The 72,089-nt window shown below is 42.2% G+C and overlaps 2 long non-coding RNA genes across 3 annotated transcripts in view; both read right to left on the bottom strand.

The window, feature by feature from the left end:
• The window catches only part of LOC138923864 (uncharacterized), a 3,674-nt gene extending 2,060 nt beyond the window's left edge, over window positions 1–1,614 (bottom strand). The window contains exon 1 of one of the 2 annotated variants that reach the window (XR_011438069.1): window positions 1,214–1,614. This is a non-coding gene — a long non-coding RNA (uncharacterized lncRNA). Of the gene's footprint in view, window positions 1–1,179 lie in introns of both variants that reach the window. The other variant, XR_011438068.1, reaches the window with a different exon arrangement.
• Window positions 1,615–34,405: 32,791 nt separating this feature from the next.
• LOC138923865 (uncharacterized) lies at window positions 34,406–41,512 on the bottom strand. Its single transcript, XR_011438070.1, has 2 exons — window positions 41,244–41,512; window positions 34,406–34,673 (listed from the first exon to the last, which is right to left on the bottom strand). It is a non-coding gene; the product is annotated as an uncharacterized lncRNA (long non-coding RNA).
• Between the last annotated feature and the right edge of the window lie 30,577 nt (window positions 41,513–72,089).

Raw genomic sequence — 72,089 nt, 5'->3', positions numbered from 1 at the left:
GACTGAAGACCATGCCTGGCACCTGTGCTGAGGTCACAGCAAGTGGCAAAAGAGAGTAGAGTTCTGGATCCTGCTCTGGCATGGCCGGGTCCACTGGGGCCTGGCATTGGCCAAGTGCCCACTGAGTGCTGAGCCCTGGGGCCCTGGAGGACTCCAGGCCCTGGGAGAGCCAGCCAAAAGAGGAGATAACGTCAGGCCCTGGGAGAGCCAGCGAAAAGAGGAGACAACGTCAGGCCCTGGGAGAGCCAGCCAAAAGAGGAGAAAACGTCAGGATGTAATTAAATTAGTGGGCTCAGCAGGCCTCCCAGTGGACCATCCCGAAGATCAGAAACGGGATCTTTTCTCCTGGGTTGGATAGGGGGAAACTTGGAGTCACTGAGTGGATTCCAGATAAAACCCTACGATGTTAAGAGCTGCGCCCACAGCCCACCCAGCTACGCAGAGAAACGCACGCACTGCCAAAGCATGAAATAACATAGAGGAGGGAAGGGCGTGTTTGGTGGTTGAGGTCACGATGCTGCCCATCTCTGAGGGAGGTGGAGCGGAGAGAAACCCCGTGCCAAGCTCTGAGTGAGTTCCCGACCCGCAGCCTCTCTGTCTTCATCCCCGAGAGGACAGACACAGAAGGCCAACCAGCCACAACTGCTGGGGTAAGATAAATTCTCAACTGTAAAGTTCCTGTTGCTTCTGAATTCCCAGATATACATCTGTCACTAGAAGGCACACACGAATTTAAAGAAATATTCACCTCCAAACATACAACCGAATGCCTCTGAAGACAGTACAGCCGAGAGAAGGCTGAAAGCCTCGGAGCTTTGAAACAGGCCCTGGACCAAAGACACCGCCTACTTCCCAATACGAGACACGGTGGGTTCAAACAGAGGAGCTGATAGAACGTTTTCAGTCTTTAAATCACTTAAAAATGTTTGAAATCAGGTCCCTGCACAGTCTGCTCAAGCCCTCCCGGTCCCACCATACCCCCCTCGGCAGTGCCCGCTGCCCCCAGCCGTCGCTCTCGCGGGGCCACCAACCCAATCCGTCACCCTGTCCCTCCTTTCTGCCTGGAATCTGACTATTTTTCAAGACTTAACTCCCCAAGCACCTTTCCGATGACCCAAGCTCTAAGAGACGTTTTCTTCATTAGGAAGGACCCTGATGGTAGATGCCGTGGGTACTCACCATGCCCCCACAGCACTTGCACACCCACACACACCTGGTGGCTCCCAGCTCCAAGAACCTGTGGCTTTTTCACCCTGGAGCCCTTGTCAGCTTCTGGAAACCACCTGACGGGCCAGAGAGCGGCCTGGAGGTCGTGGGAGCAGCCCCACACAGTGTGCCAGGGGCTGGCCGTGGATGCTCCAGCTGCGGCACCCGGTCTGGGCTGCTTGGGAACTTGCTCCATACTGTCTCTCCAAGTCCCCAGGGGCCTGAGCCCAGAGAAGCCCAGAGCGGCTTGTTCTTTCTCTTCCTTTTCTTTCCACTTTTCACTCCCCCCGGGAGCTTCCTGGGAACATGTCCCAGACAGATTGCTTGCACACATACCTTTGTATCGAGGTCTGCTTCTGGGAGCTCAGCCTGAGACACTCCCCACGGATCTTACCACAGTGCACATTCGTTAGTTATGGCTTTTCTGCTTTCTTTTCCACACACTGCTCATCAGTGAGGTCATAAGCTGTGTGAGGGAAGGAGCTACACATACTGACTGTGTCCTCGCTTTTCCCACAGTTTCCAGACCCGCACAGAGTTTTGCATAGTAGAGACAGTGTGATTGAACTTCTCAGTTCCAGAAGTTTTCTATCGTTGCAACGTTTCATTTGTGCCACCTAGAGTTTAGGAATGGGACGCTCATGATTTACTAAAATGCATTTAAAAATATATAAATACTATTCAAAAATAGGATATCATTAATGTTGCCCAAACTCTCGTTTTGGGTTATACATTAACTTTTCTGTATGTATCCAACAAAGGGAAAATCAGTTGGGGAAAATAGGTCATGCTATCAGGAGTCAATGATTTGAACATAACGTGAAGACTTTTTTCCTTTTGAATGAAATATGGTAGGATGTCTGGTTGTTATTTAGAACAGTCACAAGATTCTAGAGTCAGAGGGACCTTGGGACCGTCTAGCCAGTTGGCAATTTGCAAAGAGGTCATGATGGTCTTAATATTTCAGTCATAGGGGAGTGAAAGCATGTTGGTAAGCCAGAAGCGAGGAACAAAGTAGAAAAGGATCTCCCATCACAGACTATTTCATTTTTCTCTGATCGTCCATGTGAAAGGTCATTAAGTTTTAGAGATGGAGAGACCTGGGTCCTAGCTCTGTCACTGGTAATTAATTTTAGGCAAGTCACTCTTCTTTAAATCTCAGTTTCCTAATCTGTAAAATAGGAAAATAATAATGGTATCGACTTCATAAAGTGGTTGTCAGGGATAAAGTGAATAAGATAGTTAAGGTGTATAAAGTGCCCAGCACAGTGTTGAGCGCCCCGTAAAATTTTCAATAAGCGGTTCCCACAGCCACCACCACAAGTGGAGAGTGGACCTCACAGGAGGTGTTAACAGTCCCAGCTGAGAGGACCAGGGCTCTCGTTCCGTCAGATTCTCCCTCTGCTCTAGTTCATGGTGAAAAAGTGCTCATCCTGGGAGTGGCAGCTCCTGTAGATACTCCGAGAATTTGACAGTGTGGCCGTGGTCTCTGATCTGTCTTCTCTCCAGGTAATTTTATCAACTCCTCTCACTGGGTCCACCTTAAGCAAAATTCTCATGCTGGGGATGTTTTTCTTTGGACTCTAACGTGTCCCCTCTAGTCTCCATTTTCCCAGGCTCCAAGCTCCTCCTGCCTCCCCCAGTTTCTCCTTCTCGGTGAACGTGTTGACTAAGCTTTCCTCCATCAAGCCTGCAGTGGCTGTCTCAGTGGAAAGAGTCTCACTATCCCTAAATTAAGTTTGTGTTTTGTCAGCGCTCAATGTCTTAATCCACAAGAATAAATGTCTCACTGTGTAACCTCACGCTTTTAGGAAAGGGAGTGAGTAGGGGTGCAGATATATATGGGTAGGCTTGACTTTGCCTGAATTCTTCAAATCAGCAGCAGGAATATGAGAGGTGAAATTTGTTATTTCTTATACTTATTGATCATTGTACTGGATTGAATAATATCCTCCCAAAATTCAGATCCACCCTGTGATCTTATTTGAAAATAGGGTCTTTGCAGATACAATTAGTCTGTAAATTAAGATTAGGCCATACTGGGTTAGGTTGTGCCCTTAATTCAATTATGAAGTCCGTATAAGAAGAGACCAAGAGACAGACACACAGATGCACCTGGAGAGGGAGGCCATGTGGCGACCGGGGCAGGCTGGAGTTGCGCTGCCACAAGCCAATGATCCTCCCCTAGAGCCTGCGGAGGGAGCATGGCCCGGACGACATGTTAATTTTGGATTCTGGCCTCAGAACTGTGAGGGAGAAGTTGCTGTTGTTCTCAGCCACCGAGTTGGTTGTAGTTTGTTAAGGCAGCTGCAGGAAGCTCCTAGAAGCATCTGCTAAGCTCTAGGAACGTGGAAGGAGCCTGGATAAAAGGCCCAAGTAGCCAGCCGCTGACGCCAAGTGCCCAACAGCGTGGGGACTGACAACCGGGCATTGCGAGTGTCTGTGCACTCTCCCCACGACTGGACAGTGAGACAAACCTGGACGCTCTCCCAGGACCTTGGGGTGGGCGGGCACTCACCCTCTCGTCACACTGCAGTGGTGCTGAGCCCAATACGACTGAGTCAGCCCTTGATGCACCACTGCCCACTCATGAGACACCTGAAGTCTGGCATCATCAGCAGGGCAGAAGGAGCAAAGGGTGACACACAAACAGGAGGGCCATTTGGCAAGGACACCATTGCCCATGGTGACCTAAGTGAGGCGACTCCAGGTCATCACAACAAGTGACGGAGCCTCAGGTTGGCGAGAAGGGGCTGGAGGGTGACTGCAATTGACTGAATGTGTGCGTCCCCACAATCAGTGTGCAGAACCCTAACCCCCAAGGTGATGGTATCTGGAGGTGGGCCTTTGGAAGGTGATGAGGTCTTGAGGGTGGAGCCTCATGAATGGGATCAATGCTCTTATAAAAGAGACCCCAGGGAGCTCCCTCGCTGCCTCCACCATGTGAAGACACAGTGAGAAGACGACCATCTGTGACCCAGGATGCGGTCTCACCGAACACCCGAATCGCTGGTGTCCAGATCTTGGACTTCCTATCCTCCAAAACTGTGAGAAATAAGTGTGCAGTCTATGGTGTTCTGTTATTGCAGCCCAAAGCATCTAAGACGGTCCTGTTTCTGGTGCGAGCACCCCTCCCCCTGAGGCTGTGGCGTTAGATAGGGGCTCTTTGTGGCAGGCCAAGGCAGTCGCTCGGGTGACGCATGGAAAGTGTGTAGGTGTGTTGATGCGTAGTGTGTGAAAGCACCAACTGTGCTACATCTGATGAGGGAAGCTGGAAACCTTGTGCACTCATCCTGCAAACGAGGAAATCGAGGCCAAAGACAGCAAATCGCATGTTGAAGGCGACAGCAGTGTTGGATTTGGAATTCTAGTGTAGATTCTTTGATTTCAAATCCAAGCACTAGCAGCACGGAAGCCGAGAAACAGGCAGACAGCGAGTGACACTAAAGGGCGGGAGTGCAGGACATATTGACGCCTAACAGAGCCCCGGGCTCACCTGCGGGTCTCACTGATCCTCTCCTGATCCAGGGCGGGCGATGGTGTTTGCACGAGTTCAGTGCAGCTTGAATGTTTACTGCAATGACTGTGAGTCGTGAGGAAAAGTCCACTGTGGTCAGTGTTCTCCGGTTAAGGACTTGCACGTCAGTGATGAGTGGAAATATGCCTTAGCTTTTTGGGAAATTCACTTACATAGAAGAGACACACTCTGTCAATGTTAAACAAGTAAGGTCTTCTTGTAGAATAATTATAAGCCTGCCATTTCTCCCCAGAAAACTCATAGCAATATTTTAATGTCCATGGAAAATGAACAGTAAGTGTCTAAGGTTCATTTCCGCAAAGCCTGGTGAGGACGTGGAGCTCATGAAGACGCCCCAGGGAGTCCACTGCCGAGGAGCATCGCCCCTTAGAACAACATTCTAGGTGTGTTCTAACACCATGTGTGTTCTGAAGAACCCAGGATATGTGTGAAATCTAATTTGTAATGTCTTTTTGTTGGGTTTCCAATTGAAAACTTGTTGTAAAAATGTAAATATTTTTATTAAACAAAATTAAAGTACTAATACCAGGATAATGACTTACTTTCGGACCCCCACAGCCTGTACCAGCTGCAGAAGCAGCCACATGTGCATCAAAGAGAAAGAAATTATGCTCAACTTTGCAACTTTCAGGGTGAGCAGGTTGTAAGCATCTTTCTTTTTTAAACTTTGGCCTCATCTTTTGATGGAAAAAGTACCTAAATATGAGCAGAGAAGCCCAGCAGGTGGAGGGCCCCCCGTGCACGTGGACTTCTCTGTGGACAGGTCCGTTTGCAGTTTCTCTTCTAGGTCCCCACATCAGAAAGCAGGTAGCGGTGAAGAGCACAGCCTTGGAGTCAGAGTAATTAACTCAAATGAACATTTATTGAGTACCTGCTGTGGGCCCGCTGAAGTCACTGAGGGGAACAGATGGGCCCGCCTTTGGGGGTCTTCAGCTGGTGAGGGAAACAAACAAGTAGAGATGCAAGTAGACAACAGACTTTCAAGCGTGAAGAAGCGCTGTGAAGACATGAAGCAGGGCTGGGGAAAGAGCTCAGGTGGTCTGGGGGGGTCATGTTGACAATTTTGAGGAGAGACTGAAATGACGAGAAGAATGACCTGTGCAAAGATGCTGGGGGAGTTTTGAGTGGAGAACTCAGCAAGCACCCTGCTCTGGGTGGTAGCGAGCGCAGCACGTCGGGGGCGGTGAACAGAGGGAGAGAGGGAGGAGAGCAGGGAGGGCGGGCTTGGTGAAGACTTTCGCTTTTATTCTGGATGTAATGGGAGCCTGGTAGAGGCCTACGCAGGGGAGAGACATGAGCTGAGCCCTGTCTTAGAAAGAGGACTCCGGGAGCTGCAAAGAGGAGGGGACTGGAGGGGAAGATGGAGCCAGAAGAGCAGTCAAGTCTTCTCCACAATCTAGGCAGAGACACAGCAGGTGCACCTGAGGGGGAGGCGGAGCCCCTGAGAAGCAGTCAGGGGTGAGCCCGGAGCTGAAAATACAGCTCCCAGGACCTGATGGTGAGCAAAGGAGAGAAAATAAGTTTTCCTCACTTTGGGAAATATTTTTGGCCTGAGCACCTAGTGGTGCCATTAATGAAAGGAAAAGGTCAATGATTAAAAGATAAGAGAGGAGGCTTGGCCCAGAGGCCGAATGGTTAAGTTCAAGTACTTCAGTGGCCCAGGGTTTCGCCAGTTACGGTCTTGGGCACGGACATGGCACCACTCATCAGGCCATGCTGAGGCGGCATCCCACACAGCACAGCCAAAAGGACCTACAACTATGTACTGGGGGGCTTTGAGGAGAAGAGGAAGAAGAAGAAAAAAAAGAAGATTGGCAACAGATGTTAGCTCAGGGCCAATGTTTAAAAAAAAAAAAAAACAGATAACATAAAACATTTACCATAAAAGATATGGGAGGGAGTGTGGCAGAGTCCTTGAGTAAGTGGGTGGGACTTGTTGCCTCGGATGGGGCACTAAGACAGAGCAACAGCCTACACGTGGGTACAGGCAGGTTGACAAGGTTTTGGTTGGAAGATAAGCTTCTAGTCTGATGGCTCATGTTTTATTTGTGAAACAAAAAAAAGGTGTTGCCTGAGTGTGACAACCGGAGAGGGTGTGGTGGAGTCCTGAGAAGAGTAGCAGAGACAAGTCTTGGTGGTCCCAGAGGGTGGGGAAGCCAGCTCGCCAGGGCACAGAAGGATTCTGCACAGTCCCGACGACGCGGAAGGTTTGTGGTCAGAGGCAAAGTGAGACCACTCAGCACCTTGGGAGCTGGAAGTCCATCAGGTTACGTGAAGCCACAGGGGAAAATCCCGGGTGACCTGTGGCTGGAGAGGGTGACAGGGCTGAAGGTCTGTGGGGCAGTGCCCCTGCCTCCCCACGAAGGAAGTGAGTGGTCGGCTGTAATTGGAGCTGCTTGCAGGAAGTGTCAGAAGTACTTGGGAGAAAGGCTGTCTATGTTTGGTGAGGAAAAGACAGTTTTACAAGGAGCACGCGGGGGCTCCGTGAGGCGTCCTTCACATCCTGCCTCAGCGGGTCGTGGGGAAAGGCGCGTTCCAGGTCTGGGGTGAACCTGGCTCTGCCGTTTACTAACCTGGTGACCTCAGGCAAGGCGTCTCTCATCCTGAAAAGGGAGGTTGTAGTGCTACTCACTTCAAGGCTTATTATGGAATATTGAAGATATTATTAGCTTAGCACTCGGTACATTTTTAGGTAGGAAGGTCCATTCGATAACTGTTAGGTATTGTGATTTTTAAACTCCAGAACTGACAATGAAGATGAATCACCTCCATGCTCTGTGCTGTTTCATCGTTTCCCAGAAGAGAGGGTGGATATTCCGAGAAAATTGTCAAGTGTCAGAAGGACCCTCCCTGAGAAGCACATCCTCTGGTGTGGAGGGCACGGATGGGCCTTCAGATGTCTGATGGGCCAGATTCATGACAACAGTTCAGTGTCAGAAACAGTTTCTCAAATTAAGAATGTAGGCGCATGCACGCACACACGCGCACACACACTCAGGCACGTGTGGTGTAGGTGCCAGTGGAGAGAATTTACCTCATGTGCTCTGATGAGTGGAGATGCTGCTGGAGAGACAGCCCAATGACCCCAGAGTCTGTTGCCAAGCAGCGAGGGTCTTCTCCTGAGCCCTGCCCTACCCTCTCTCTCCACTTTAAAATTTACTCCATTTTTTAAAAGATAAGAGAAAGCTGTCACCAACTGAAGACTCGAGGCTCTTCCATACGCTAAGTCTGTGGATACAGCTGCTCGCATCTCCAGTTTGTCTCCTTACTGAGTCGTCAGTGCCGTCTTCCTGGTGGTGCCGTTCTCTGCTGCCCACTCGCCGAGGGAATCTGGCATGAACCACAAGCAAAGGAATGCAGATTATACGACACGAGGGAGTGAAATGGATTACAGTGTGTTTCATGGACCCACAGTTCTGTCATGGGAGCGGAGACGATCTCGCTCACGCTCCGTGACCGCCACTGCAGCCAGCGAGAGCCGTGGGATGCCTAAGACTCAGTCCCCTGTTAAGGCAGAGCTAGGATGGCAGCCCAGGCCTGGGTCTCCTGCTATTGCTGTTGATGCATATTCATTTTATTAACACCTAATACATGTTTGCTGAAGAAAAATTAGAAAATCCACATGAGTACAAATAACACAGGACATATAATGAGGCTTCTACCCCTGAGGGAAAGTCGCCGTCAACATTTCGGTGTATGCCTCCCCATCTCTCCCATCCACGTCCAGTTTTGCACAGTGCCCCGTCTTGGCAGAACTTAGGTCGTATGTAGACTCTTAGCTGCAAGGGAGTTTGGACAATGTACCTCTGACTTCCCACTTTGTAGTCAATGATGTGAGTGGACTCGGTGTGGTGACGTGGAAAGTGAGCCAGCCCGCAGTGTTACACACACCATCGGTCTGCACTAATGAGTACCCTTCTACAACGCCATCTTTATGGTCACATAATATTGTTTAAACTACATTTCCTTATTGTTTCCTTAGGATATATGCCTAGAAATGATCATTCTGGGCTAAAGAGTCTATGCTTTTTTCCAAGGCTTTTGTTATTCCCTGACAAATTGTTCTGCAGAAAAATTATACCCTTGTGTTAGAATGTTCACTCAAACTCTAACCAGTGCTGGATGTTACTTTATCCAAAATATTTTCCATTTTCATAGCCAAAAAAGGGAGCCATTTTAAAAAATGGCATTACTTCTGACATTTTCAATAGCCTTATTTTAAACTACAAGGCAGAAATAGCATAACTGAGTAAAAACAAATTAAGGTAAACAGCAAGAATTCAGGTGTTTGGAAATGGGTTAGGTTTTAAGCCGGTTCTGGCTCATCACTACAGTGACAAGAAAAAATGATTCACATTAATTCAGGAGCGTCCGATGCATTATCGCTCTTTCTATTTAGATAAACATTTCAAATACCAAGCTAAGCTCCATGCTTTTAAGTCTTATAAATGTTTTGTGATACAAGGAGATATCAATTTTACCACTTCATTTGGTCCCATTTCAAACATTGCACATTAATGCTGTTTTACTCCATAAGCAGCACTAACTGCATCTTTTCTGTTCAGTTTTATTCTCTATGCCTTTTCAGCATTTTATTTTTTAATCACTGAATCTATCTAAGGAAAGAGGCTCAGACATTCTTCGCACAGATGGAGAAGTCCTGAAGGCATTTCAGGTTTTAGAGATGTAACTTGAGGCTATGATTTGAGGTTAAATTATTGCGTGTTTGAGCGAAAATCAAGATAACCCCCGAATCAGTGCACACCAGATAACTGAAGATGGACACTGAACACAACAGTTCAAACCTTTCAGTAGGGAGCATCTATCATGTATCCTACCGTCTGCTCCTCCCTTTCGGAGTTTAAGTGGTTCAGACCTGAAACACAGGATTACTCCTTGAGAATTCCAATTCCTGAGCTTTCAAGAAACTTGAAGAAGATCTTGCTTTGACAGTTTTAAAATATGATTTCCCGTCAAATAGCTATTCTCAGCCTGGACTCCAGAGGCGATGGGGTGTGACCCTGTCCATGCTTCCTTCCCAGGCACTTTACAGTCTTTACGTGACAGACGCATGTGCCCAGCTGGGTGTCGGCTTGAGGAAGGTGCCAAAGGAATATGAACCATGGTTTGGACCTCAAGTGGTTCTTAGGTGAGGCGACCATACCAAATGACATGGTGAGGTAGAAATCTGACCCCATGCCTCCTATGTAAATAAAGATTTATTGGAACACAGTTATACTAGTTTATGTGTGGTCTGTGGCTGCCTTCGTGCTCCAACGGCAAAGTTAAGTGAGGTGAGAGAGACTGATGCCTAAAATCTTGGCTATCTGGCCCTTCACCAAAAAAGTTTGCTGACCCCTTGTCTAGATCATTGGACCATCTCCTGCTGAAGAGGAGTGGAAGAGCTGGACAAATGTGTCTATTTGATGTGTATATAATGTCTGTACAAACTGACACATCTGATGCTTGAAAACATCAGAATGCTAGTGATGATGAAGAATCCCAGGGCCAAGTTCCTTGAGAAGATGGAAGTCAAGAGAAGTGACCCAGCACTGGGGTCTCTCTTCTCCTGGGAGGATCTGTGGGACTGGGCAAAGCATTTGATAGCCTCCTGGCTGGAGGGGGAGGCCCGCGAGAAGTCCCGGCACTCTGCGTTGGAATGCTCAGGGTTCCGCATCCTGCTGGAACAAGGCAGGCGGAAGCAGACCTGGGCCGACCGCTGCGGTTACAAGCTCCCAGCTGTGAATCAATGCAGTCCCTGACATTGGGTTGTTAGAGCTCCCGGCCCTGGCAGAGCAAACAAAAAATATGTGCTGGGAGCAGATGATGTCTTCCTAAGACTTGAATTGTTTCTACAACTAATTTTCAAATATGATAATCTCCACACACAGAAAAACACCCCACCATGTTCTGGCCATGATGGAATGGATGATATTGGGCTTATTATCCTTCCACAAACAAATATAAAATCTGAGTAAAATATGCAAAGCTGCTCCTTGCAGGCCTTTGACACCAAATGCAGGCTATGATCCTTGAGAGAAGAGGAGCACAGGTGAGTCCCACATTCGTCCTCACTTTCTCCCCAAGAGCATCTTCCAAACTTCAGCCAGGGGATGCAGCCCATGTGGAGACCAGAGGCTCTCTGGGCAGGGAAACAGAGGCCCGAGCTCAGGAGGGCGAAGGTGGCTGTGATTTGGGGCGGGTCACTCGAGAGTAGAGAGCTGCAGGGGAGTGAGTCCCAAAGTCTGAGGAGAGTTCCTGGGTGCCCTTGGCTCACCTTGAGCTGCAGACAGGGGCCCTCTGAGGAAACAGTGATGGGGGAGTGGTGCCAAGCAGATTCCAGAGGTCAGAGAATGCAGGGACATGGGAGTTTGGGCCCAGTCAGACTGGAGACAGTTTTGTTAATACCCTAGGCATTCAGTTGAGTGTTCCAAAGTCCTGCTGGAACAAGGCTGGAACAAACCAGGCCAGGCCAGGCCCTGGGAGCAAAGGGCACCCCCTGGGAGTCAACACTGGGTCCTCAGGAGATGGGCAAGACTTCTGCAGATGCTGTGATTGGCAATCGCTGGAGCCAAGTCTCAAGGAAAAGATTAGAAAATAATTGTAGACTTGATTGGAGCTTGAAAGATGAGTAAGATTTGGATTAGTGAGATTGGAGCTTTTTAAAATATGCTTTAAAAATAATAAATGGTGTTAAATTTCAACGAATGCCTTTTCTGCATCTAATGTGTGTGGCGGAGAATTAGAGGGTTGGGCATACTTCTGGTTCTGTATGATTCTTAGGAACACTTTCCCCACAAACATCCTATAGGGAAGTAGTAGTCTGCATTTTGTAGATTTTATATAAGTGAAATCAGATGATAGGTACTCCTTTTTGTTTACCTTTCTTTGTTCAGCTCAGTGATGTTTGAGATTTATCCATGTTGCAGCGCCTGTCAGTAGTTCATTCTTTTTCACTGGTCGGTGGTATTCCACTGTACGGAAGAACCACCATGTGCTTGTCCACTCACCTGTTTATGGACCTTTGGGTTGCTTCCAGTTTGGGGCTATTATTTAAAAAACCTGCTATGAAGATTCACATGCAAGTCTTTGTGTGGACATACATTTCCATTTCTTTACGTCGAATACCCAGGAGTGTGATGACTGGGCTGCAGAGTAGGAGTATGTTAACTTTTTAAGAAACTGCCAAACTGTTTTCCAAAATGGTTGTACCTTCTACGTTCCCACGAGCAATGTATGAGAGTTGCAGGTGCTCTATCTCCTCGACGATACTTGGCACCATCGGCCTTTTCAATTTAGCCAATTAGCAGCAGATGTAAGTGGTATCTCATTGTGGTTTTAATTTGCATTTCCTGATGACTAATGATGTAGAGCATCTTTTCATAAACGTACTTGCCATTTGTGTGTCCACTTTTGTGAAGTGTCTCCTCAGGTCTTTGCGTATGACCTGTGCATGACTCAGGGGTTCAGCTGACATTTGTGAAGGTGACCCAAATGTCAGTTTTGTTCTCAAACCTCTTGTCTCATTTGCCTGAGTCTTTCCTGTGCCTGCACAGCTCGTGAATTAGGTTGAGGCTTGTGTGGTTTCCTAGACAGAGTTGGAGACCCCCCCCTCTCTGGGCTTCTCCCCTCTGCCACTTCTCTACATGCTTTGGTCTTCAGGGGCAATTTTTCATGGTGCCTTTGGCCAGAAATGTGGAGTTCCTGTTAGACTTCTAGCCACCAGCCAAATGACTGGAACCTGTTGCCAGGTAAGAAAAAATAGGGGGAAATCCATCCATGTAGGTCACCTCTCCAAGTTGTGACTCCCACCACAACCTTCCCATTGTTATTTATTTTTCGGAATCTTCAAGGTTTTTTAAAAACACTTGTCTAGTTTTTAGTTGTAATCAGTGAGAGGGATGGGCTATACTGGGCTAACTCCACTATAGTGGAACCAGAACCAAATTACTAAATTGTGAGTAATTGTTATGTAACCTGATCTTTCTTATTGGACTACAAAGAGATCCTTTTCCTCTCTCCCTCTCCCTCTCTCCCTCTCTCTCTCTGTCTCCATACATACATACATACATACATATATATACATATATATAAAATACTTTATAGCCTCAAGAACATACAAATACATCACTAAGTGAATGAGCAACCAGGACAATTTACTGGTATAATATTTCAAAATTGGGAGCTACTGATACTTGGAATTTTCACAGAAAGCCGAATATTTCCCACCTTGAATTTATATATTTTTCTCAGAAATGTCTGGGCATGTTGAAATTTTTACTAAGAATTCTAGTGACAATTTTCAGACGTGGTAGCCTCCGCACACATAGGCAGTTGTTGGTAGCTGATGAATGGCCACCAGGATCCGTGACCTACCATATTGAAATTCAGTCAGACTTGATGGGGATGCACTGGATGGTTGAGTCAGAAACCTTTTTGTGCATTTCACTATTGAATGGTGAGGAGGCATTAAGTGTATAATTTCTCATTTTTATATAAACTGTTTCCATTCTCTTTGGTAAGAATGAAAAGATTCTATGGGTCTGGTGGTTTGGTGGCAGATTTGGGCAGGTTTGGGCAGAGACCAAAAGCTCAGGACATGCAGCTTCCTGCAAGAATCTGAGTGGCAGCAGCAATTTGTGGAATCCCACCAGAGGGAAAGAATCCTCAACCTCAAGAGAACCCTCTTCAAGGCCCTGGATTCCTTGGAGGCAGCATCAGAAAATAAGAGTGCTTCTGTGTTCACGGTGGGCAATTGTAGATTTGGTGGGATGAGGCAAAAAGCTAGTGTTTAATCCGCCTTACCCAGCAGGAAGGCAGAGAATGAATCTGACTTTGTCACAGTGATGAAGTCTGGTGGCTGCTGATGTCCTACAGCAGAGATGATTAATCTGCTACAAACCTATGTGAGGATTTGGAGATGCTCCAATAACCATTTCAAATATAAAATTGCCTCACATTTTTTTCTTAACTGATTCTAAATAAATAGTGTCGTAGAATACTACAACAAATAAAGCTACGAGAGGTGTTAACTGACGGGCACCACGTGGTCAGCTCTGTGGTCGACTGTTGACTGGCTGGTCGTGATGAGGCATAAACTGGAAAAGCAGCCTAAGGAAAGGCCAATGTCTCTTTCATTACCAACTTTCAATTTTTACTATAATCGTGGAATAAACTTGATAGTACTAAATTTTCTATGGAAAATGATCACTTTTCTCCTGTGGGATTTTCTTTATTTTTAAAATTGGACTGTAGATGTTCATTGAGTTACGAGGGTGTGGGCAGGTGTCAGGATGTGAACAGCTGTGTTTCTGCCGTGTGCGTGAGGACAACGTGTACCTGAACACAGAATTCTAAAAAACTGCCAGAGACTTGAATCAGATTGGACTTAGAACCAAAGAAAGTATAAATAGCACTCTTTCTGTAAACTTTGAACTGAAATCATCTGTTTGGCATAAAGTCACTTTTAATTTTCTAGTCTTTGCAGTCAGAAAGAACAAGGTTCAAATCTCAGTTTCATCACTGATATTGCTGCACAATTCTGGGAAAGTTACTCAGTCTCTCTTAGCCTTACATTCTTCATACAAAAGACAATAATAAGATTGCTGCAAGAATAAATTTAAAACTTCACTTAAAGCACAATATAAATGCTCAATAAATTGCTCCTATAACTTTTTAAAAAATTATTATTACTTGAAACTGTGGACAAAATAAAATTATACATAACCTAATTAATTAGACAAGTCAAAATTGAAAAGTGTCTAGTTTTTTAAAACAACCCCCAACAGGCTGCCGTTCGTTTGGCTCCAGTCCCTGAGTTCGCGGGACCCAGAACAGCACCATCCTTTGTCCGAAAGCTCATCTGGCTCCCTGCTGTTTCTCCTCGGAATCTTCCCACTTCATTGCTTTTATCTTTGTCTCACTTTTTCCCACATCACCACTGTAATTTTTATATTAAGGTTATGTTGGTTTGTAGCCTTGTGTAATTTCAGATGTACTTGATCATATTTCAGTTTCTGTATAAACTGCATTCTGCTCACCTTATCAGCCACTTTTTAACACGTTGATCACTTTATTTGTAAACAATTCTGTCTTTCCTCAGAAGTCAAATTTCTGAATGCCCAGGGCCCCTCTGGAGACCTGTAGTTTTAGTTTTCTTGTGTGGTGTTTGGTGTCTGTCAAAAATACCTAAAATGCCTGTACTGCTGATAGTTAGGAAAAAGTGACAGGAAGATTTCCCCTGCGATTTCAGTGTCTCGAAGCCATGGAGACGCCTCACCTGCCCTTCTCCTTGGATAGAATTACTCCTTAAAGCACAGTGGTTAGAGTTTTCCCTGTCTCAGGGGCGTGGCTTAAGTGAAGGAAATTTGACAGATTCTAAGACAAATAAAACAACCTCAACACCAACTACAATTTGCAATCATCATATTTATTTATTTGAGATATTTTGCATGATTTTATTCCTCTTTTTAACACCTTTCCTTTATGTTGTTTGTATGTTATAGGGGCTAAATTTAATTCTAGGTTTATTATGCAGAATGCGTTTATCACATTCATATTGATAAATATGACAGTCTTTAAAATTTATTTTAGATTAATTTTTAAATTCACAAACATATTCATCTTTTTTCCAGGAAGAGGCTAATCTCATTTTTCATTTAGCTCGTTTTCGTATTTGGAGCTCTTTCCTTTGTTTGAATCAAGTGAAGACACGATGTTTCCACAGCTCCTGTTTGTGCGCTTTACGGGAGCAGCACTAAGGCGTCAGAACAGAGTGCATTTGTGCTGCTTATGCCATAAAACAAAACAAACAGCAGACTCCATTAACTTCGATCACACGGCAGATTATGTTTTGAATGATCCCATGATGATTGTAACGTTTCTTATCTCCCTGAGAAAAAGCACCCACAAGCTTCTCTCAGCACCTATTTTAAGAGTCACAGGGAGCTTGAGCGTGTGTGCAACAACCTCTCTCATGCCTGGGGCAGGATTACACTTGCATTATTCCCCACAGGTAGCTATAGCATGATGGAAATTTTTAAAAAACTGCTCTCATGTGTACAGTGAAATCTTTGCATCAGAAATGCCAGCAGACACAAGAAGAGGGTCTCATGATTTTCAGGCATTGCTGACAAGCCCTGTTCCCTTGACTGGACGCATCTTGTTCATCTTGGCTCATCTTTTCTCTCATGGTGTTTTCTTTTCTTCCCTTCTTCTTATGAGCCTGATTATTTTTTCCAAGAAAACTAATGATTCAGGAAGAGGAGCGACAGCTTGAGGGTGGTTCAGCTCCAGTGATGAAGGGAGTGGAGCCGCGTGTGTTTGCACATGGAGAGCTTTTACGGTTTCAACTGTTCCACAGCAGGGCTGGCTTCCCAGAATGGCCCTGGCCATCCTCTGCTGTTCATTAATGTCAGGGCTGCTGATCGCCAGCTGATTAACAGAAACTTTCCTGGGTCCTTCAGGCTCACCAAGTTGATTCAGGTGCTTTGAAACAGACGCCAAGTGTGCATGCCCAGTACCAGTCCAGTCTGTGGCCAAACCATAGATCCCTCAAGAAGGGGAGGTGTGTGCAGGGGTGGGGGTGAAGGAAGACTGCGGGCCGTCCCTCACCAGGAGTCCCATTCGGTCCAGAGTCTGGACTGAGCAGCAGGCCCACGGGTCTGAAGGCCTCCGAACGATCGTTCCTGGAGTGGCAGCACCTGAGAGCCGTCGGACTGCAGAAGTAGGGGGCTGGGCAGCTGAGAACTTAGGTAAGTCCAGCAAATGAATGAGCTGGACTCAATGCTTATGCTCCTGGAAATTGAAAACCACTAAGTCCTAGTAAGTATCAGAGAATATCCTTGACTTTCAGATTCTTAAGCTGCATTTTAATGGTATCACAAGACAAAACGAGGATGAGTTTCTTCCTAAGGCTCGTGCTCCAATTGCACAGTCACAGTCCCTCTTGTGGTCGTACTGTTTGGCTCCATGCCAAAAGGATTGCCCGCCCCTGTGGGATGACCACATCGCTATTTGAAGCTGCCATCCATTCAAGCTTATGAACTATGAATTCCTCATTCACACCCAAAACTGTTGAAATCTACCTTTCAGAGTATCTTGCACTGTGCTCATTTCCCCACGTCACGATATGTTGTTTATTCATCTCCCTAGTAACCTTCCCGCATCCTCTAACTCCACTCCAGCTTTGCTGGCCCCGCCTCAGCATAACAGTATTCTCAGGGGACCCTGAGAATCCTTCCCTGTCTTGGCTTTCTTCCATGTCCATCTTCCCAACATTCTGCTTTCTTCCATTCTGTCCTTGGTTGTTGAGCATAGCTGGAGGAATTAATAAACTATACCAAAGAGTCTTGCATTATTTCCTTGGCAAAAGTCATTGCTCCCTTCTCTGGAAACCTTCAGGCTTTGTACCTCTCCTCTGGCATCCATCTCAAACTGCTTCACTTCTTGGCTTGTGCCTGTCTGTCCTACATTCCTTCAGCGCGAGGAAAATGTTATTCATCTTTTTGTCCCTCATAGTGCCAGATCAATACCTAACAGATAATACATATCTAATAGAGTGTGTCTAATAAGTATTTATTTAAATTGAGTAAAAAAGAATGAAGAGAAAATGGTTTCATTGTTGCTGAAAAACACCTCTACAGATGAGAGACGTTGTCTTATGTTACAAACTTACTGTTTCTTGTATGTAAATCTTACCTAAATGAGCACATTGCAGAGTCTGTAAGTAAATAATGGCATGCTATATTTCTCTCGAAATTTCCACATCGTTCACCCAGTGGGTTAAACAATTCACCAAATTGCAGAATGAAAAGGACTCTAGAAGTGGATCCGCAGACTGACCACACCAGAATCACCGAGAGAGACTTTCTTGAACTGGAGTCAGGACCCACTGAGTCAGAATTTCTGGGGCACAGATATATGTGACTTTACGAATTCCCAATGTACTCTTGTTCTGAAGATAGATTTGGGAACCACAAATCTAGCCCAATTTTCACAATTTACAGGTGAATAATCTGAGGAAGTGCCAGGGAATTCAAGTGGTTATCTAAGGTGGAATAGCAAGAAGTGACCGATGTTCTTTCCACTGTTGGTGAGTTGACTTTGCCCAGGTCTGGATGTGTCTGGTACAGACCTCACACCCCCCTCAGCCCCACCTTACAGGCCACAGGTCACCTCCGGGGTGTCACCGTCTGCTTGGCGCTGGCTGTGTCTTCCCCCAAGCTCGAGCAGCACTCTACCTTAAGGCTCCTGAGCGTGTTCTGCATTCCCGTGTGCACAGGTGGAACCACAGGGTCTGTGCTACATGAGGCACCTCTCAACCAGCAGGAAGGGGAGGGGCTGGGAGCTGGCGTTTCTTGACCGAGGTCCTGCGGCAGATAATTCTGAAAAGCCTTTTCTGTGCTCGGCAGGAGGCCCTGTGACCAGCAGATAATGCCTTCTTCTGTCAGTTTTCCCACTTCACTTTCTCTGGTCTTTCATTTCTGCTCTCTGGATTCACTTCCAAGATAAATAACGTGTACCCAGCCCCTGCCTTGGGTTCTGTCTCTGAGAGAGCCCAGACTCACACAGGCCCTTGGGTGGGATTATGGAGCCGTCTGATGGCCGTGAGGAGCCACTGGTAGCAGGCGCCATGTGCTAGTGTCAATTTACTAAGACTCTTGTCTGGTAACTGGAATGGAAGCAGCTGGAACACTTGAGTCACCGGGCTATGAGGTAGCTCTGGCAGTTGAAGATTTAGGGACAACAGACGTGTAATTAAAGCAACTGTATGGTCATGGACTTAGTTGGCTTTTACCAACTGCTTGGAAGCCTTGAAAATAAGGAAGTGACAGGCTTAGGGTTCAGCAATGCAGCGGGAACACCTGAAGCTGATCCTCACACACTGCTGGGGTGGCTCCCAGGATGCAGTGATGTCCTGCAGGAAATGAGGCAGAGGTGGCAGAACAGCCTTGGGAGAGTGCGGAGGAAGGGTCAGAAGTTTCAGAGAGGAGGACATATTGAAGCAGATTTATCATGTGATACTGATATGCTCCGTCAGGGCACCCTGGAGAACATTCCCTTCGATCAGCTATTAATAAGTCTCTTGAGGAGGGGATGCTGGTGTCATTGAGTAGCATGGAGTGGCTGACCCCTGAAACCTGAGGTTGACAGAAGGAGGTGTAACTATGGAATTGGATTTCTTTGTATCAATTGGGATTACAGTTCCAGAATGGCAGAGGCCAGGTGGTAGTACCAAACTGTTAGGAGCGAGGTGGCCAAAATTACCATAAAGAACAAGAAGGAACGCATGGAAATCTATGTGCCTTGAACCACAGGAATCCATGGTCAGGCGATGATGAGTCACTCATGGTATTTCAAGTGAGAGACAGAACAGCAGGCATAGGGTTTTGTTTGAGTTGTAGAACAAACAAAAAATGAGGTTGCTGAGACGTCCAGGTTGGGTTTTCAACAGGTCACTTTTTAGTGTAGAAAATAAGTGGGAAATATAGGTGTAGGAAGAACAGTTAGAAGACTGAATAATTAAGGTGAGAGAATGAAGGAGGTCAGGCTGGTGCTGCTGGGAGTGAGAGGAGAGGAGGGACCAGGGAATGTGTGGAAGTGGAGAAGACAGAATTTGCTGGCAGACTGGGTGTGGGGTAAGCTGGGAAGAGGAGTCAAGGATGATTCCCATGTTTTTAGCTTAAGCAACTTGGTGGATGGTGGTACCAAGAACTGCCAGGGGAGACAGGAAGAGGCGCAGATTGTGAGGAACTGGAGTTCTTTCTAGGGCAGGCTACACTCACGGTATCCAGTAGACTTCCAGTGGGCGTGCCGGACAGGCTGTTGGATCCAGGAGTCTAAAGCCTGGTGAAGACACAGATTTGGTTAATATCATCTCATCATATGAGAAACCTGGAGAGACACTGCAGAGAGAGAAGGCAGAGACAGAGGGTCCGTGGCAGCCCTCTGGTGCTCTCTAAAGTTAAATTTCTGGCAGAGAAGACGGATCTGGCGAAGGAAATGAGGACGTGCAACCAGTGAGGCCAGAGGAAACCCAGAGGACTGTAATGTTGAAAAGAAAGTGCTTTAAATGGGCAGAAAATAAAAAAGGACAGAGTGACCCACTGTGGTGAATCCTGCTAAGAGGCTAAACAGCCAAGGACAGAGAGCTGACCAGTGGATTTGGCCAACAGAGGTCAACAATGACGTTGACAAGAGCATTTCAATGGTTGGACACAGAAGCCTATGGGAGTGAAGTGGTCACCACCATCAGTAGTAGAGTGGCACAAGAAAAACTGGGGGTTCAGATCTGCAAATAACGTCGCATTTCGAAGAGGCCACTAATACAATCTAAAAACCATTGTGTTAAGTTTGGTAGTTTAAAATATTTAGGAAAAAAAATGGCCAGATTTCTTAAAGAGACCAGGCAATAAAATGGAGGATCCATTCCCTAGGAAAAAGAGATTCCATGTGAGTCAGGAGAAATTAGCAAATTGAGAATGTATCTCTATGTTGACAGTAGAAATTCAAAAATGTGGTAAAGATTAAATAAAAGAAACCAGGTGTAGACTTGGAGGAGAAAAAAATGGATGGCAAATCACATGGGCTTCCAGGAATAGTAGGAAGAGCTGAAGCTGAAGCCAAGAAAGTGTCCTGAGGCCACCACACGGATGAGAAAGAGTGAGCTGGGTGGGCTCTACATGTTTGGGAATAGGAAGGGTACACTATTTGAATTTTGGGATATTTTCATTCACTTTTGTTCTTACTATTTAATTTTTAAAAAGAGAGTAGAAGTTACAAAAATATGCTGGTAATAAAGATTTATATTTGTGTAGACAAACACATGTGCAGGGTCCATTTATTATACGCTGATCCTTCTTCATCCAAGTCTACACACGGTTTACGCATCAGGTCCCAGCCGTGTACTGTTACTCACCGTGTGGCACCTACATAAATTATAGTCGCTACGGCTGGGACGGCATGGAAAGATGAAGCACAGACAAACACTCCATGAGGATTCAATTTTCTGACCATGAGTACATGGAGAGAAAATAAATGGTCAGTGAAGTTTTATTTGGAGAAGGTTTTTGTAGCCCTGCCATTGTTGTGCCTTTCGGTACTTTTAAGGGCAGGCAACGCAGTCACCACCCGATCTTACTTGTAGCCAGTTACGAACACTTAGAGGCCAAAAGATGCCTTGGGGCACACCGGGAATTTTGTTCACGCTATTTAAACAGAAATGGAGTTGATATTTTAGATGACTAAAGCATCCATAGCTTTTAGGTAATGATGCTCTAGTTCTCTCCACAGAATGAAAACAGAAGACTGTGTCTCAAATCAGGCTGTCGGGAGTTTTGTTTAACTTGCAATAGCCTGCCCAGAAGGGGAGTCTCGCGTCTGATCTGGCTCTGATCCCAGGAAAACCATTATTTTTCCAGAATAAGTCCTGTTTTGTTTTTAGGCTGAGCTACATTTGATGCCTCTGAACCGTGAACTTCAAACCCACGGAAGAGAATGTTGAGCTGGCTTATTGTGTTGAAGGTTCAGTTGAAGCGGAGTTCACAAGAGAAAGAGTCTACATCTAGGTTAATTGTCTTACAGCTTGGCTAGAATACTTTCCCCTCATTGTTTGTCAGTCATAACTCACATTGAAAATTAATGTCTATGGCAGTAAGCTAAAGCTAGAAAAGTAATCATTTTTGACTTTATATTTTATCACCAAACCAAATCATCTGTTTAAGTAAAATTCTGTCTTTGGTAAATTAAAATATACTTGAATCTCCCAAATTCTGGTTTGCATACCAGAAGTAAGGTTCAGCTAACATTTAAGTGCTAATTCCTCTTATCAAGGAAAAACTACAGTAAAAACATATGCAAACTGAACAATTAAAAAAGCTCTTTCGTGGTTCTTCTCTGCTGTAAACAGAAGCTGGCTTTGTCTTCTTTTCAATGGGTAAGTGCAGAGTCTGTACCAAGCCACCCACTCTAGTTTTCCTTCAGATTTGCTATCTAGATACTCCATGAATATGCAAACTATAAATATCCTGTAGTATGATCTAGGTGTGATTTCTTTTACAGAGCAAACATGTGACATGAGTAGATACTGAGTGTCCTGGGGAAGACATGGGGTCTTGTCTCAAGTTCCGGCAGGCAAAGCAGGCTGAGGCGCTGTAGGAACATCCTTTGTGGGGCCAACTCCTTTCTCTCATGTGACAGGAGCAGAGAACAGCCAAGGATTTGGAATCCAGCAGCCAGTGTCTCAGAATCTTTGGGTTGGCTGCCCAAAAGTTTTCCATTTCTATTCTCTGAGAAGGTGACTGAATTGTAGGATTATGTGCAACTTTCCAATTTATCTCCATCTGGCAGCCAGAAAGTCCATGTTTCCTGGAATTGTTGAACAGAATGATCCAAGGCCACCACAGTCTGTTTGTCTCCTTGTCAACTTTAAGGCAAGTTCAAAAGTGACCATTCCCTTGGGAAGAAAGAACTGTGTCGCACTGATCTCATTGCTGTTTTGAGTGTGTGCAACACAGCATGCAGTGAACACCACCACAGATGCTTCAGGATAACGCAAAACCAAAATAAACCCGTTGTTTGTCTGAGCCGCCAGTCCTGAAATTGTCTGAATCGGTTCCCAAGAGACAATATGCGCTTTGAATGAAGTTAGACTGAAGTAGCTAGAACACTACCCCAGATTTGTGTGGAAAAATAGAACTGCGTGGACATTTTTTCTTAAATGAATAGTTCCCCACCTGCAGTCTGGTGGTAAGAGTGTTACCTGCCTCTTGGGGTTGCCATGGAGTAGATGGGATGACGCGGGCTACTCCATGCCAAATCTCAAACAAGCTAATTGAATCTAAGTCAGAATAAAAGGCAGCTATATGTATCTACAATTGTCTTTTGAAGAAGTTGACCATCTTGGAAGAAAACGGTGATCAATAGATGTTTTCACTGGAGTGGAACTGCTTTAAGATTTAACAAATTTGAGTGAACTAAGAACTATGTGTAGAGTTTCAGGGGACCTAAACTGGGTATAGAATGACTAGATGTTTTTTACTAACTGCTTCCTATTTGCTCTTCTTTTCTAAATTTTCTTGACTTGGCATTGATTTTTAAAATTTTCAAGATAACTATAGATTCATAACAAGTTGCAAAGACAGTACTGCCATGTCCTGTGTCCCATAGTAAATATCAAAACCAGAAAAATGGACTTTGGTACAAGTGTGTGTATAACTCTGAGTCATTTTATGACACATGTAGATTTACATGAAGGAAATATGGTGAATTCTCTCAGCACAAGGGAGTGATGACCTGGGGCACCTCTCTGATGCTGTAATACACGGACATTGTCAGAGACAATGAGGACTATGAACTTTGACATCAGAAATCTTCAGTTCTTGGCCTAGCTCAGTCATTCTTGAGATCACCACGAGCAAGTGTCTCAGCTTCTTTCTGACTCAGTTTCCCCATTTTTCATGGGTTGGTTGTAATAAATACTAAATAAATTAATGGACATGAAAGGCTTTAGTGAAGTCAAACATCGTAAAAATGCCAGATGTTATTAGCTGATGACCAGAGACCAAGGAATAAAACTCAGAATTCCCTACACCTCTCTGCAGAGCTTCATTCCTCTTATCACACTGTGCTGCTCCAGCTACAAAGGGTGGGACTGGAGACTGGGACTCGGCTCTGTGGACTCTCATCCTACAGCAAGATCTAGGTATATTCAAGTCTCAGTTGGGAGTAAGGACTTTCTCTGTTAGGGTCGCCGTCACCAGCATGGGTTGAGGAGGTCACCTCTACCTTGTTGACTATGTGAGAGAGAAAATCTTAGTCACCCAAAAATATCTTTCATTGACAGTCATAGTTGTCTGTAATCTCATGTGAGTCACCTTGAAATCTATGAGTCAGCCCATGACCAAGCAGGGCTTTCACTATTCTTCTGAAAAACTTTTTGTAGCCCTATCAAGCTTATAGAAATGTAAGCCAATTCTGGCTGAAATTATTGCACTAAAATTAGAATATTTGAAACTATAACATGGTTTGCAACACTGAAAAATGAAAAAGTACTTGAACATTCAGCCACAGCTAATTTGTTAAATAATTTTTTACAAACAAACTGAACCTTAAAAAGATAGTATAGGAAGTATTTATTGACATAGAAAGATGTTCACAATGTATAATTATATGAAAACATTTATAAAACAATACACTCAGTATCTATTCATAGAAAACAATTTCAAAGACTATGTACCAAATTGTTAGAAATGTTTATCAGATTATTTTCATTTGCTTCTCCTGATTTCCTACAATGAGTATATATTCTTTCTTTTACAATCTGTTATATTACTATATAACTTGCATGCAGTTAAATTCACTCATTTTAAGTATGAAATTCAATGAGTTTCAAAAAATATATACAGTCATGTAAACACTAGCACAATCAAGATAGAGAACATCCCCATGACCGCCTAAAGTTTTCCTTGGCTTACCCCCAGCACCGTCCCGGGGTGATCACCGGTCTGCTTTCTGTCACTGTAGTTTTGCCTTTTCTAGAATTTCATGTAACTGGAATCATACACTGTGCAGTCTTTGTGTCTGTTTTTTTCCTCTTCGTATGATGTAATACTTTGGAGATTCATTCATGCTGCTGTGTTTATGAGCAGTTCATTCCCTTTTATTGCTTCATCATATACCATTGTATGAATAAAGCATAAGCTGTTTATGCATTTGTCGATGAAAGACATTAAGTTGTTTCCAGATTTGGCTACAGTGAAAACAGCTGTTATGAACATTTGTGCGCAGGGCTTTGTGGAGTAGAATTGGCGGGTTAAAGGGTAAGTGTACATTTTATAAGAAACTTCTAAACTCTTTCAGAGTGGCTGTAGCGTTTTGCATTCCCATCAGCAATACGTGAGAATTCCCATTTCTCCACATCCTCTCCAACACTTGCTTTTGCCAGTCTTTTTACTTTTAGGTATTCTAGTAGTTAGGTAACGATATCTCTGTGGTTTTCATTTTCATCTTCATTTTCCTAATGCAAATATCCTTTGATGGCAATGTGTCTGTACAAATATTTTACCAATATTTTTAATCAGATTGTAGGTCTTATTAACTTTTGGGACTTCTTTATATAATCTGGATTCAAGCATCTTATCAGATATATTTTTTCCCCTTTTCAGTTTTTTTGAACAGTGTCTTTGGAACAGTAAAGAGTTTTAATTTTGAAGAAAGCTCAATTATCAATCATTTCTGTTATGATTCATGCTTTCAGTGTCACATCTAGTTTGTCTTTGCCTAATCCAAGGTCACAAAGATTTACTCCTACATTTTCTTACAGAAGTTTTGTAGTTTTAAATTTAAGCTTTGTGTCTGTGATGCATTTCCAGCTAGTTTTGTGGTATATGGTGTGAGGTAAGGGTAAATATTGTTTTTATCCATATAGATATCCAATTGTTCTAGTAATATCCATCAAAAAGATGATCCTTCATTAAATTACCTTAGCTCCTTTGTCAAAAGTAAATTATTTGGATTCATTCCTGGATTCCATTTAGTTCCATTGGTCTATATATCTATCCTTACACTAATCTCTTATTGTCTTGATTAGTGTAGCTTTATTACACATTTTTAAATCATGTATTTTAAGTCCTCCAAATCTGAACTTTGTCAAAATTGTTTCAGCCGTTTTACGTCTTTTGAATTAGCATGAACTCTTATAACCAGATTATAAATTTATACAAAATACTTTCTTGGAGTTCTGATTGGAATTTTGTTGAATATTTAGACAAATTTGAAGACAAATTGACGTTTTAACCATAAGATTTCCAAAGAGTTGACGTGTTATCTCTTTTTATGTAGATCTTCTTTAAATTCTCCCAGTAATGTCTGCTGTTTTCAGTGACAGACATTGCAATACTTTGTTAAACCTATCCTTGAGTATTTCATGTTTTATGACGCTGTTATAAGAGATGTTATTTTTATTTTAATTTCCAATTGTTTATTGCTGGTGTGTAGAAATACAATTGATTTTTGAATATTGACCTTGTATCCTACGACATTTCTAAACTTGCTTTTTAATTACAGTCACTTTTAAAATATTCTTTAAGAAATGCTATATAGACAGTTATGTTATCTGTGGAAAATAAGGATTCTACGAATTTCTTTTTAATCTGTATGGGTTGATTCTTCACCCTTATTGCTCTGGATAATGTTGGACAGAAGTGGTCAGAGCCAACATCCTGCCTTAGTCCTGACCTGACAGGGAAATGGTCAGTCTCGGTCCTCAACAGATGTCAGCCGTAGGTGTTTTGGAAAAGTCCTTCTGTTTCCAATTGGCTACATTGCACTGACATTGAATTTTGTCAAAAATGTTTTCTGAATCTCTTGATTTGATTATATATTTTTGGGGGTTTTTGGGGTTTTTTTTAAATTTTTTTCCTTTTTCTCCCCAAAGCCCCCAGGTACATAGTTGTATATTCTTAGTTGTGGGTCCTTCCAGCTGTGCCACGTGGGACGCCACGCCCAGGACTCGAACCTACGAAACACTGGGCCACCTGCAGGGAAGCGCGGGAACTCAACCACTAGGCCACAGGGCCAGCCCCTATATTTTTTGTTTTTAATCTCTTAATATGGTAAACAACATTCGTTGGTTTTTCATTGTTAAACTTGTATACTTGAGAAAAACTCCACTTAGTTGTAATTATCCTTTTTATGTACTGCTTATTCAATTTGCTTATATTTTGCTAAGGACTTTCCTGTTTACGTTCATGAGGGATATTGTTCCTTGTAGTTTTCTTTTCGCGTGATGTCTTTATCTGCTTTTGGTATCAGGATAATGGTAGTCTCATAAAAGTGTAGTGAAGTGTTCTTTCCTCTTTCCTTTTCTGGAAGGGTTTGTGTAGAAGTGTTTTTTGTTTTTTTAAATGTTTGGTAGAATTAACCAGGGACTGGGATCTTCTTTTTCAGAATATTTTGCCATAAATTCAATTTCCTCTACTACATAATAGGATATCAAAGTTTTACATTTCTTCTTGAGTGAACTTTAGCAATTTGTGGTTTTCAATGTATTTGTCCATTTAAATTGTCAAATTTATTGGCATTCACAGTATTCCCTTGTTAATCTTTTATTTCTATAGTGATGTCCTCTCTCTTGTTCCCAAAATTGGTAATTTGTGGGGTTTTTTCCTCTTTATTAGTGTGGCTAAAGGTTTATCAGTTTTATTGATCATTTCAAAGAATTGGCTTTTTGTTTTTAATTTTCTCTATTGTTTTATTTCTATTTCATTGATTTCTTCTGCTGTCTTTATTTTTCTTCTTTCTGATTAGTTTGTGCTTAGAAGGGAAAAGAACATGGAGCATCATGCATGGGAGGTTTTTATGGGGAAGGCCTGAAAGTAGTAAAGATCACTCCTGCAATGTTTGTTGCAGAGAGCTAATTGACGCGGACAGGCCAGAGGCAGCTGAGAAGTGTGGACTGTTCTCAAGGTGTCCATATTGGGCAGCCGTCGAGGGAGAATGTGAACTGAGCTAGCAGCCAGTGTCTCTACCACACAGGTAAATGGGAGCACCCAATAAATTCACTGAGTGAGTGAAATCCTTTCAATTTCAATGTTGTGGCTCTAGGAATATTTCTTAATTTTTTTTTTTTTTTTGAGGAAGATTAGCCCTGAGCTAACTCCTGCCAATCCTCCTCTTTTTGCTGAGGAAGGCTGGCCCTGAGCTAACATCGGTGCCCATCTTCCTCTACATTATACATAGGACACCTACCACAGCATGGCTTGCCAAGCGGTGCCATGTCCGCACCCAGGATCCGAACCAGTGAACCCCGGGCCGCCAAAGCAGAACGTGAGCACTTAACCGCTGTGCCACCAGGCCAGCCCCTTAAATATTTTTATATGCTGAAATAATTTGAATTTCAGGGTCACTTGTGGAACACTATGAGATATTTATATATGTAATTTTTTATTAAAATTACTTTATAATCAACAATATAATAGGTTTTAATATGAAATTATACTCATGAGCACAGATGTCTACAAAAGAGAGCTGTCAAATCAAATATAATCAATTGGTTCTGAGTAACAAGTTGATATTCATTTACTCCTTTTTCATTTATTTTGCCATCTGCTAACACTTGCTAGTTTCACTATTGGTAGCAGGTGCCAAAGGTTTAAGAAAAAAAAATGAGAGAAAAATAAAACTGACAACTGTCAAGCTACTTGTTAATTATTTTTTGAAAGGAAAGACTGGCTTTGTTCACTTTTGTGGGAGAGTTGGGACCAGAACATCAGCGTTCCCTAGGAGCACAGTTCGACAAATCACTGATTTTGTGGAAAATTGGGTCCTAGGAAGTGAGGTACAGAACTGGTCATTTTTAAAGGGGAGACAAAACAGAAAAGATCCAGCACAGCTGGCAATATCTGAAGAGAGCACTTGCACGAGGCGCCCAGGAGAAGGCCCAGAGGCGAGAGTGCAGCAGGGGAGACCCCGGGCTGGCCTGAGGCCTTGGGGCAAGCACTAGGAAGGTCATCTCTGGCTCTGCCTTCTGTCCTGAGCTTAGGTCTTCAACCATCAATTGTCTGCTGGCCATTTCCACCTGGACATCCTGTTACATTTCAAATACAGACATCAAAAACTCATCCCCTTTGCTCCCAGAGCAGCCCACCCTCTAGCCGCCTCCATTTCTGTGGACACTACTGGAACCTTTGGTCTGCTACTGGTTACTTGAGCTTAAGACTTTGGTTCTTCCCATTTCTTCCCACATTGCGCATGCTCAGACACTGTGTCAACCCTTCTTCTTGGCTAACGACCTTCCAATCAGCCTCTTTCTTTCCACTCTCTCAGTCAGCGACATGGTCCTTATCCTCAGATGCTCCCACGTGCTCTTCATAATGCACATTAACGTACTGAAGAGACCAGGATAACTTACTTAACTGTGTTCCATTCATTGTTCCAGAAACCTTTTAACTATGGATCTCCCCTTCGTTTTTAGTGGTACATTTATTGGTAACCCAATGAACAAGTGTTCTATAGAATATTCTTTGGGAATGTGGCCCATAGGACAAAGTCCAGACTCCTTGGTTTGACATTAAAGCTTCCTACAAACTTGCCCTTTTCTCCTGCTTTGATTTTCTCTCTCATTCTTCCTTTCTGCTGTTGTTCTTGAATGTGCTATGCGCAGCCCCATGTCTGTATTACTGTGTTCTCCATGACTGAGGAGTATCATTGCTGGGCTTCTGGCTTACTTACTGGTCTATCTCATCTTTAAGGTTTAGCCCAATTTCATCCCTTCCTTCAAGGACACCTGCCTGCCCTGTCCCCCAGTGTTGTCCTTCCATGGACTCCTGTGTTACTTAGTGTCTGGACCACTCGTATGGCACTTACAAGAAGCTTCATTTGTAGTGGTTGTTGTGCCTCCATCAGGTTCTGGTGGCTCTCCTCACTAACCCAACCAGACCTCAGTCTTTGCTGGGCTGCAACACCTCTAAGATTCAGTTACATCCTCTAGCGGTAGGGTCCCTTCTCCTTTTTGTATGGTGGCCCACTGGCAAGCCCACTATATTCTAGCTCAGCTACTGTCTGTGCCCCCAAGGACATGTGACTGTTTCTGGTTCCTTCCACAGCACACCACAGGAGCTGCAGGAAGCTTAAGAGCACTGACTCCCTCTCTTTTCTTCTCTCTCCCCTACCACTTTCTGCTGGATGTCACTCACACTGGCTGGGACCTCCCCAAATGGAAGACATTCCCAGAGTCCTAAGTAGGGATTGGAGCACACATCTCCATGCATCTGGCTTTGTCCTCAAACTGTCTAACACCCTCCCTCAGACTTCTGTCATTTCCTCCTGGACTGTGTCTGGAAGCAGAAGCCAAGGTACCTGCTCTGGCTTCTTGCTTCTTCTCCTTCCCATTTTCCAGGCCACAGGGCTCATCCCCTTCCTGCCAGGAGCACTTTCTCTATACTGTCTCCTTCTCCCTAAAGTGGCATTAGCCCACCTCGCTCTCCTGATTCCTTAAAGAGAGAAAGATAGCTGGAGGATGTGGAAGAGAAGAATTTGAAAATACTATCAGTCTAATAGTTTCAAAATGTTAATGTGTAACATACGTGGCAGTATTTTATAAATTACAAAGCTTGCAAAAACATAAGGAAGCATAATATTATTAATAATTGAAGAAATTGAAAATGGAGAGGAAACTAAAGATGGCTTTTCCTCTTGCCCAAATCAGCCACCACTGTGCTCCGGACCCAGTCATGGTGATGGTGATTCTGTGGGAGGACCCCAAGTCCGTTGTCCAGTGTGCTATGAAGTTCCTGAGAGTGACCACACTGATGTCACATGGAGTCAGTAGCTGTGAGGCTGTGCGGCTGATTGCCAGCATCCGTGGGGCTTGTGAGCAGATGCTTCTCTCCATCACAAGCTTGTCTATGAACTTCTTATCCCGAGGCCTGGGGTCTGCCACCTGAGTCTTGAATGTGCCACTTTTGAGAGGTCCAAACTCAAGAGTCAGAATGTGCCTCTTTATCCCTTGTTTATCACTAAAACAAAGCAGTTACAGGGACATTGTGTGGAGTCTGATCACAGGTCTGTCCCCAGCACCTCGTGTCCCATTACAGCAGCACTGAAGCCAAAAATTCTAATGCCTAAGCAAAGCAGAGATTTGGGCCGAAAACTCCTCCAAAGCCAAACTCAAGTTTCTGAAGTAGATTTATTTCACTAAAATTAGCATCATTCCAAATTGGACCACAATCTGTAAAGCATTTTCTGCCGCAGCCCAAGAAGACAAGACTGGGCTGAACTCGGGTTGCTTAGTAAGAGGTGGTCAACGCTTCTCAAACGCCCACCAAAGTTTTGTAGCATCATGAGGATTTGGATAGATCTTCTCACATAATATACTGCTAAAGAAGACTCGGAAAGCTCTCAAGCACATTCTTTTTTTTTTTTTTTTTTTTTGAGGAAGATTAGCCCTGAGCTAACATCTGCTGCCAATCCTCCTTTTTTTGCTGAAGAAGACTGGCCCTGAGCTAACATCCATGCCCTTCTTCCTCTTCACAGCATGGCTTGACAAGCAGTGCTATGTCCGCACCCGGGATCCAAACAGGCGAACCCTGGGCTGCGAAGCAGAATGTGAGAACTTAACTGCTGCGCCATGGGGCCGGCCCCTCAAGCACATTCTTAATCAGCTCTCAAGTGTAGCAGCCACCTGACCCCTTAGTCGTCCTTTAATTAATGAACTCAAACATTAGCTGAGTTTAGGAATGTGCCAGGCAACGCGCTAGGAACGCAGAGATGAGTCAGACGGGGCTCCTCCTGAACGTTCAGGCTGACGGTAAACAGAGAAGTGGGCCTCCGAGAGCTCGTGTTGTCACAGAAGGAGTGCAGGGCGGTTTCCTGGACTTGACTCCCACGGCTCTTACATAACACTGAAGACATAAACCCATGTTAGGCTCAGACTCCACAGAAACATTCTTTCCATCTCAATCCAATAGAAATTCCAGGAGTAAATGAAGTTCAACTGACATCCAGCAGTTTGTTTATTTGGTGTTTTGTCTCAGTAGACATTCCTCTCTTTTTGGAACACAGGGACACATTGTGGAAACATTTTGGTTGGTCAAACAAATCACGTTCAGGGGCCAAATTCAAGGGCTGGTGTGGGGCCCCCAGAGGCAGCAAGGGCTGCGAGCCCGGCTGCCCCGGGCTCTGTGGCTCAGCTGCAGCCCCTGACTCTGAGCCCACCAAGAGCTTAAGAGGGGGTCTGAGGGGCCCAGAAGGAAGCTGCGAGCAGCCCATGCTCTGAGCCAGGCCCATGCCAGCTCTCCCAGGGAGCTTTGTGTCTTCAAAATCCTTTAGTAGAAGATCTCATCACATGCTTAGCTGTGAACCATTACACTATATTCCATAACCCTACATCTGTAGAGCGTAAAATCCTAAATAATTCTAAATAAATCTTTAGAGCATAAACCTCTACGAGTGACTGTAGGAATCCTGCTCAGCTGTTACACACGCACGTTGAGAGGAACGTTTCCATACAGCAAGCCAGACACACTCCCTGAAGCCCAACCATCAGGTCCAGCTTCAGAGAGGGCACAGCCACCTCGCTGCTCCCTTTTGCCCTCCCCACTCAGCTCCTGTTTCCCAAATGAACAAAAGGCCACCAGGCCCTGCCTGGTTGTCCTCAGAGTGCCCTTGCCCCAGCTGGGGCACAGATTCCATTTCTTCTTTATGGAGATGGATGAAAGGGACCACACATTCCATCTAGAAAGCTCCGTGTCTTGTAAAGCTCAATTCTTTACAAGCCTTGCAGAAATTTTTGTGCCTGATTTAGTCTTGTAAACTCATGACTTATTAGGAATTGGAAATGAACTGCAGCCAAGTATGAGGAGTTAGGGAACAGGAATCAGAGGCTCCTGTTAAGATGGGACTGGGCAGTGGTGGTGCTATTGGCAGGTGACTGGGGGGAGTCCAGTTGGGAAAGCTGGGCGGCAACCAGAAGCCCAGGTGTTTCAACAGGGAAGCTGAGCAGAAACCAAGGCTGGCAGAAGCCCTCGGAGGCCCCAGGAACATGCAGCAAGAGGTTAGTCATCAAGATGAGGCAGAACTGGACCTCCTGGCACGAAAGCAAGAAGGTTCTGAAGACGAGACTCAGGACCCAGGTCAAAGGCAGGACCAGTCAGCTTTGACAACAGGCGAAGATTTGGTCCCAGGAGCAGGGCTGCCAGCACCGGGGGAGGTCTGAGCAGGACTCATTATAAAGATTACTTGGCTCAGTTCCGACTCAACTAAGGAAGACCCTCTAGTTCCTTAAATTCTCCAACTTCAGGGTCAGCAGCACCTCAGATCCCACCCAGGGCGAGGTCAGCTGCTCCCTGCCATGCACAGAGCAGAGCCTCAGCTAGGGAAACGGCACTGGCCCTGCCATGTCACCGTGTCCTACTTTCTTCCTAGGAGGGTTCACAGTGCTTGTTATCAGTGTCAGACATCAAAATGCAGCCTTGATTATGTCCATTCTCTAATTTTGGTCTTAATAAAGTCTTCCGTTAGTGAATGCTATATGGCACGTGACATCACAACAGACACGCTAGGTGAACTAGAGTTGAAAAGGACATTTTAAAGGAGTTTAAAATTTAATTGAAGAGTTAAGAAAGGATGAGGGGTGTTGTCCCCGTGATAATCACTCGAGGGTTTCTCACGGTAGCTCAGGGGTCCACACAAACTTGAGTCAGCAGATCAAAGAAACAGAACAGCAGCCCCTGCACGGAAAACAATCCAGCACAGCAGGTGCCGGGATGGGTGCATTGGCACTCAGCGTACTTTATTACGAGATTTTCAAGACATAGAAAACAGCATAAAGATGAAAATATGAGCAAACAGGTGACCACAAGGGTCAGCCATAAAATACTACCAAGTAATGGAAGTCGCTGTGCACCTGGGGACCTCTCTCCCGTCCCATTGCTGTGCTGTCAAACAGCCCCTGTGGGGGTGACCACTGTTTATCACTGTACCCAGACCTTGTTCCTGATGCCAGGATGAAAGCTCTCTGTTTAAGATCAGCACTTCCTTCTCCGAGGCCTGTATCCCTTACAGTGTTTTGGCAGACATGGTTACCACCCGCCAGTGGAGCAGTGATCCTCTGGCTGGAGCGGGCATCAGAATCACCTCAAGCCTGGAGAACGCTCATGAGTTTGATCAGCAGGTCAGGTGGGGCCTGAGAACGTCAATGTCCAGCAGGTTCCCTGGCGATGCTGGTGACGCTGCTGCCTGAGAGCCACCCTGAGGCCTCTGTGTGTGGAGAGAGCTGAGGCAGATGGTCCCAGTGCCGAGGATGCGGCTGCATTTGGAGACCATGCTGAGCTGCTCAGCTGAGTGAACAGTGCTCTGAAGAAGCCGTCACAGCTCGGCAGCCTCAGCAGAGGGTGGGAAGAGGTAAGTGGAAATTCTTTCATTTCTCCACTCAGGCTTTAAAGTTGGAAAGGGAGAGATTTAGGGGAAATAAAGACACGAGGATCATTAACCTGCCAAATAAACTACTCCAGAGAAATCACATGCTAACATTACACAGACTCAAAAACTGTGAGTACATTTCTGAATGATACATTCCCAGTGGGATATTAATCAGCAAATGTAGCCTTTAAATTATTACAAGAAGGATACTTGTCTGTGTGTAGTGTCTCTGGGGAAACCAACGGAGGTGAAGTGCTGAACGGGAGGAGCTCCCAGTCTGACCCAAAGTGGAGATCACGCTCTTCCGTTTTGTAATGACACTGGCTTCCTGGCTGCTTTGGTGAAAATAACCTATTTCCTCTTCTTGTATCCCAAGACCAGGCAGGAACCTTGCTTGTCCTGCCCCCTATTTTATCCCAATACCTGGCACGTAGGAAGCATTTAATATACACTTTTGAAAAGTATTGAATAATAACAGTAAAAGTACATTCACGACATCCTAGAGCCTATAATGATTCAAGTGAAAAGAAAAAAAAAAAACCTGAATCAATACAGTCTAAAGAGAAACAGTATTGTTTACATTGTTGTCACATCCCAGCTGAAAAGAAAGAGCAGCCAACCCACAAAAGCTGAGCCAGAGCCTTAACGTGGTGCTGAGAGAAAGCGGAGAGGGCCCCAGTGAGAGACAGAAACCTGTCAGCCTTGTTATGACAGGGAGAACGGCAAGGCGAACACCAGCAATTGGTCAATGACTTTAAGTTTACTGTGAAATTTTTAAGACATACAAAAGACGTGGTGTGATACAATAAATGCCTGTGTTCCAACACTTCTCAGTCCCAGTGTTGCTGTCGACTTGGCTTCTGCCCGGATTTCCACACCTTTGTAGGGGACCTCCTTTCCCCCATCAACCGTCCATGCAGCCTCTTTGTCTTTGGCATTCTAGGTCTCCTGTGACGTGTCTCAGTGTGGATTTCCCTTCTGTTTATCCTGCTGGGAGTTATTGTGATTCCTAAAGAATAAATAAAGAAAATAAAAAGAAGTGAATAAATTTAGTGGTTCATATCTTTCATCAAGTCTGGTGAATGTTGGCAACATCTCTTCTTGCCCGCCCATGCTCTGTGTATTTTCTTCTGCAGGAAGTCCACTTAGCTCGATGGGACCTTTCTGTTCTGTTCCCATGCTTCTTGACCTCTACTGTCTCCATTTCTCCTTGTGTGCAGTTTTGGGTAGTTGCTTTACATGCAGCTCATAGTTCACTAATTCACTTTTCAGTTCTTTAAAAAATATTATTCAATCATTTTTTGGAACTTCTGGTTCCTTATTTATTGGTTATGCTTTTAAGTTCTATTCTTTAAGGCTTTTGAACATTTTAATCATATATTCTGAAATTGATAATTCTGGTATCTTGAATTTTACTTTTCTAATTCTGGCCTGTTTTGTTTCCTCTGCCTCTCATTCATGGTGTCTTGTTCCCCCATGTATTGGACAGGTTTTGAGAGAAAATTCACATTTGGCTGACTTGACTTGGCAAATCCTCAGACCCCTGGATTGAGAATGCTCTCCTCTAAAAATGAATGGTGCTTCCTCTGCCCGGCACTCAAGATCTGCCAACCTGGAGATCTGCTTTAAGTACCCTGGTGTTGGTGGGAGGTGGTTCGCTCAGTTCTAATCACCCATCTTTTTTGGGCCCAAGGCCTGTTTTCTAATTCAAACATTATTATTGAGAATTATTAAAATCCTCATAACCACACATACCCCCAAGGTAGTAACAGTTTAAAATTTTGCTTAATATTCTGTTATTTTGCTCCCTGTTTATTTTCATCCTCTGGGGCTTTTCCTTACTTCCTTTTGAGTTCACTATTCATTATAAATGACATGTGTGGCAATTTACCCCACATTTCTAATTATTTTGTAGCAGAAAGATATATAGAATATCTGATTTACCGTATTTCCTAACTTATTTAAAGGAATGAAACTATAGTATAGCATATAAGAACATACATTTTGGACTCAGAAAGACCTGGAGTAAGATATTGCCTCTGATTTTCTCTAGCCATGTGACCTTAGACAATTTACTTAACCTCTCTGAGTTTTAATTTTCCTGTGCATTCTAATAGGGCTGCATTAATAAATAAAAGTAATCTGATACATGGAAAAATGACTGGCTCTCACGTAGCATTCAATAAATGATAATTACTATTATTTTAATTATTGAAGTACTTCCAAGGTTATTGTGAGACTGTAGTAAGAATAGAGTAGCCGAAGACTGATAACGTATTTCTCATGCATAATTATGGAGAAACTGGTAGACTAACATGTAAAATAGCAATCCTTTACCAGTCAGCAGCTCACGTGGAGACAGGACTAGGCTGTGTAGACGTGGACTATCAACAATGACTGAGGAAAGATCCCCAAGTTTTGTCACTCTTCACACATGCCCTGTGCTTTCCACCCTCTGACTTTGCCTGAGTCTCTTTGGGTCTAGAATGCCTCCAGATCCCACCTATGCACATTGAAATCTATCCATCCTTCAAGACCCATTTCAAATGTCATAAGAAGTCTTAGTATGTTTGAAATTATTCACAACTATGGAGGCTCCACCTTGCTGCATTCCTAGCAGGCAGCTGTGGACTCAGCCTCTTACTGCAGAGTGGAGTCAGTCTAAAAAGATATTTTGCCTGGAAAACAAGTCTCATAGTTTGGAGACAAACGTCCATGCTCTATGTTAGCATTATCAGGATGGGGCAACATTTCCCAAACTTTGATCACTAGAGTATTATCCTTATGATCTGTACCCTATCTCTATACAACCTATACTACTAGTTACTTAAGATTTTCTTTAAAATTGCACATCTTTTACTTACATTTATTTAAAAGGGTAACAGGCAATTTTTCTGTAGTTTTAAATGTTTCCGTTTTTTTAATTTAAGAAAATGATATCAATGGAAAAGCAGTATATCTTGTTTTTTGTATAAGGTAATTTTAAAAGTAAACATTTAAAAAACCAAATAATGTTGTGAACTTTTAAAATTTAAATAATAAATACAGTAATAAAGTAAATTGATTTATGAAAATGCTTATAGAAAAGTCAGTTCCTCAGTGAGCATGGACCTCAGTCAGTAATAAAGGATACCCACATTTGGCCGACTGGATGAAAAAACAAGACCCATATATATGCTGCATACAAGAGACACACTTCAGATCTAAAGACACTCACAAACTGAAAGTGAAGGGCAAAGAAAAGAAAGCTGGGGTAGCAATACATATATCAAAAAAATAGACTTTAAAACAAAAAATGTAACAAGAGACAAAGAAGGGCACTACATAGTGATGAAGGGAACAATCCAAGAGGATACAACATTTGTAAACGTCTATGCACCCAACACAGGAGCGCCTAAATATATAAAGCAATTATTAACAGACATAAAAGGAGAAATAGACAGTAATACAATAATAGTAGGGGACTTTAACACTTTACTTACACCAATTGATAGATCATCCAAACAGAAGATCAATAAGGAAACATGGCCTTAAATAACACATTTGACCAGATGGACTTAGTAGATATATATAGAACATTCTATCCAAAAACCACAGAATACACATTCTTTTCAAATGCACATAGAACATTCTCCAGAATATATCACATATTAGGCCACAAAACAAGTCTCAATAAATGTAAGAAGACTGAAATAATAGCAAGCATCTTTTCTGACCACAATGGTATGAAACTAGAAATCAACTACAGGAAGAAAATCAGAAAAGACACACATATGTGGAGATTAAATAAAATACTACTGGACAACAATTGGGTCAATGAAGAAATCAAAGGAGAAATAAAAAAATACCTGGAGACAAATGAAAATGAAAATACGACATGCCAAAATCTTTGGGATACAGCAAAAACGGTTGTATGAGGGAAGTTTATAGCAATACAGGCCTACCTCAACAAACAAGAAAAATCTCAAATAAACAATCTAACAGTGCACCTAAAGGAACTGGAAAAAGAAGAACAAACAAAGCCCAAAATCAGTAGAAGGAAGGAAATAATAAAAATAAGAGCAGAAATAAATCAAAGAGACTAAAAAACAATAGGAAAAAAATCAATGAAACCAAGAACTGGGTTCTTTGAAAAGACAAACAAAACTGACAAACCTTTAGTTAGATTCACCAAGAAAAAAAGAGAGAAGGCTCAAATAAATAAAAATCAGAAATGAAAGAGTAGAATTACAACAGACACCTCAGAAATACAAAAGATTATAAGGGAATACTATGAAAAACTATATGGAAACAAATTGGATAATCTAGAATAAAGAGATAAATTCTTAGACTCATACAACCTTCCAAAACTAGATCAAGAAGAAATAAAGAATTTGAATAGACTAATCACCAGTAAGGTGATCAAAACAGTAATCAAAAACCTCCCCAAAAATAAAAGTCCAGGACCAGATGGCTTCCCTGGTAAACTTTACCAAACATTCAAAGAAGACCTAATACCTATCCTTCTCAAACTCTTCCAAAAATTTGAAGAGGAGGAGAAGCTTCCCAACTCATTCTATGAAGCCAACATTACCCTGATACCAAAACCAGACAAGGACAACACAAAAAAATTTTAGGCCAATATCACTGATGAACATCGGTGCAAAAACCCTCAGCAAAATATTAGCAAATTGAATATTACAATACATTAAAAAGATCATACATGATGATCAAATGGGATTTATTCCAGGGATGCAGGGATGGTTCAGCATCCGCAATCAATCAATGTGATATACCACATTAACAAAATGAAAATAAAAATCATATGATCTTCTCAACAGATGCAGAGAAAGCATTTGACAAGATACAGTATCCATTTATGATAAAAACTCTGAATAAAATGGGTATAGAAGGAAAGTACCTTAACATAATAAAGCCCATACATGACTAACCCACAGCTAATATCATTCTCAATGGAGAAAAACTGAAAGCTATCCACCCAGGAACAAGAACCAGACAAGGACACCCACTTTCACCACTGTTATTTAACATTGTATTGGAAGTCTTAGCCAGAGCAATCAGGCAAGAAAAAGAAATAAAAGTGATCCAAATTGGAAAGGAAGATGTGAAACTGTCACTATTTGCCGATGACATGATTTTATATTTTATAAAACCCTAAAGAATCCACTAAAAAACTTTTACAAATAATAAATGAATATGGTCAAGTTGTGGGATACAAAATCAACATACAAAAATCAGTTGCATTTCTATCGACTAACAATGAAGTAGCAGAAAGGGAAATTAAGAATACAATCCCATTTCCAATTGCAACAAAAAAATAAACTTAACCAAAGAGGTGAAAGATCTATACACTGAAAATAAAACATTGTTGAAAGAAATTGAAGACAACACAAAGAAATGGAAAGATATTCCATGCTATTGGTTTGGAAAAATTAGCATAGCTAAAATGTTCATACTTCCTAAGGCAATCTACAGATTCAATGCAATCCCTATCAAAGTTCCAACAACATTTTTCAGAGAAATAGAAGAAATATTCCTAAAATTATATGAAACAACATAAGACCCAAAACAGCCAAAGGAATCCTGAGAAAAAAAGAGCAAAGTTGGAGGCATCACACTCCCTGATTTCAAAATATACTACAAAGCCATAGTAACCAAAACAGCATGGTACTGGCACAAAAACAGACACACAGATCAATGGAACAGAATTGAGAGCCAAGAAATAAACCCACACTTCTATAAACAGCTAATTTTTGACAATGGAGCCAAGAAGATACAATGGAGAAAAAAAGTCTCTTCAATAAATGGTGTTGGGAAAACTGGACAGCCACACACAAAACAATGAAAGTAGAACATTATCTTACACAAAAATTAACTCGAAATGGATTTAAGACTTGAATGTAAGACCTGGTAGCATTAAACTTCTAGAAGAAAACATGGGCAGTACGCTCTTTGACATCAGTCTTAGCAGCATATTTTCAAGTACCATGTCTGACCTGGCAAGGGAAACAATAGAAAAAATAAACAAATGGGACTACATCAAACTAAAATCTTCTGCACAGCAAAGGAAATCATCAACAAAATGAAAAGACAACCTAACAGTTGGGAGAAGATATTTGCAAATCATATATCTGATAAGGGGTTGATATCCAAAATATATAAAGAACTCATACATCTCAACAACAACAACAAAAATCTAACAACCCAATTAAAAAATGGGCAAAAGATCTGAACAGACATTTCTCCAAAGAAGATATACAGATGGCCAACAGGCACATGAAAGGATGTTCAGTATCACTAAGTACCAGGGAAATGCAAATCAAAACTACAATGAGATATCACCTCAGTCTGGTCAGAAAGGCTATAATTAACAAGACAGGAAACAATAAGTGTTGGAAAGGATGTAGAGAGAAGGGAACCTTCATACACTGCTGGTGGGAGTGCAAACTGGTGCAGCCACTATGGAAAACAGTATGGAGATTCCTCAAAAAATCAAGAATAGAACTACCATATGATCCAGCTATTCCACTGCTAGGTATTTATCCAAAGAACATGAAAACACAAATGCATAAAGATATATGTACCTCTATGTTCATCACAGCATTATTCACAATAGCCAAGACTTGGAAACAACCTTGGTGCACATCACGGGACAAATGGATAAAGAAGATGTGCTATATATGAACAATGGAGTATTACTCTGCCATAAGAAATGATGAAATTCAGCCATTTGTGACAACATGGATGGACCTTGAGAGCATTATGCTAAATGAAATAAGTCAGAGGGAGAAAGTCAAATACCGTATGATCTCACTCATAAGTAGAAGATAAAAACAATGACAAACAAACAAATAGAAACAGAGATTGGATTGGTGGCTACCAGAGGGGAAAGCGGGGAGAGAGGATGGAAAAGGGGCGATTAGGCACATGTGTGCAGTGATGGATTGTAATTACTCTTTTGGTGGTGAACATGATGTAATCTACACACAAATCAAAATATATAAAGATGTACAGCTGAAATTTATATAATGTTATAAACCACTGTTACCTTAATAAAAAGAATTTTTAAAAAAGAAGACGTGGTATGTATATACAATGGAATACTACTCAGCCATAAAAAAGACAAAATCGTCCCATTTTCATCAACATGGATGGAACTTGAGGGTATTATGTTAAGTGAGATAAGCCAGACAGAGAAAGACAAACACAGTATGATTTCACTCATATGTGGAAGATAAGCAAATACATAGACAAAGAGATCAGACTAGTGGTTACCAGAGGGGTAGGGGGTTGGGGGTGGGCATAAGGGGTAAAGGGGCACATTTATATGGTCACTGACAAATAAGAATGTACAACTGAAATTTCACAATGTTATAAGCTATTATGACGTCAATTTAAAAAAAAAAGGTACATTGTTGAGAAGGGGCGGAGCAAAATGGCAGGGTGAGCTGACCTGGGATTCTCTCCCCTCCAAAATACAACAAAGGATTGGAAAAACTGAATTTCAGAGAATAAACCTAATGCCAGCACGTTACAGACCTACAATACCAAGAAGGCGGAGATCATAAACCCTACTTACGGCCTCGGAGGCGCTGGAACGGTAGGAGAGAACATCGCTCCCTCCCCTAGAGTCTGCGATCGCTGCGGCGCGGGTCAGGAAGGAGCGGGGGAGGGGCCGCGCGACCGGGGGATCATCCAGGACTCCTGCCACTGATTCAGTGGAGACCCGCTGACGGGGGGGGAAAGCTTCCGTCCGCAGGGACCCTATAAATCAAGGGCCTTGGGAGACCAGAGAACAGAACTGATCTGAACCCAGACCAGCGCGTGTGAGTAACAGCCCCTCCCCCCTAACAAAGCCAGTGGGCGCAGCCATCTTGCCCCAAGGCGGAGAGCTAACATGCTGCTCTCGACCCCCATCTAGTGGCAACAGGCTGTAACTGCAACTGAATTCTAGCACCATGAGAAAAAACCGCTCCTCTACCATCCAGCAATTTATAAAAGCCCCAGACCAGAAGGAAAACAATAAAAACACAGAATTAAGTCCTGAGGACTTGGAATTAGGTAAACTAAGTGATAATAAATTCAGAGCAGCTATAATCAAAAAACTCAATGAGGTAGAGAGAAAGATAGAGAAACAAGCCGAGTTCTGGAGTTACTTCACAAAAGAGATTGAAATCATAAAGAAGAATCAAACAGGATTACTTGAGATGAATAACACAATGGACCAGATAAAACAGAATACGGATTCCCTGAATGCCCGTGTAGACACCATAGAAGAGCAAATTAACATAATTGAAGATAGACAGGCTGAATGGCTCCAGACAGAGAAAGAAAGAGAGCTAAGAATTAAAAAAAAAATGAGGAAAATCTCCGAGAGATAATGGATTCAATGAGGAGTAAGAACATAAGGATCATAGGAATTCCCGAGAATGTGGAAAAGGAAAATGGAGCAGAAAGTGTGCTTAACGAAATTATTGAAGAGAACTTCCCAAATCTAGGGATTGACGGAGAAATGTGTGTAGAGGAAGGTTTCAGATCTCCTAGATTTGTCAATGTAAAAAGACCTACTGCAAGGCACATAGTAGTAAAATTGGCAAAAAGGAAAGATAAGGAAAGAATACTCAGGGAAGTAAGAGAAAAAAGAGAATAACCTATAAAGGAGCCCTATCAGACTGTCAGCGGATTTCTCTACAGAAACCTTACAAGCTAGGAGAGAATGGAGTGACATAGTCAAAGCTTTAAAAGATAAAAATCTTCAGCCAAGAATACTCTATCCAGCAAGAATTTCCTTCAGATATGAAGGAGAAATTAAATCTTTTCCAGACAAACAAAAGTTAAGGGAATTTGTAACTAAAAGCCCTCCACTACAAGAAATCCTCAAGAAGGCTCTCATACCTGAAAAAAAGAAAAAAGGGAGAAAGGGGACACAATCCACAGACTAGGGAGACTGATGGATAGAATCAGAACAGGATAGCAAATATTCAACTATAGCATTAGGGTAAAGGTAAGGAAACTACCAAAGCAAGGATGATCTTGTCACTCTAACTACAAATTCATAAGACGAGTTTGAATAAGAAATGAAAATAATTATTTAGGAGGGGAAGAGCAAAGGGTCTAAATCAGTATAGGCCACGTAAGTAAGAGACCACCAGAGAATAGACTATATTATACACAAGATTCTAAATACAAACTTCAAGGTAGACACTAAACTAAAGTACAGAACAGAGTCACAAATCATAAATAAGGAAAAATCTAAGAAACCCAGCATAAGAAATTGCAGTATTAAATGGGTAGTCTAAAGCACACAGGAAAAGAAACGCAGGAAAACAAGATAATGAGCGACAGATTGACAGCATTAAGTCCACATGCATCAATAATCACTCTCAATGTAAATGGATTGAACTCTCCAATAAAAAGACACAGAGTGGCAAAATGGATTAAAGAACAAGATCCAACAATTTGTTGCCTCCAGGAAACACACCTCAGCCCCAAGGACAAACACAGACTTGGGGTGAAGGGGTGGAGGACAATACTTCAAGCTAATAGCAAGGAAAAAAAGGCAGGTGTTGCAATTCTTATATCAGACCAAGTGGATTTCAAAATAAGACAGGTAAAGAGAGACACAGAGGGACAATATATAATGATCAAAGGGACACTTCATCAAGAAGAAATAACGCTTATAAATATCTATGAACCCAACACAGGAGCACCAAGATTCATAAAGCAACTATTAACAGACCTAAAGGAAGATGTTAAAAACAACACAATAATAGTAGGGGACCTCAACATCCCACTCACATCAATGGACAGATCATCCAGACAGAAAATCAACAGGGAAATAGTGGAGCTAAATGAAAAACTAAAACAATTGGACTTAATAGACATATATAGATCACTTCACCCTAAAAGAGCTGAATACACATTCTTCTCAAGTGCACATGTAACATTCTCAAGGATAGACCATATGTTGGGAAACAAGGCAAGCCTCTACAAGTTTAAAAAAATTGAAATAATAACAAGCATCTTCTCTGATCATAGTGCTATAAGGCTAGAAATTAATTACAAGAAAAAAGCTGAGAAAGGCACAAAGATGTGGAGAATAAACAACACACTACTGAACAAGCAATGGATCATTGAAGAAATTAAAGAAGAAATAAAAAAATACCTGGAAACAAATGAAAATGATAGCATGCCATACCAACTCATATGGGATACAGCAAAAGCTGTATTAAGAGGAAAATTCATCGCAATACAGGCACATCTTAACAAACAAGAAAAATCCCAAATAAGCAACCTTAAAGTATACCTAACTGAACTAGAGAAAAAAAAACAAATGAAGCCCAAAGTCAGCAGAAGGAGAGAAATAATAAAAATCAGAGCAGAAATAAATACTATTGAAACGAAAAAGGCAGTAGGAAGGATCAATGAAACAAAGAACTGGTTTTTTGAGAAGATGAATAAAATTGACAAACCACTAGCCAGACTTACAAAGAAAAAAAGGGAGAAAGCTCAAATAAACAAAATCAGAAATGAGCGAGGTGAAATAACAACAGACTCTGCAGAAATACAACGGATTATAAGAGAATACTACAAAAAACTATATGCCAACAGAATGGAAAACCTAGAGGAAATGGATAAATCCTTGGACTCCTACAGTCTCCCAAAGCTCACTCAAGAAGAGGCAGACAATTTGACAGACCAATCACAAGGAAAGAGATTGAAACAGCAATCAAAAACATCCCAAAGAATAAAACCCCAGGACCAGATGGCTTTCCTGGGGAATTCTACCAAACTTTCAGAGAGGATTTAATACCTATCCTTTTCAAGCTATTCCAAAAAATTAGGGAAGGTGGAACACTTCCTAACACATTCTATGAGGCCAGCATCACGCTGATACCAAAACCAGACAAGGACACCACGAAAAAAGAGAACTACAGGCCAATATCACTGATGAACATATACGCAAAAATTCTAAACAAAATTTTGGCAACCAGAATTCAGCAATTCTTCAAAAGGATCATACATCATGATCAGGTGGGATTCATACCAGGGACACAGGGATGGTTCAACATCCGCAAATCAATCAATGTGATACACCACATCAACAAACTGAGGAATAAAAACCACATGATCATCTCAACAGATGCAGAGAAGGCATTTGACAAGATCCAACAGCCATTTATGATAAAAACTCTGAACAAAATGGGCATAGAAGGAAACTACCTCAACATAATAAAGGCCATATATGACAAACCCATAGCCAACATCATACTCAATGGGCAAAAACTAAACACCATCCCCCTGAAAACAGGAACGAGACAAGGATGCCCTCTATCGCCACTCTTATTTAACATAGTACTGGAGGTCCTGGCCAGAGCAGTCAGGCAAGAAAAAGGAATAAAAGGAATCCAAATAGGGAGGGAAGAAGTGAAACTCTCGCTGTTTGCAGACGACATGATCTTATATATAGAAAACCCCAAAGAATCCATTGGAAAACTGTTAGAAGTAATCAACAACTACAGCAAAGTTGCAGGGTATAAAATCAATTTGCATAAATCAGTAGCATTTCTATACTCCAATAATGAACTAACAGAAAAGGAACTCAAGAACACAACACCATTCACAATCGCAACAAAAAGAATAAAATACCTTGGGGTAAATTTAACTAAGGAAGTGAAGGACGTATATAATGAAAATTACAAGGCCTTTCTGAGAGAATTGGATGACGACATAAGGAGATGGAAAGACATTTCATGTACATGGATTGGAAGAATAAACATAGTTAAAATGTCCGTTCTACCTAAAGCAATCTACAGATTCAACGCCATCCCAATCAGAATCCCAATGACATTCTTTACAGAATTAGAACAAAGAATCCTAAAATTCATATGGGGCAACAAAAGACCCCGAATTTCTAAAGCAATCCTGAGAAAAAAGAACAAAGCTGGAGGCATCACAATCCCTGACTTCAAAACATACTACAAAGCTACAGTAATCAAAACAGCATGGTACTGGTACAAAAACAGGTGCACAGATCAATGGAACAGAATTGAAAGCCCAGAAATAAAACCACACATCTATGGACAGCTTATCTTTGACAAAGGAGCTGAGGGCATACAATGGAGAAAAGAAAGTCTTTTCAACAAATTGTGCTGGGAAAACTGGAAAGCCACATGTAAAAGAATGAAAATTGACCATTCTTTTTCACCATTCACCAAAATAAACTCCAAATGGATCAAAGACCTAAAGGTGAGACCTGAAACCATAAGGCTTCTGGAAGAAAACGTAGGCAGTACATTCTTTGACATCAGTATTAAAAGGATCTTTTCAGACACCATGCCTTCTCAGAGGAGGGAAACAATAGAAAGAATAAACAAATGGGACTTCACCAGACTAAAGAGCTTCTTCAAGGCAAATGAAAACAGGATTGAAACAAAAAAAAAACAACCCACTAACTGGGAAAAAATATTTGCAAGTCATATATCTGACAAAGGCTTCATATCCATAATATATAAAGAACTCTCACAACTCAACAACAAAACAGCAAACAACCCAATCAAAAAATGGGCTGGAGACATGAACAGACATTTCTCCAAAGAAGAAATACTGATGGCCAATAGGCACATGAAAAGATGCTCATCATCACTGATCATCAGGGAAATGCAAATCAAAACTACACTAAGATATCACCTTACACCCATTAGAATGACAAAAATATCTAAAACTAATAGTAACAAATGTTGGAGAGGTTGTGGAGAAAAAGGAACCCTCATACACTGCTGGTGGGAATGCAAGCTGGTGCAGCCACTATGGAAAACAGTATGGAGATTACTCAAAAAGTTAAAAAAAGAACTACCATACGATCCAGCCATCCCACTACTGGGTATTTATCCAAAGAGCTTGAAGTCAGCAATCCCAAAAGTCCTATGCACCCCAATGTTCATTGCAGCATTATTTACAATAGCCAAGACGTGGAAGCAACCTAAGTGCCCATCAACAGACGAATGGATAAAGAAGATGTGGTACATATATACAATGGAATACTACTCAGCTGCAAAACAGAACAAAATCCTTCCATTTGCAATAACATGGATGGACCTTGAGGGAATTATGTTAAGTGAAATAAGCCAGCGAGAGAAGGATAATCTGTGTATGACTCCACTCATATAAGGAATTTAAAATTATGGACTAAGAACAGTTTAGTGGATACCAGGGGAAAGGTGGGGTGGGGGGTGGGCACAAAGGGTGAAGTGGTGCACCTACAACATGACTGACAAACATTAACGTACAATTGAAATTTCACAAGATGGTAACCTATCATTAACTCAATAAAAAAAAAAAAAAAAAGTACATTGCATCGCAGCTACAAGCACTCATATTTCCACTACCATCTTTCTGCTTTTAAATCTCAAGATTTTTTTTTAAGATTTTATTTTTTTCCTTTTTCTCCCCAAAGCCCCCCCCCAGTACATAGTTGTATATTCTTTGTTGTGGGTTCTTCTAGTTGTGGCATGTGGGACGCCGCCTCAGCGTGGTCTGATGAGCAGTGCCATGTCCGCGCCCAGTATTCGAACCAACGAAACACTGGGCTGCCTGCAGCCCAGCGCTTGAACTTAACCACTCGGCGGCGGGGCCAGCCCCTCAAGATTTTTAAAACAAAGCAGAGAGGAACAAAGCAGAGCGCAGGCCCAGTATCAATGTGTGAGTATTGTTCTTATACTACGTCCGGTTGTACGTCGTTCTCACTTCTGGGGTACAGCCGAGCTGCTGCCACATCGAAGGAGGCAGACTTGAGCAGAGCGGTTGCTTGTCTCTCTTGCATGAACAGCCCAGGCTGAAGGCAGTGTGCTCAGTCCAGTCTCTTTCCTTCTTATTGGTCTTTCCATCTTATTGCCCCTGTTGGCTGCCATTCCTCCCTGCATGGCCAAAATCAAGTCATTCCAGAGCAGCATCCACCCCTCGGGAAGCAGTGGAGGACAGGCAGTTTCCTTTTAACACGCGACTCAGGAGCTGTGCTGGCCTCTTGACCATTCTGCCACATCTGCTCTTTCTTGTTTTCCTTCCACCTTTCACTTGTAGCCAGAGTAAAATTAAGAGTGAAAGTTCATGCCTCTTCTGTGCTTAAAATCCTTCTGCATCCACTGTGTACATTAGATAAAACTCAAAATCCTTAACTTGGACTGCAGAATCCTGCCTGATCCCCCTGTTACTCCTCTGCCACCTGCGCCCTCTCCCTGCTCCTCTGCACGTCTGCTCACATCGCAGATCAAAACCAGACCTCTCCCATTTTAATCCTCACCTCGCTCTTGTAGGACTTACTGCAATTGTAATTTTATGCTTGTTTTTATGACTATTGGTTTAAAATCTCTGACCTTCTGAATTAAATATAATGTTTTTGGTTGCCAAGACAACAAAAAAGAACAAAATTGGAGCACTAAATGTTTTTAAATTTATTGAGACTTGCTTTATGGCCCAATATGCGTTCTATCGTACTGAACATCCCCTGCACACTTGGGGACAGCGTGTTTTCCACAGCTGCCAGGTGCAGTATGCTTAATTAGGTTAAGTTGGCTGACGGTGTTGTTCTAATTTTTTATATCCTTGCTGACTTTTTGTCTGCTTGTCTATATCAATTATTGATAGAGGGTGATTCTGGATTCATGTACTTCTTCTTTCAATTCTATATTTTTCTTCAAATTATTTTGAAGCTATGTTAATTAGGTGCATAAGTATTTATGATTTTTATGTCGTGCTGGTGGATTGACCCTTTTATCATTGTGAAAAATATGTCTTTGCATTTTACAACACTCTGTGATTGAAGACTACTCTGTCAGACACTAATATTGCCAGACCAGTCTCCTTTCTGCCAGCTCTTGGCACGGGACATCTTTTCCCATTTTAAGTTAAACCTGTCTTTCTCCTCGTACTTTACAGTGTGTCTCTTTTAAGCTGTGTGTAATTGGGATTCTTAGGATTTAGGTATATGCAACCATACGCAGAGATCATGGCTGCATAGTCAATGAATGCTGACAGTCGCAGACACCTGTACAGACGCGACAATAAAAGGGTGGACTCTTCCCCTAGAGCCATCCGTGCTGCTTCATCTAACAGCAGCTCACTCCTTGTTATTGCTGAGTATTACTGCTGTGGTAGTTTTTGGTTATCATTTTTCCTGTTGATGAACATTTGAGTGGATTACAGTTTGGGCCTATTACCAATAAATGGTGTGAAATTCTATGCAAGCTTTTGGAGGACATAGTTTTCATATCTCTTTGCTCAATATCAGAAGAGGAGTGTCTAAGTCATAGATAAGTTTTTGTTTAACTCTGTCAGACACTGCCACCCTTCTTCCAAAACTGACCGTCCTATCTTGCACTCCATGAGGATGAAGGGAAGCTCTATGTGCTCCACCCATTCTCAACCCACGTTTGATGTTGAAATTCTTGCCCGTTCTAGTGGGTGTGAAGTGCTATCTCATTGTGGTTTCTATTTGATGTTTCCCTGATGACTAATGATGACAAGCAAGTTGTCATGTGCCTAGTAGCCATTTATATATCTTCTTTTCTGAAATATCCGCTCCAGTTTTTGCCCATTTTTAATTGGCTTGTTTGTCTTTTTCCTACTGATTCACTGAAGTTTCTTGCATACTTTGGAGTCCTTTGTCAGTCACGTGTAGTGTAAATGTTTTCTTCCAGTCCATGGCTTATGTTTCATTTTCTTAAAGGTGTATTTTTATGAGCAAGAAATTGTTGATTTTGATAAAGTTCAGTTTATCCGATTTCACTTTGTGGTTATTGGGTTTTTGGGTTTTTAATTGTTGTTTTGTTTGGTTCTGTTGCATGTCTAGGAAAATTTTTGCCTACCTCAAGTTCAGAAAGATATTTTCCTGTGTTTTCTTCCAGAAGATTTAGAGTGTACGATCTTGTGTCTAGGTATAAAATCCATCTTGTGTTACATTTTTGTGTATAGAATGAGCTGGGGTTGAGGTTCAGGCTCTTTTCTCAGATGGGTGCCCACTGGTTGCAGCAGTATCTACTGAAAAGATTCTCTTTGCCCCGTAAATTTCCTTGGTGCTTTTTTGAAAAATAGCTTGACCATGTGTGTGGACCTAGTCTGTCCCACTGATCTGTTGTCTGTCCTAAGCCAACACTTCTCAGCCGTGACCCTCCCTGGAGGGCGCGTCTCCTCACTGCCTCCCTCCCAGCGTGAAAGCGCATCCCTTGTCTTCGCTCCCAGGCACCGCTGACGAAACGCTCCTGTGTAACAGACTTTTACTCCAGACTGACTAACAGAGAGACGCTATTTCATAAAATAAGAAATGACTGAAATTTGCATTACAAGACACCACTGACCCTAAGGCACACGGTGCTGCACCACATGCTCTCCTCTCGGCTCTCCCGAGCCAGGGTCTCCAGGTCCAGGATCATCCCCTGCTCTGGAGACTCTGCTCCTTGCTCCTCTTTCTTAAATCTCTGGGGCCCAACTTTATTTTCAGGTGCACAGATCCAGGAAGGAAGCCAAAACCCAGCTTTCTGTCCAAGGCAGCACTTTCCACGTCACCCACTGTGTGGAGCAGTGTAACTTTGTCCAGACCTCCCCTCTCAGACTTGTCTCAGCCTTGCCTGCTTCACCAAAAGTCCTATTAACATTTTCTTAACTAAAACATAGTTTCTTCTCTGAGGTGAACTCTTCAGCTTTATGCTCCGCCCCTTGCCTTCACCTGATGTGGCTTATAACATCTCACGTTTTTTATTCTTTGTGTGTGTGTGGTATGCATATGTTCCATAACACAAAATCTACCATATTAACTATTTCTAAGTGTACAATTCTGTTGCATTAAGTATGTTTACACTGTTGTGCAACCATCTGCTATCCATCTCCAGAACTCTTTTCATTTCCCAACTGAAACTCTGTTTCCATTTTTAAAAACTCCCCATTCCCCTCCCCCGCTCTGTAAACCACCGTTTCCGTCTCTATGAATTTGACTACTCCAGGAACCTCATGAAAGAGTCATACAACAGTTATTCTTTTGTGACTGTCTTATTTCACTTAACATAATGTCTTCAAGATTCATCATTGTATCAGAATTCCCTTCCTTTTTAAGGCTGAATAATATTCCATTGTGTGTGTGTCCTACATTGTTTGTTTATTCACTCATCCATTAGTGAACTTGTGAGTTGTTTCCACCTTTTAGATATTGTGAATAATGCTGCTGTGAATATGGATGTCAACATGACTTGATTATATCAAATACCTTCTGTTCAAGTTCTTGCTTCCACTTCTTTTGCCTATATACCCAAAAGTGGAATTGCTGGATCATATGGTAATTCTATGTTTAATTTTTTGAAGAATAACCATGCCATTTCCCACAGCAGCTACACCATTTTACCCTCCCACCAGTAATGCACAGAGTTTGAATTTCTGCACATCCTTGTCAACACTTGTATTTTTCTGTTTTTTGATAGTAGACATCCTGATGGTGTAAGGTGGTATCTCATTGTGGTTTTGAATTTCCCTAGAGACTAGTGATGTTGAGCATCTTTTCATGTGTTTATTGGTCATTTGTATATCTTCTTTGGAGAAATTTTTATTCAAATCTTTTGCCTATTTTTTAATCGTTTTTATTTTTTGGTTTGTTTTTGTTGTTGAGTTATAAGAGTTCTTTATACAGTCCAGCTATCAATCCCTTTTTAGAAAAATGACTTGCAAATATTTTCTCCCATTCTGTGGATTGCCTACTCCCTCTGTTGATCATGTCCTTTGGTGTACAAAGTTTTTAATTTTTGTGAAGTGCAATTTGTCTATTTTTTCTTTTGTTGCCTGTGCCTTTGGCGTCCAAGAAATCATTGTCAAATTCAGCATGATGAATCTTTCGCCTTCTGTTTTCTTCTAAGAATTTTATAGTTTTGGCTCTTATGTTTAAGTCTTTGATCCACTCCGAGTTAACTTTTTATATTGTGTAAGGTAGGGATCCGGCTTCCTTCTTTTGCATGTGTCTTCCCATCTGTCGAGAAGACTGTCCTTTCCCAGTTCGATGGTCTTGGGAGCCTGTGAACAGCTCATGCCTTAAACATAATAATTTCCCATCCTCCTGGGTTAATACATCACGGAAGTTTTAGATTTACTACTGCTGCTCATTTCCTTATTAACTAGTTATAACTGGGGACTTGAGGGCTGTCAGGTTGACTGTGGGGAGTCTAAGGGATAATATTATATTTATATATCTACGACTATATTTACATCCTCACTCCCTGTATTGTTGGGTTCTTCTGAATTTCTCTCATTATGTTGTATACTTTCATCAACTTCAGGGTCACATTCAAATTCCTGCCTTCAAACACTGACCCATTTTTCCAGTTTGCAAGTTCAACTTAAAGAGGTAAATGGAGAAAAAGGTAAATGTTTAGTCTTCAGTTATCAGGAAACTCCTTACAAAGAGCAGTGAGATTAGGCATAATCTTTTGTTCATAAACAGTGTTTGGTGGAATACAGCTGTGGCAAGAAGCTCAACTGTTAACATTTTATGTAATGTCAATTCATTCGACATGTAGCTATAGATTGTGTATTAGGAGCTGGGAAATGTTCTGAGGGTAGAGTAATGAAACAAAACAGGCAGAATCCTGTTTGCAGGGAGATTGTGTTCTAGTGGGGAGCCAACATGTAATAAAAGAAGAAAATCCCAGTCGTCTGCAAGAGGGTAAGCTAGTGCTTCAAAAGAACAGGCACTCGATTCTGGCCAGACTGCCAAGGATTTCAGTGTATGCTCATTTATTTCAGTGGACTGACCCTGAGACAAGCCCTTCTCTCCCCAGAGCATGCTCTTAGCACAGCTACCACTAAATTTACTAAAAACATAAAATATCCAATTTTATAATTGCTGCACACAAAATTTTCAACTCTCCAGGTCTTACTAGATAAAATGTGATTGAGCAACACGTAAAGGCAAGATTTTTGTGATTTTGCTTGCAATTTGTTTGGCAAAAGTTTTTAAGAGCTCAAAAATTCAAAACCTTTCCACCAAATCCTTAAGGAGAATTGGCATTTCAGGAAGATGCACCTACCTTGTAGCATATCCCCTGTGCATCAGTGCTTGCTCCCAGCCACCTACACAACAGTTTGAGAAGCATAAGTGTAGCGGGAAAATGATGGACTTTGGGGTCAGGGAGCCAGTGTATGAATTCCAGAGACGCTGCTTATTCTGTCTGTAAGGTGGGACAATGACACCTGCCTCCTGTGATTACTGTAGGAATTAAATGAGACAGATGACGTGGGAAGAGAGTCTGGCACAGCATCTAGCACATCCTAAGTGCTCAGTACATATCACCCATCACTTTTGTATTGTTACTCAACAGTATTCACTGCCCTCCCTTTGTATAAACAATGGGCTAAGTCCTGGGAACACTGATGTCTCTACCAAGTGGGGCTCTCTGGGTAGATCTCTTTGGGAGACTCCGCAATTAAACACAGTGGCAGGAAAGCGGAAAGAGAAGTTTCATCTCTCCTGACACCTTTCCAAGTCGGTGTCGGAAAATGCTGTTCCACTCTTAACTCCACATTTTTTTCAGTCATCAACATGTTTCCATTCTCATCTTTATGCCCATCTTTTCCTTCTCCTTCCCCTTGTGTTGTCACAGATAACTCTGGATGCTCACTCAGCACATCGTGTGGTGGGACTAACTCAGCTGTGAGCACTGAAGTTCACAGCAGCCCCAGGGAGGACTCAGTTCACACTCGGCAGCAGCAGAAGGCAGAATCCCCACAAGACGTGAAAGAACCGACTCTGCTGGTCAGCAGGAGACCAGAGGGTCTTCTGAGTAACCCTCCAGTCTGTTCTCTGCTGCTGAAGAACAAGGACGATGATTCAACTCCTAAACAGTCCCTCGCAAGGGATCTTGGACTGCTTTCCACGTATGTGGTCATCGTCATGAGTCTCAGCTGCTTGATCTGATTCAACAATTAATTTTGTTTACAGATTTTTCTCTATATTCCTAAACATTGTTTTGGGGAAGAAAAAGCCACTTCTTTAAGGTAACTTATTGTCATCTTCCTAGACTTAACTTGATTGCTGACTATGAATACAAAGGATTAGTTCTTTTGAAGAGAATGCTTCTTAATTATACACAGTAGAAATGTGATTACTCATGTTCCTTCATTAACCTGAATAGTTTGTGAGAAATAAAAAGTGTAAGAAAAAGGTCAACGTTGGAAGTTTTTATTTTAAAAGTAAAAGATGTTTCAGGAGTTGTCTCAGTATTGACCTCATAATTCTAGTGGGAGGGATTCAACCAACCCCATAACATTCAACTTCAATTATTAGAAACCAGAGCAGGCTGGACCGGGCCTTAGAGTCCTATTCCCTCAGCGCGCTCTGGCAGTGAGCCCTCGGTCAGAGCAAGTCATTTGTTTCTGCTCTTCCTCTGAAACATGGAAATGATAGCTCATCTTCAGCTCACTTTACAGATTTGCTGTGGGGTCAAATCATATAATGCAGAGACTTCCCAAAGGAGTAAGAGAGAAGATTTAGGGAGACACGGGGTGCCTTATCTCCTGCTCTGATTTGGTTTTAGTTGTGCTATTTATTTAAAAATTAAAACATCATTAGGAGAGCTCATAATCGTGGCATTTGTCAAAGTGGGTCTCAGTTTTAAAAGTCTGAGAAACACTGAGAGGGAGTATGTGCTTTGTGTAAATGTTCTTATGCTAAAAGCATTGTAAGCGTTCTCTTAAAAGAATAAAACTGGTTTTTTTAATCAATAATCAAACAAATATTCAAATATATTATACTTTATTAACTAAGGCAGAGAAGCAGTCAAGTAAACTTTTTGAGATGTGGGTTGGACTCAAGAAGCTTTCTGGATTCCCTGAGTCAAACCGAGAGCTCCTTTGAGGTCCTCTGACCTGGATCGTAGGTTCAAATGTCCAGAATCATCTGTAATCTGGGAGGCTGGGATGGTCTGGGGTGAAGGGGTGATTACCCTCTGGACTTATAAGAGTTAGTGTGGGAAGGGCTCGTTACTGGGCAGCAGTGGTGGCGGGGGGGGGGGGGTCACTTCCAACAGTGATTTAAGGAGTCTATGCGCCTGGGGAGAGCAGGAGTCTGCAACAGTGGTTTTCTAAGGATGTGACCTCTGTACGTTCACCTGCAATCAGCCCTGACCTTTCAGGCTCCCTGTGCCCCCAGGACCGAGGTTCTCCCCTTTTCCTTTTAACTGGATCTCCATATGTTACTTGCCCCAGCCTGCACCTCTGTAGGAAAGACCCAGTTGAAAGGGAACATGAGAAACTGTGAAGGACCTTCTCTTCCTGCCTCATTGTCCACATCGAACTCCTCCCCAGGCATTGTGAGTGGGTAATCCTCACGTGTGTCTAATCACTCACTCAAGAAACCTTGTGGAAGGCTGGCCCCATGGTCGAGTGGTTAAGTTTGCGCGCTCCACTGCAGGTGGCCCAGTGTTTCGTTGGTTCGAATCCTGGACACGGACATGGCACTGCTCATCAAACCATGCTGAGGCATCGTCCCACATGCCACAACTAGAAGGACCCACAACGAAGAATATACAACTATGTACCGGGGGACTTTGGGGATAAAAAGGAAAAAAAAATAAAATCTTTAAAAAAAAAAAAAAGAAACATTATGGAGTAGCTGTCATATCCAGGAATCAGGCCAGACTCTGAGAATACGAGACTGACCAAAACAAAGGGAGTTTACAATTTAGTGGGAGACGCAGTCAATTAAAAAGATAAATGTAAACAGAGTGTGATACAGCTTTGTTTAGTACCATCACGGTCCATACCTGCTCTTCCCATTGCTCCCTTTCCCCTTCCACTTACCACCCCCAGCTCCATCCCCTCTCACACACACACTTACGGGCAGCTAAGAATAGGGCAAAATTTTCAAGGGAATAAACATCTGCTTAACTCAAAAGTGTTTTCCAACATTACTTTAAAAATCACATCCAAAAGTGATCATGGGAGACCAGATTCTCTGCCAAATCACCAGTTCCTCAGTCTCAGCCTGGACTCTGTCAGATTTGTTCTGTTTATTAATCACTTATTTAACATCTGGCAAGGCTCGGTTGTTCCAATGAACTTGAACACAACCGTCACAATTCATCTGACTTCTGTTCTTTTCTTCTGCAAGAACTTTGAGATGATTTTGTCTTGTTATGTGTGGGTGACACCCTGTAAGCACTCCTGATATTTCAAATCATCCCGCTTCTTTTATTGCCATCAGAGAATGGAAAAGTCACGGGAACGGTTACATGATGGTTGGACTCAGATCAACACTTGGGAAGACATGGATCCTGCAGCTTCTCTACAGAGGGAACTCACGGTGAACTTCCCAAAGGACCTCATCACTCTTAACACTTGCCCTCAATTAAGATTCCACAATTAGGGGCCGGCCTGGTGGCGCAGCAGTTAAGTGTGCACGTTCAGCTTCAGTGGCCCTGGGTTCGCCGGTTCAGATCCCGGGTGCGGACATGGCACTGCTTGGCATGCCATGCTGTGGTAGGCGTCCCGCATATAAAGTAGAGGAAGATAGGCACAGATGTTAGCTCAGGGCCAGTCTTCCTCAGCAAAAAGAGGAGGATTGGCAGCAGTTAGCTCAGGGCTAATCTTCCTTTAAAAAAGAAAAAAAAATCTACAATTATTTTTTAAACCCCGGATTCCTGATATTGGCATGTTGATTGTGCACAGAACAGATAGCAAGTGTCCGAAGAAACTTGTGCTTGTACAGCTGAAACAGGAGAAGCCCACCAGCATGAGCCAGAGGTGCAGGAGCCCAACCTCCCATGACACCCTTCCCTGCAGGGCAGTGGTCAACGCCTAACGAGCTGTTCTTGTCACCAGGGTGTTGGCAGCTTAGGGCCTTAAAGATTCACCCTGAGCATACTACTTTTATTTTAATATGAATATCTAGCAATTTTAAAGACCCAAAAGCATGAGGCCAGAGAGTATGGAATTTCAGATACTTACATGTCAGATGATGTGCCTGGCAAGAAATCCTACTTTTGCCATCCGCACTCAGGCAAGCAACAGATGGTTATCCTCCCTCTACCAACAGCAACTTACCAACATTTATGGAGCCTTTGTGGCGCTTAGGGAGTCATGGCCAGGTCTGGTCAAATCGGCTTTATTTATGTGCAAGTATACAGGTACATTCCTCAACCAAATAGAATTTTAAAAATTTACCCATGTTCCTGCTCCCATCTATCAGTAAAACACTCAAATGATGATGCTGTAAGTGTTCAAACTAACGCTAGGTACAATAGCATCCTATTATTGGAATAAAAAGCATGAATACACTATGACAGCATGAACTGTAAATCCCAACCATCACCTCTCTGCCGTGTAACTTTGCTGTCCCTTCCATCAGAGATGGGTAATTTCCTCACACATTGATGCTGGGCCTGGCCAGTGACCGACAGGATAGAAGCAGATGTGTTGTTACCAAAAGCTTGAAACGTGGCTTGCTCGCTCACACTTCTGCCATTGCCCGGAGAAGGGCTGACCCCGCCAGCTCACGGCAGGATGAGACACAGAGCAGACCAGGACCCACCTGTGCTTGGAACCAGCTGACCAGCTCAGAACCATCAACTTTTGGTCAACCTACAGTGTGTGAAGGAAGTGAGCGGGTGCTGTCTCAAAGAGCTGACTCATAACAATGCGCACAAGTCGTGGCGGCTCCATGGGGCGTGATGACTGCAGGTTGCTGTTGCTGTCTTTGTGTTTTCTAAATTTGCTGCAGTTTCCACATCAGTAAATAAGATGCTGCTCCAATGTCCACTGAACTTAACTGAATTGGAACTGAGAAGGTTCCAGACAAATGTTACATTTTCCCTGTGCCATTTCCCAATGGCCCTGCTGTATCATCAGATGCAACCTTCAAAGATGTGTGGTAACAGCATCCCAACTACACATTTATACTCTTCTCAGATTTCAACAGCTGGTCCAAAGTAGATTCCTGTTTGAAGTCTGAATCACGTCATGCACCCATCACGCACTGTTGAACTTTGATTCAGAGAGGAATTTTCAGTGCTTACTTTATGGGGTAGAGGGATGGACTGAGGAGGTCTTTCAGAGAAAGACTAGAAACCTAATAACGACTTTCAAATATACCCCAGGCTTAAACTCTACACTTTCTATAACTCATTGCCTTTCTAAAGACTAGCAACAGTTAAAATGTAATTACAAAGAGGTACATTTATAAGAGCAATAAAAATATGAGATATCCAGGAGGAAATCTAACAAATTATGTACAAAATTCTTATAGAGAAAATGATATAGTTCTATTAAAATTCATTGCAAAGTACCTAAATAGAAAATTCACAAGAGCAATAACATTAAAAATTTCCATAAAAATAAATTATAAATTTAATTCAATACCAATGAAAATCCCGAGAGGGTTTCTTTGGTAGACCTTAGCGAACTGATTCTAAAACGTATATGAAAGAATAGGAGACCAAGTGTAGTCAAGACAAATGCCTCCTTAAGTTAAAAATCTCACCACATGCAAGAGTGTAATTTGTACAAGTCACACAAAGTGCTGGAGAATCACTTCAGTGGATGCATTTCCTTGTCTGGAAAAGTCGGCGTCAGGCAATTTGACCCAAATGCTGTCAACAACTTAATCCCACTCTCATCCTGATCAGAAGCAGGAAACCCATGTGTTCTGTTCTGCCTTGTGGGATAGCTGGGCGTCAAAGGACGGCTATCATAACATGATAAGAAGGACTAGCATGTGAAGGAATCCCTCTGCAGAGGGCCCTAGAATTAGCACTGGGTGTTACAAGAAGACTGATACGGTCCTGGAGCAAGGAAGAGCTTTCTAGCCATTAGAGTTTACAACAGGTGAGGGGCAGTCTGTGCAAAAGAAGGCTGCTTGCCACCAATGACCTCTCACCCTCCATGCATCCATTCACTTAGCCATTCAACAAGGTCATTGAGCACCTACTGAGCACTGTTGTAGACCGTGGAGACACACTGCAGAGCAGAACAGACATAGTCTCCATATTCTTGCCACTCAGTCTAGTGGGAAAGGCAGTCATATAAAGAAACAGACACAGATCACATTGTGCAGTTATATACATACATATGTACATGTGCACACAGTTATATGTATTATTTCAGAATTTTACATATAATTAAAATGTGAAATATAATATACAATTAAATACATTATTATATATTGTAATTATAAAATATATATAATTAAAAATGTGAAAAGTACCTCAGTGTAACCAGCAGAACACAGTGAGAGTGAGTTATGGATGGGGCCCCGTGGGGAGGATGCTCAGGAGAAGAGTGACGCACACTGTGATCTAAAGCATGAGGAGGAGATGGTCTTCTGAAGAGAGCGGAAGTTTCTGGGCAGAGGAGAGAGAATGAATGAAGAAAAGAAAGAGCTGCGGGTTCTCAAGGAAAGGAGAGAAGGCCATGGTTGCTTGAGTTCAGTGGACAGAGGGAAAAGTGGCAGAAGAGCAGGCTGGAGAGGACACGCATGGTGTCACAGGCTGCAACCATTAGTTTGTTATTCTAAGAGTGATGGGGGGCCACTGAAGGGCCTTAAGTAACTAATAATGCTATCTGAATTGTGATGGCTGCAGCATGGAGGGAGGGTTAGAATTGGGGAGGAGTGGTAGCAAGAAGACAGGCTCTTATAGTTGTCCTTGGGAGACACAGTGGTGCACTTGCTCCATGGAGAGTTGATGGTGCCTCGCTCCATGGAGAGTCAATGATGCCCCTCTCTATGGAGATATGATGGTGCCTTGTTCCATGGGGAGATGCTGGTGCCTTATTCCATGGAGACTTGATGGTGCCTTGCTCCATGGGGAGATGATGATGCTTTGCTCCACGGAGAGTCAATTGTGCCTTGCTCCCTCATGATGGCTGCTGAGATGGAGAGCAGGAAATATATTGGAGATGTAAAAGGGAGAAATCAAGTTGACTGGCTGATGGATTGACTGTCTATTTTGAACAATTGGGAGGTACTGTTGTGCCATTTGCCTTGTGTCTATCATTTACTGGTTATTGCATTTATGTTCCAGGCATAGTACCAGATGCTGAGGTTACATTAGTTAGTGAGATCAACACACAGCATTAAGGGGCTCCTGGTGAATGTTACAAAGGAAAATCACGTGACTGCTAGGGAGCTGCCACAGAATTCTAGGATGAAGTGAGATGGTCTGTAAAGACATTTTCAGGCTGTAAATAGTAATGGAAGATAGCATGGGTATGGTTATGATTATGGTCCTGCAACCTGATTTCCCTAAAATCTTACAATCACGGGTTATTCCTAATCAATGTCAAAGCACAGGAGGTTTCTCTGGGCTGCTTCTGCTTTCCCGAGACCCGTACTTAAGGACCTACCTCCAGCCCCATTCTTTGACCTCCCGGCTACCTCTCAATCAATCCTGTTAAAATGGAAGCTGATAAATGGCCTAAGGTATTATTCCTCCTAGGAGTTCATGGATTTGAAATATGAATTTTTGAACACAAAATATCTTAAAGTTCAAAACGAACACATTTATAATAATCTATAATAGTGTAATTACAGAATGTGCATCAGTAGTAGATTTATTCAGAGAAGGGCTTGGGGATAATTTTCTAAACGTACTTCAGGCAGTGGCCTCATCTGGACATGCCTTTACCAGAGACACAGTCAAAGCCCTTAGAGGAAGCAGACTCACCAGCAACCACATCTTGCGTGTCAGCAGAGGAGGCAGGTGCAGACTCCCCAGAAAGCGATGAGGTCTGTGAGTCCCTGATTCTCCCAAAGTCACCCCCAGCTGCGGGTGAGCACCTACTCCAACATGCGTGAGCACCTGAGTGGAAGGAAACGTCCAGAGAGGGAAAGTTTATGGGCATAAAAAACAATTTTTTATCGCTGAGTAAGATTTTGCCTTTATTTATATTGTTTGAGATTTTATAAAATACAGCATTCCCCTGTTATTTGTGTTCTTATAACTAAATAATTAATGACAGATAATATTACTGAGGGCCAATCTTACATCTAGCTCATCTGCACACATATATTAAAAAATTAAATAATCCTAAATATTTATAAGTAATATATACATAAAATACGTACACATTGTTCAGTTCAGCATTTCCCAGATTAGCAATGCATTCTCCAGTGAGTAGGAAAATGCTAGCTTACCATACTTGAGTTTTTCTTACTAGTTATTTAAAATCATAAACTATTGCGTATTTCAGAATTTAATTTTGAATTCTGCATTTACCTTAGAGCTTAATTCAGTACCAGGGAAGAATTTCCAAAATAGAAAAATAGAACTTAAAGACCCTCAGGGCTTTTCTTTTGACGAATTTGAACTTGGCTTTCAGGGTTGAGAGATGCTCGTTTCTTGGATCCATCATCATCTGTGGTCCCAGTGAGATGTCAGTAGGGTGGGTCTTTGGATCTAAGGCCCCGGAATGGAAGGTCTTAGAGCTGAAAGACATGCCCTTTAACCCAGTTACACAGAACTACACAGTGTAACATTGTAGTAATTACAGTGTAAAAACAAACAAAACTTTGGAAACTTTTTTCATTTTATGTCAGAGTATTAACAACATTTATAATTTTCAAAAAGCTTCAAGGGTTTTGAGTGGAAGCAGAACACGCTGGATGTAATTTAACAAGGTTGGCTCACAGCTAAGCACAATATGCTAATACTAGAAATTAAAAGTGCTGAGAGACACATTCAGAATTTTTTAAAATTTGCCTTGACCGTGTTTGGTCTTGTTCCAAGCTGAAGGCCCAGAGAAATCAAAGCATTGCTAGCATCCCACTTCCTCCCTGTGTATCTGTGTGAGATGGACGTAGAGAGCCCGGAAGAATCCTGAATGGGATTGAAAGGAAGGGACAGGAGGAAGCAGCCACTCTCCCTTTGCTCTGTGTGAAGGAAAGACATGACTCAGACTAGGAGGGACGTGTTTTAAAGACAACCTAGGAAACAGTTAGCCAGCCCAGGCAGTCTAGTGGTTAGCATCTCACCACCCCGGCCCAGGTTCCTGTCCCGGTCAGGGAACCACCCCCTCCCCCACCCCCACCCCATCTGTCGGGTGTCATCCTGTGGTCACTGCGTGTTGCTGTGATGCTGAAAGCTATGCCACCAGGATTTCAAATACCAGCAGGGTCACCCGTGGTGGACAGGTTTCAGTGGAGCTTCAAGACCAAGATAAATTAAGAGGAAGGACCTTCTGAAAAAATTGGCCAAGAAACCCTATGTGGCACCAGCAACAAATGAAATAGGTTACTTCCTTCTCTTCTCGCTGAGTGACGTCTGCCAAGACTGTGTTGAGGCTCCTCAAGGTTTTCTTTAAGGAAGTGCCAGTGGTCACCTGCTACAGGATACATGAACACAGAGGGTCCTCAGCTAGTTTATTTGTGTTTCATTTTCTTCCCATGTGCTTAGGCGTTTAGTGAGCTTGGTCAAATTATCAAAATGAAAGATCTTAGAAATCAGTTTAATTTTGGACTTGAGTGATTTCTTTGAAAGAGTTTTCCTACGAAATTTGGCTAAGTCAAGGGAGTTTGTTACTTTTGCTTCCCCTAGGCTGCTGGGTGTGCCTAAACAACATAAATCAGTAGAATTACGTTTTAGTGGGAAAGAACACTACGTAACTCTTCTGCTGAGGCCAAATTCCATCCAAGCCACTCGGGAACAGTCACACCAGCACACACGACCTTTGGCTTCATCGGGTGCCTGTGGACGCTCTTGAGTGGGATGCGCGTGACCACGCATGGTGACAGGATGCTACATCTTCATCCTAGTTCACACATGGGCTCATTAAATTGGGCCTTCCCCACTTACTCCAAACTATAAATGGTATTTATATTAAAATATAACTTTGTGCACGAAAGTAGCAAACAGCTTTTCATGAAATTACACGAGATCTCTTCCTAAATGTCGTGTGGCCCTCTGTCTCAATGGCCTAGCAGTTCTAAGATCATTCAGAAACGTTTCAGTTTGAGTGCCGAAAACTGCTCACGATGGAGCACAAAGCAGGGCGCTCACTTTACAGGCGGTTCAAACATGAGGACGAGTCTTCTTCCTCAGCGACACTGCGAGACTGGATATTCAGAGGGTTCCCTGTAGGCTACTTTGAAAGAAATAAAATTCTTACATTTAAGTGCATAAGACGGTGATAGGATTGCTACGAGTTGACGCCCTCGGGAAGCTTACTTTCATTAACAACATGATACCATTTAGAGTCAGTTTTGTGATTATTTCTATAGAAATTATTTCCAAATGATGAAGGATATTAAGTTCATTATGTGGCAATAATGAAATGACTGCTAAAATATACATACAGTTTGGCTTACAATCCAGACAGTATAGGCGTAAACATTCACAGACAGAATCTGAGCAAGTGAGCCCCGGTTCCAAAACGAGGTGTCGAAACAAACTGGGCTTGATCAGGAGCATCTATTTAGACCGTGCTGGTCAAGCTGGTTTTTTCCATCAACCAGTAAAGTTATGCACAGAGGTCATTGGGATAAAATGATGGGGGGATAGGGCCAAGAGTCCAAAGAACAGAGCGTTCGCCCTGTTGAGTGACCTCGGGCAGGCCAGGTATTCTTTTATGTGTCAACTTTTCTACATGTAAAGTAAGGGGCAGAGTAGGTGATGATAAGTTCCCTTCTAACGGAAAAAAAAAAAAAAGCCATTGTTCTAGGGGTCAGGTTATTATTTTCTGTTTTCCTACAAATATAGCTGTATTTTCCTACAGCTAAATGCCATACATTCAGTAGGTATTAAAAAACAATGACCTATAAAGAGAAGTTATAAGGAAGTATACCTTCAGAGAGCATGTATCACGTATGATTCAAACGTCCCTTTGACAATAGTCACAAGATTGCCCTGTTGGCACAGGTGATTGGTGGACACAGCAGGTGGTAGGTCTGCCGTTTGGAGCTGGGTGATCACAGGCGAGCCGGGTGGTCACAGGGTGGGCGCAGCAATCAGTTCCTAGCCTAGGGAAAGATGCTTATCCTTAAGGAAATGCCAATGTGGGGGAAGCTGCACCTTTATCTTAAGGCCATTTGTTCTTGTCTTTAGGACATACCAAATGCTTAAAGCAGATAGAAATGCATGTTCCGGGGCCAAGTTAAGCCCTTTTGGAAAAAACAAGGTCAGACGGAATTAGGTTTACACCAAATGGCTTCCTCATATACTCTAATATCCTACTGCTTGCCCTTTGTTTGTTAAGACACGCAGCTCAGTCCTCTAACTCTAGAGGCAAGCTGCTTCGGTCTGGTCTGCCCGCCCTGCGCTCTGGTCTGGGAACTCCGTCAACGCAATAAGCTGAGGGCCATCACATGTTTGTTTCTTCTCTCTCAGTGATCACATCCTTCCTTGACTGATTCCAGTGTCTCGAAAATTATTGTTTCATATACTTTGTCTGTTTTTTTGGTTGTTTCAGGCATAATGGTAATTATAGTCTCTGTTACTTCATCTTGTCTGGAAGCATAAGTCCTCATGCACGAGTTCATGAGACCCAGGCACGTTGAAAATGGCCTTCTGTAACGACCAACTTAGTATTTAACCTTGTAACTAATAGGAATTATGTTATATCTTTGCTAATCATGGAAGATGTCATTTGAGGAATGAAAATCTCAGTGTTTATTATCTATATAAAAGAGACTGGGAAATAAAAGTTTTGTTCAATACACCTAATAAATTCTTTCTTTGCAACATGTGATTACTGAAATATAATTTTGTGTTCAAAACATTGCAATTGTTATTTTCCTGACTCTTACTGACAGGGACCATATTATCTAGTACCTTTAAGAAGCATAGAAACACACACGTATATACACAGATATATACATATTCAAAGAATTATAAAAAGGAATTTCACTCATTTATACATATTTAAATTTACATGTGAATGATTCAAATTTACTGAGCCACTAAATAGTGTTTTAATCACCCACTGTAAATTCTATACCTCCCTCCAGGTCATCTCAGGAGTATAGACTTCATGGATCTTTTCCTGATTTTACAAACTAGAGATGATTTCTGCTTCCCCTGAATTCCTATAGTCCTTTGAGCCTCATGCTGCTTTGAACATGGGCAACACGAGCAGTTTGTATAGCATCCACCTTACTCTGCCTTGATTCAGTGTTGTTAGTTGTCATATTTCCTCTGCCAGTGTAAAAGTTCCTTAAAAACAGCTTTATTAATTTTCAAAATCCTTCATAGCACCTAGCATGAGCACAGCAGTAGTTGGTGCTAAATAATCATCTGTTGAGTTGGTTTTAACTATTTGTGTTAGCCTTATATGATTTAACTTCAAACTCAGAAGCATCTTTTTAGCTTAAAACACCCACCGAGAGAGAGAGGAAGGTGCTAAGACAGTGCTTTGGACTGAATGACAGCCAAGGACAGGCATCAGAACAGCTTGTATGATCTTGCTCAGGGCCTGAAAGGGCCTTGGTCTCTGTCTCAGCCCTGATCTTTGCATGAGCCACCAGTTTACCTTTGGTTCACAGACTCTGCCCACAGTAACTACTGCAAAACAAACAGGAAGCTCAGGAAGACTGAATTCATAGAGCAGCATAAATCCATTCTCACTTCTGAGAAACTAACCCAAGTGCATGTAATCCTACTGTGAGCAACAATGTCATAAGACTTCCCAGCCATGATCCTAAGGCACCATGTTTCTATTATTATTCCTGCCCACAGGCGCTTCTCCTTTTTCTACACTCAGAAAGTGACTCTCACCTCTACCACTGTTTCTTCTTCCCAGCAAATGGCAGCACCATTCAGTTAGCCATTCACACCAGAAACCTGAAAGCTGTATTTGACACCATGCTCTCATCCCCTCATTTCCAAGCAATCATTAAATCATTGATTCTACCTCTGAAATTTTTATTAAATGTGTCCTCTGCTACCATTATTCCCGTCTATCCTCATCTCTTGCCTGGACGACTACGACGGCCACCATCTTGTCTCCTCGTGTCCTCCCTTGCACCCCAAATCCATCCTCAAGCATGCAGCCTCAGTGACATTTGTGAGATGTTAGTCTGATCATGTCACTCGCATGAGTAAAGGCTTCAATGGTAACCCTTTACCACTGGGATTAACCTTAGCATGTGCTTCACAGCGCTGCAAGGTCTGGCCCATGCCTACCTCACCAGCCTCTCCCTGCTTCCTTCTCTCTTTTGATCTGTGGACTTTTCCCTGACTCAGGACCTTTGCACATGCTGCTCCCGCTCTACTGCTGTTTCTTTCCCCTTCACCTCACCAATTCCCACTCAACCCCCATCCCCAGTACAAGCTTTGTTTACATGCTTTTAGGATTAGTGGTGATGGGAGTTGGCACTCCTCTTAGAAATTGTCTGGTTCACCCGTATTTATTTTTTAATTCATGAATAAAATGAGTCTGAGAGAGGTCAAAAGACTAGCTTGAGGGACAGCTGGGTGATAACAGATATTTTAGAACTCAAATCTCCCACAATCTTGCATTTTTATGAAAGCAATACAAAAGCTGAATGCAAATAAATTGCCTGGTAGGTGGAACCTACAGAAAGTAGGAAATCTATCTACTATCTTTTCTCCACCTTGAATAGTTCCCAGCACTTAGTAAGTCCCCACAAATACTTGTTGACTAGGCAAATGGATAAGTTTCCCTACTCCATGCAACATAAATCTGTTTGTTACAGTGAAGTTGTGAGAATGCGTGATCTGTGTGGCATCGCCAACACCCCGTCCTTGCCCATCTCTTGCTGAACTTTAAGAAAGGCATAAATATGGATAAGCTCAGAAATGGATGTCTAAAATATCCAAGCAACACTTTTTAAAAGACTAAAGATACATGAAATAAAAATAAGACTAGCTTGAAAAGTGTCCCCTCACCTCTCCGGTCTGCACTATACAGAGTGGTTCCCAGTCCGGGCTGGACGTTAGAATCACATGGGAGGTTAAAAAAATCTAGAGGCCCAAGCTGTACCCAGGCCAGTAAGACCAGAATCTCTGAGAGCGGAGCCCAGGCATCAGTGCTTTTAAAGCTCTGCTGGTGATTCTCACGTGCAGCCGGTTTGAGAACCAGGCTATGAAGGTTTCCTGTTAGCTCTTCGTGCAGGCCTCTGCCGCGTCTGTGATGATTTTCCCTCCTCCTTCTAACCATTAACAAGATATTCCTCAAAGCTTAAGGTAGAAACTCCTCTATCAGATCTGGTAGGGACTAGTACTTGGCTGGTTATATAAAAATTGAGTAAAGCGAGGAATCATTAAAAAAACTGCTGTTAGTGCAAAAAAATGGGGACAAATCCCCCCATCCCTGTGAGCACAGCCCTCTGCAATATGACTTCGCTGCTCCTTCCATTAAGAGTTGAATTTATGTCTTCACCTCCTTAAATCTGATGAGGTCTTCTGACTTGACTTGATAAATGGAATTCAGCAAGTGGATATTGTGAATTTCTAAGTTTAGGCTTCATGAGGCTGTGCTGTTTCTGCACTCGTTCTCTTGAAATATGGCCCTGGGGCCACCATGTAAGGAAACCCAGGCTAGCCTCCTTGAGGGCGAGAGACCACAAGGAGAGCTGACCAACCAATAGCCAACATGAGCTGCCGTAAACCTGAATGACACCATCATAGACCATCCAGCCCCAGGGGAGTTGTCACCGGACCGCAGCTGCACGAGTGACCCCAGGTAAAGCTCAGCTCTAAATATGAATCCACAGAATCATGAACAAATAAAATGGCTATTTTAAGCCATTAAGTTTTCAGTTGATTGTTACATGTAACTGATACATATACCTTAGAGATTTTATTCTGGCTTAAACAATCTCCAGATGTGTCATGGAGGCCTTTTTATTTTAAGTAAAGTGTCACCAATAAGTATTTTCTTTCTATTTCTATATTATCTTTCTTGCATAAACCACACCCATAATATAGTATCTGCAATGTCAAGTTTTGGATTTTTAAAAATAGTTCAAGATGTTAAAGACATTTATGGAATAATCTGATGCAGATGCCTCCTTGAATTTTACACTATTTTCCCAACCTTTTCCAGTTTTCTCTCCCACACATAACTTGGTAGCAATTCGATTTAATGACTCACCCTTATCAAGTCTTTCCAAAGCATTTTCAACTTGACTTCCCTAGAAATACTTCTTTTTCTCTTGGTACTCACATTTAATCAGTTTAATCTTTAGTTAAATTATGTAATTAAAATAAGCACAATTGACACAAACAGGTTTGGGGCAAACACACCGACTTTTGTGAAGTATACAACTCAAACTTGGGAGCAGAAGTAAGGACAGACTGGTAAGTAGTCACTAGTGGCTCTCGCACGACATGGGTGTGAACGTGGGTCATAGCGTGTTACGAGTTGGGTACGTGGAAGCCAGTGAGGACATTGTCTTTCGCACATGACTCTCTGCTCTTTGTATGTACTACACACCCTCTCCCTCAAGGGCAGGTCCACAGCCATCGTTTCAAATTAGTTTCCGAGGTAGAACCAGACTGTCTGGGTTTTTGAGTTGCAAACATCTTCACCTCGATTTCTCTCTTGAGATTCTATCTTTTCTATTTCCTCCCTTCATGCCCTTCTCTTATACATGTTTTAAGTGTTGTGTTCTCCAGTTACTCTAAAGCTTACTAATCCCCTTTGTCTCTTACATTCCACCACATTTGTAGGCTTCAATGTTCACTTTTACACTGTTGTGTTACTCACTACTCTTTCCGGTGTGTAATGGTTAATTTTATGTGTCAACTTGACTAGGCCACAGTACTCAGATACTTGGTCAAACACCAGCCTAGATGTCGCTCTGAAGGTATTTTTTAGATGAGATTAAAATTTAAGTCAGTAGACTTTAAGTAAAGCAGATTACCCTCCATCATGTGGGTGGGTCTCATCCAATCAGTCGAAGGCATTAAGAGAAAGATACTGAAGTCCACAGAGAAAGAAGGAATTCTGCCTCAGTTGAGATTCAAACTGCAGTGTCAGTTCTCCCCAGCCTGCTGAACTGTCCCACAGAATTCAGACTTGCCGGCCCTCAGAATTGAGTGAGCCAATTTCTTACGATCTTTTCCTATCTAGTATCTAAATAACTACTTATCTATCTATCTTTCTGTCTGTCTATCTATCTATCATTTGTTTATCCTATTGGTTTTGTTTCTCTGGAGAGAAACCTAACCAACACAGGTGCCATAGTCTTTTTTTCTCTAGAATGTAGGCTATTTAATGCAGTGACCAGAATGATACCTCGTTCTAGTGTGTTTACGTTATGTAACCATGTGGTAGTTTGCTGAGGACAAGACTGTGTTTATACGTCTTTGTGTTTTAGGTCTAGCACAATGTCTGATACTACAAATATTTGTTAAATGGATAAATCTCTTAGAATCAGATGATTAACAAAGGCTGAGAGAAAAGATAAGAGGAAACTTTAAAAGATGCCCAGATGAGCATAGGCAACAGATTTAGTGTTAACAATCTACAAAGTTCTAAAAGAAACCCAACTTGGATTTTGACTTAATATTTTCTTTCTAGAAATAAATATTTATGGAAAGATGGAGGTGTTGAAATTCAAAATAGGTAGTCTTAAGGAAAATATTTTCTGTACACAAAGCATATTAAATGTACAATTTTTCATGCTAGTAAGAGATTTTAAAGATTGAAAATATAATTTCAATAATGATAAGGATAGATTTGCATCTATGTCATTTCTTACAAGGACATTATGGCTATTCAGAACATACCACCAGCATTTGAAGCTGACATTGTGGAAAGTATTCCCATTTTTTCCAACAGGAAAAAGTAGATGTAGAGACTCAATCCTGGGTGGACTTTATTATAGTGTAATCAAATATAACATTTTAATGTTCAAAATATAAAGATTAAAGCTGATAAATGAGTATTTGTAAGAAGCAAATGAGCTCTAAATTTGTATTTTCATGTGATGTTTTCTTTTAACATTAGCAGGTTTTATCACACACTGCAATGAAGGGAAAACTCATTCCATTGAGCAGCTTAGGTACCCAACAGCAGAGAGAAATTGGTTTTATAATTTTTTCCCCATTAGTTTGGAGAGAAAATTGGTGATGACTAGAAAAACCTGAATTAACACGCTTCAAGTCATTTTAAACTCTTTAAAATAAGAAAATTGCAGATCTCTACATTATATCATTTATGTATGATTCCATATATGGAAGGTTCTTCTTGAATCTCCAAGGACCTGACTTCTATGTGTGAGATCAGCATTGGTCATGTGCAAGCAGTAATTTACTGCATATTTGAATATTGTGCTAAAACTATTAAAGCTTTTAGGAGGTAGCCTGTTAGTAACCATGACAACTTCTCTTAGGGAATTTCTTTGCTTAAATTAAAAAATATCAAGTGCTGATTGTTTTGCAGTAGTAAAATGTCAGGCTTAAAACTAAAATTATATATTGGGTATTATGAGAGCAGAAAAAGGTGACCAGTATCACCAATCCCTCCCTCTCCTATCAAGCCTCAGAGTTACAGAGTTCTTTCAAATTCATAAGGAACAAATGATTCTTTGTTTTCTCTTGAGGAGGGTTAGCTCTGAGCTAACATCTGCCACCAATCCTCCTCTTTTTGCCGAGGAATATTGGCCCTGAGCTAACATCTGTGCCCATCCTCCTCTATTGTCTATGTGGGATGCTGCCACGGCATTGCTTATAAACAGTGCATAGGTCTACACGCGGGATCTGAACTGTCAAGCCGTGGGCCCCCAAAGTGGAGCATGTGAACTTAACCGCTCCACCACTGGGCCAGCCCCAGAGACAGGTGATTCTTTATTCATAAATCTGTAAGAAGAAAATAGAGGGGAATGTTTTACAATCTTGGAAAGTGGAAGGTCTAAATATTTTACCAAAACCATAAGTCATAATGGAAAAAAATTAATAAATGTGACAAAGAAACTAGTGATTAGCACTTGATATGAGAAAAAGTGTGCAAACTAGATGACAAACAAAAGGCTAAAATTATTAATTTATGAAGAACTTTTACAATGGAACAAGAATAATGTGGTGACTAACATAAAAAGTGGCAGCAGATGTGAACAAATGATTAGAAAAAGAAACATTGACTAGTGAACATGAAAAATACTCTGCTTCATTTCAATAAAAGAAGAGGAATTTGAACAAATAACGTATTATTAGTAGTAGTAGTAGCAGTAGCAGTATTTGCTGAGGAAGATTAGCCCTCGGCTAACATCTGTGCCAATCCTCCTCCACTTTATATGTGGGACACCTCCACAGCATGGCTGACGAGTGGTGTAGTTCTATGCCTGGGATCTGAACTGGCGAACTTGGGCTGCAGAAGCAGAGCACACCAAACTTAACCACTGCACCATGGGACCAGCTCCAATAACATTTTATTTTATAACTTTCATATCGGCAAAGACTGCAGAGTAGGACAATACCCAGCACTGGTGGTGAACCGGCGAATAGGCACTATAAACTATTATTGGGAGTATAAACGTGTAAACTGATAGTCATCATGGGAGATAAATTGGCAATGTGCTTTTTTATTGAAATATAATTATCATATTATAAAATTCGCTACTTTATTTTATTTTAAAAAATGTATTGTCTGGAAAATGAGATAGCCAAATTTGTTAAATTTTATGTAAAGTAAAAGTAAATGGGCCATGAGAGAGGACTCAACACATCCTTTTATGAGCAAAGTGTGTGAGCTTGAGTGAGTGAACTGAAGTTTGTTATTTGATCCTTTTACTTGGTTCTCAGCTGTGCGGATAGTTGAGGATGCCAGGAGGGACTTGAATACATACATAATTATTGTTTTTCTCAAGAATTTGTAAAGAAAGACTTTGAATTTTAGGATTTCAGGTCAGATAGTTTTTCTGGACCAAATTCTACTTTTAAAATCTAAAATTCACAATTTTAAAGTGTATAATTCAGTAGGTTTTACGATATCCACAGGTTTTGGAACCATCGGCACTAATTCCAGAAGGTCTTCATCGCCCTCACAAGAGATCCCTACAGCACTACAGTCACTCCCCACTGCCTCCTCCTCCAGCTCCCGGCAACCATGATTCTGCTCTCTGTCTCTATGGGTTTGCCTATTTTGGGCAAATAATATAAACGGCTCATGGAATATGTGGCCCTTCGTGTCTGACTTCTTTAAATCGGCATATTTTCAAGGTCCATCCATGTTATAGCACGCATCAGTACTTCCTTCTTTTTATTGCTGACTAATGTTTCATTGCCTGGATAGACCACATTTTGTTTATCCATTCATCTGTTGATGGACATCTGAGTTGTTTCCACATTTTGACAGTTGTATATAAAGCTGTAATGAACATACCTATGCAAGTTTTTGTTTGAATACCTGTTTTCAATTCTTCTGAGTATATACCCAGGAGTGGAATTCTGGGTCATATGGTAACTCTGTGTTTACTTTTTGAGGAAGTGCCCAACTGTTT

The sequence above is a fragment of the Equus caballus genome, chromosome 4 (assembly GCF_041296265.1).
Source record: "Equus caballus isolate H_3958 breed thoroughbred chromosome 4, TB-T2T, whole genome shotgun sequence".
Lineage (NCBI taxonomy): Eukaryota > Metazoa > Chordata > Mammalia > Perissodactyla > Equidae > Equus > Equus caballus.
The sequence above is the reverse complement of the archived record's forward strand: the minus strand, read 5'-3'. Positions and strand labels throughout refer to the sequence as shown.